The sequence below is a fragment of the Cryptomeria japonica genome, chromosome 11 (assembly GCF_030272615.1).
Source record: "Cryptomeria japonica chromosome 11, Sugi_1.0, whole genome shotgun sequence".
NCBI lineage: Eukaryota > Viridiplantae > Streptophyta > Pinopsida > Cupressales > Cupressaceae > Cryptomeria > Cryptomeria japonica.
In genome coordinates this window covers 255,924,318-255,996,406 of record NC_081415.1, presented here as the reverse complement: position 1 = coordinate 255,996,406, position 72,089 = coordinate 255,924,318, and the positions used below count along the sequence as shown (strand labels likewise).

Sequence of the window (72,089 nt, the reverse complement as noted above, 5' to 3'; positions counted from 1 at the left end):
ACAAGTTGGAAAGATGATTGAACTAACCCTACAAGAAGATGTGATCTTTGTACCCGCTTGCCGAAGGAAACAACCAATCCATTAAGGGTGTTTGACAGAGAAACGCAAAAAAGCATACTGCAAACATCCAAATATAGAAAATGTACATTGGAATGCGAGGTGATGGCGGTGTTGTTTGGTGTGATACAGATCACCATTTTGAAAAAGAAAATCAGATCAAATCTAATATGGATCGAGTTGGTGAAGGTTAAACCTAACACTACACCGTTTGAATGCTTTTTTGGTAGGAACCCTAAAAGATAAATATGTCAGCTCAAGACTGAAATCAGTTGATGCTAGATGCGAGGGGTGAGAGGAAGAAGAGCCTAAGAAAGAAAATCTTCCTAAGAGTTGTTTCTTAGAGAGTTAGAGTGTGTGTTAGTAGGTTGAACCTGTGAGAGGGTCTAACCGGTAGAGACAGAGTAACTAGCAAACTGTTGCAGTTCTAACAGTCAAGCGCATTGGTGAGGAGTGATTGCTTAGGAAGGCATCCAAGAGTGACACTATGAAGGGTGAGGTTGAGAGAGAGAAGAGAGGCTGGGAGTAATTGGTGAGTGATCAGAGAGTAATCTTATAATCGGGAGTGTGAGAACTAGTGGAGAAGAGGAGGTTGTTAACTAGTAGAAATTCCTCAATCAGGTATTTCAGAACTCATTTGCAACTAGATGCTATCATTGTATCAAAATTGTATTTCATTATATTACACCGATTCGGTGCTTGGTGCAGGGGTTAGTGCCCTAAATCAGTAGGGGTTGGTGCTCCTTGGGTCGGTTCCCTAAATCATTGTAATATATTGTTTCATTGTGAGGCTGGATTGGAGCAGTAGACTCGAGCAGTATTTCTCACCAAGGTTTTTCCCATATTGGGTTTTCATCGTATATCTGGTGTTGTGGGTTATGCATTTGTGTGTTTGTCTCTTTTGATATCCACTTTTATATTACCAGTTTGATCGTTTAGTGTTTAGGTTGATAATCATATTCCAAGCTTGGTTATAGAAAATATTTCAAGAACCACTGATTCACCCCCCTCTCAGTGGTACATTGTGTTCAACATCCAGTTCCACTATATGTTGGCAATTGACACTCGTTCGATGGATACAGATGCGTGAATAATGGTCTAGGATTGTCATTCATGGAAACTCTTCGCATAAATCCTATCTGGTAATTATGAATTTTGGTAACCGGAAGTGAATGTGATCTAGTGACAAATAACCGGTATTTCAAGATAACAAAAACAATTTTGGTCTAGAAGCTTTTCAATGATTGTGGTGGTCAGATTCGTGCATGGTATGATAGGGTCAACATATATAAATCATCTTAATATCATTTGGATGATCTGTATATGTTTTTGGTGATCTAGTTCAAGCCGACTTATGATTACACATTACATTACAGGTCGACTTGATAATTGTTTATTTTGTGAGTGCGGATATATAAGACTGAAGTGTTGGCATTATGTGAAACGGCATGAGCATTATGAGAACTGGCATAAAGACATAATGATATTGTATGTTGTCATTGATGTCAATATGGGACATAGTGTGAACTAGCACATGTGATAAGTGAAGAAAGAGGAACTGGCATATGTGTGAAGTGGCATATTTGTTCAAGGAGAACCAGCACATGGAAGCATTGTATGACTACCGGTTGGTAGGCAGCTTCCACTTCGGGGTTTCCGGTTGGAGTACCTCAAGTCTGTGTGACTCAATCGGTGATCTTTGTGTGATGGGCGTGAAGGATCTTGCATGAAGATGACTATTCCTATCTACCTCGGGAATGTGCAAAGTCTGTCAAACGGTGATAACGCGTGATGGGTTATCATCCGCCATGAAAACGGTGGATAATGGACAATGGAGAATGTCTTGAGATCGATCCAAACTGGTGCATTTAATGCAGTATGATTCAATGGTTGGGATCGAACCGTTTGAATTTCTCAACCTAACAAGTTTAGGGTTTAGGGTTTTTGCTACCGACCTGTATGTTTCCTATAAGGTCGATGTTGGGTTTCTATCTGAGGTTGTTGGCAAAAGTTGTGTGTGTGTATCCAAGGAAAGTGATACGTGATTCTTGCCAGACCAAAGGAGAGAAGAGATACCTGCAAAGTGATTGTGCAGAAGGAAAAGAGGAGCCTGAACGGATCTGAATTAGCATTGAGTGTTGTTAACAGATCATTGTAATACCTGTTGATCTCTAACCACTTCAACAGTTGTAAAATCCCCTAACAGGGTAGCCTTAACTGGCTTGATTCAAAATCCCTTAAATCGGGTGGTCTTAACCGGCTTGTTTCAAATCCCTTAACCGGGTAACTCAAGGCTAATGAGTTCTGAGAAGCTAGAGAAGCTTAGGAGATCCTTTCAGCTATTGATTTCTTAAAATCCTCTAACAAGGTGACCCTACCGGGTTTAACCCTTAACCAGGTGATCCTTAACAAGATTGGTTCCTACCAGAACCTATTGTAATGTCCTTAACCGGACAAGGCTCCTAACAAAGCAGACTTCTAAAGAGTTCAAAAAGTAACTTGTGGGTATTCATCCCCACCATGGTTTTTCCCAGTTGGGTTTCCACGTGAAAAATATGTGTGTCATGTGTAATGATTGTCTTGTGATGCTATGTTTTATCTGTTAAGCACATGAAGGTTCTATGTTTTATGCCTGTCTATAAAACATATTGAACTCATTGTTGTGAAGATCTGATGGTCAATTTTACTGGTCTATGCATGAGAATATAATGATACTGTAGTATTGAGTTAAGAGGAAAGCTTGTTGAGTGACCGGTTCATGACTGATTGAGCTATACTGGATGTTACCGGTTGCACTCTATTTTACCGGTATCCCTGTTTATCAGTCATTTGAGGTATTTGTTGTCAAACCGGTTTTTGATTGTATTTGTGCTAGTACTGATTCACCCCCCCCCCCTCTCAGTACCGATTTGGTACTAGTGGTTCATCATTGAGTTATCACGAAGTATATCTTTTTTATGGATAGTATGATGTGATCTGAGCAAGAAGTCGTCGAGGAGTCCTTTTTGGTGCAGTTTCATGTGCGCATTCTTGATCTGGGTGCTGACAACAGAGAAAAGTTGCAAAGCAGATACAGTCAAAGTTTTTGCACTTAACAAGAACTCATCCAGGCATTGTTTGATGCTATTTTGGAGTTCAATAATTATAGTTATCATTGTTATTGATATGTAAGTTAGTGAGACTTCCATATTGAAATTGAACCTTTCGTTCTAGGTAGTGTACTTGAATGCAAGTGCATTCCCCTCATATAATATTTATGTACTCCTAATCACAGTATATAAATTTTTTGGGTTACAATCCCACCGTGGTTTTTTCCTTTCCGAGTTTCCATGTGAAAATTCTTGTGTTATGGTTTTGTGGTCGATTATCTTGTGTTTTTGCATTTTCCTTTCTTGCATTTGCTTCTGGTGGTCTAAGAATAAGTTTGAAAGTTTAATTACTGGTATAACAATGATTCACCCTCCCCCCCTCTCAGAGTTCCTTGATTACAACACAATATATCAAAAATTCTAGAAAACTAACATGGGAAACTGTCAAGGCCCGAAGCTTTGTTACCTTCAAAAGAAAGCATGGCTTTTTTAATCTCCTCCTAAGAGGGAATGGTGGTTAGGAATCCATTATGTTCTTCTCCCAAAATAGTACGAATAGCCTCTAACAAATCATTTTGAGCTTCAACATTCAAGTTAGGATCAGCAAAAAGAAGAGAGGAGAAGAAGCGGATAGCTTCCCCCCGAATATCATCTTCCTTATCCAAAACCACACCATCAATAGAAATGTGAGAGATCCTATTAGCATTTGTAGACGTCTAAAATTAATTAAATTAAATATTTAATTAATTTAATCCCTTCTACATAATTAATTTGTTTAATTATGTTTATCAGTATTCCTCTTAAAATTAATTAAATCAAATATAATTAATTTTATCACTATAGTCCCATAATTAATTTATCAAAATTAATTATTCCTCATTCTTCTAAAGTCATTTCAATCATTAATTCTTCTAAATTCCTATTAGTTAATTAATTAACTTAAGTCATGTGATTCCTACAAATCGCTTCTCTTAATCCTCACTTAGTCTAATTAATTCTTCTATAAGCATGACTACCATTATTCCTCAATTTTAAGTTCCTCCACTCTTTCTCTCTCCTCATGTCACAACCTCCTAACTTTCCCACTTGCACTCTAATCACTCATTAAGTCCGCCTAATCAATCCCCTTAATCATTTGCACATCCCTAATCACCTTTGGTCGACTTTGATCCTTTCAAGGAAATTCAAATTCTTTGAATCTCCCCATGCATCCTCTTCCGAAGGAATTTTTAATTCATTTTCTCATTTAGTCTTCCCACACATCCTCTTATTTTGGAATTTTTAATTCCTCTCCCCTTTCTCCAAGGAATTTTTAATTCCTTTTTCTCTTCCCAATGTACTTGGGAGCTCTTCCCCATGTACCTTGAGGAGTGTGGAGACAAGAAATGCCTTTATGGGATATCTCTTGAATCCCACACCTTGTCATCTCAATCCTCTCCCACACTTTCTTTCAATCCTATCCCTTCACCCTAAATCAATCTTGGCCCTTCATTTTGGCCTCCTCAAATCTACAAATTGGGGTCTCTTCCCCTCATTTCTATATCCACTTTTCATCAAATATTACGTTGTCCATTTGAGAATCAAAATCCTTCATCATGTCATCATAATGCCCAAATGTTCTCTCATCTAAGCCAAATCTCTCTCATCCATCATCATCATCCAAATCCAATCCAAATCTAAATCCACTAATCTTGTTGTGTGTGGAGAGAAATCCACAATCAAGCTAAGGAGGGATGCATCTTTGGCTTCATCAAAGGCTCTATCGGAGGAACAAGAGAGAACCCTCTCTTGCAAGGTATAATGGTGTTAGTTTATGCATTTTATTTGCTTTTTCATGTTATTTGAGATTAAACTAACCATCTAACCTTGCATTGGTTTTCTCTTGCTTTAGCAGCTTTATGTTTTAGAGATGTGTGAAAAAACCTAGTATTTTTGTCAGCTCCAATAGCCAAAGCAATCTTTGATGAGCTGAGACATTAGCTCTTTTTATTCCCAGAACTCATAATTTTTTCTCATGTTTTAATTTATATGATGGGATAGTGATGATGTATTAAAAGTTGACTATATGCATTTCAGATGTTAACTAAACCTATTAAATCGTGTTTTGTCTTTGCCAGTTGTTCCTGCAGCCATGTGATTCATTCTTGTTGCCATACGGGTTGTCTTAGAAAATATCATATGTGAAATTAATAGATGTTTTGATTATTTAAAATAGATGTGTATATGTTTTTGTGTCCTTTTGAAGTGCGGGAATAAATAAGATGTTGCGGTGAAAGCTCTCCTGTCATGCCAATTGCAGTTTGAGATATTCAAGGAGGTGATTGAAAGATCAAATCAGCGGTGAAGGTGATGAGCGTAAGGAACGGCAGAGGAGAAGTAGGCATGCAATACTCATTGATGTCTGACTCAAGTGGGCGTCAGTATTGTAAATATCGTCGCGCTATGTTATGGTTGTGGTTTGGTTTACATCCACATTTTCAGTGGCTTAACTCCGACTGTTTCCCTTCATGAATATTATCCGCCTCTTCTCATCAGCGTGATCTTTTTTGTAGGAAGTGGTTGTTTTCTTTTAAATAAGGGTCTTTGTCTCTTTTCAGAGGTTAGAAGAAAAAGAGCAGAAGGTTTAGAAATAAATTTGCAGAATTGTTTTTGAGTTTCTTTTGATTCTGAGTAATGTATCAACTTTTGAGAAACAATGAATAAATTATGTTATTCTGAGCACTTACAGTTATTTTGGAAGCCTGGAAGCACTCACCCAAGGGGGCCCACTTGGTGAGTGTTCCTGTGCCTTTGTTAAAATTAGTTTTCTTCTTTAGTTGTAGTAGACGTTCTTGCATTGACTGTTCCTGCAGCCATTGGAAACAGATCCATTAATTGTTCCTGCAGCCAAAGCAAACAGAATAATTCATGTTTGGCAGCATTGGACTTAGCTAGTATTTCTTGAGTGAAATTTATGTTAATGCAGAATTTTTCCTGTAGCCATTCAGTTGTTTCAATTCTTGCTTACTTTCCCCGTATAAGATTTTAGTTGTTGCAGTAATGCAGGGTAGCTATCACAGGAACTTAGTGCATATATAGTGTAGACCCATTTCAAGTATTACGTCCATGGGTTGACATCAAATGAACTTTAGCTATGGAGATAGTAACTTCATAGAGTGAATGTCCAAACTTCGGGTTGAGACTTTAACTACGGTTATTCTTCCTATTGTTGAACTGAACAATCTTGATCTTTGCTTCCAAAATTCTTCCTCCTTAGCAATAATATCTTGATATTTATCTAAAATCTCATTTTCCATGGCCAGAGAAACAGAGTTATACCCCTCCATTTGAATCTTATCTTGGATCTCTTTGAGCTCAAGTTGGATAGCAGTCTTCGAAGCAAAATTATCTCCAAACACCTCTTTATTCCAACGCTTAACATTATCTTTAACAAATCTTAATTTTTTAGCTACCTTGAACATCACAAATCCATCCACAAAGATATTCCACCAGATCTTCATACATTCCTTAAGCTTAAGGTGAGACAACCACATTTTTTTAAACCTAAATGGGAAGTTTCGCTTTCCCGAAACTGCATCAGCAACAAAAGTGATGGGAAAATGACCTAACCCAATCTTGGGGAGAGTCATAAAGGAAAAAAAAAAATTAGCCATCCAATCATTTGAAATGAGGGCCCGATCAAGGCAAACTTGTATCATCTCATTTCCAGCCCTCCTATTAGTCCAAGTATAGCTCGCACCTTGAAGAGAAACATCATACAATGCTTGGTTGTTGATGAATTCCATAAGATCCAGTTTGCTCTCCATTTGCACTTGAGATCCTCCAAATTTTTCCATATCTTGAAGAGGTGTATTAAAATATCCCATAATAATTCATCTATCATCCAACAATTTCAAACAGCAAGATTCCAGCCTTTTCCAAAATTTACATCTAGCAGCGTTCACATTGGAGCATAGATATTAGATAAGACCCAAGAGAAGTCATCCCTAATATAATGATACCTTATAGAGACAATATTCACCTCTGCATCAAGAGGCACACCCTTAATATAGTTAGTATTCCAAAAAACTTGCAGTCCCACCTAAAGCACCCTCAGAGCTACTACCTACTACCCTAGAGTTTTTGAACACCTTAATCTTTTCCACATTTTCCTTAGTCATTTTTGTCTCCTGAATCAAAACATTGTCCGTTTTATGATCTCTTACAAGATTCGAGAGAATATCCTTCTTATGGGAGCCATTAAGCCCCCTTATATTCCAAGAGAGAGTTTTCATTTCTTACTTGGGGAACAAACCTCGAAGATATTTTTTTGCCTACCATCTGCTAAATTATGATAACACTCTTGTTCTCTATGCTATTTAAAAGATCTTCTACCTATTGGGGATTTTATAGTACCAAAATCTGCCTTTAGCCTGTTCCTTGTAGAAATGCCAACTTGAGGGGCACCTTTTCTTTCTTTTTTTCAACCAGCGTGTAGGAACCCTCTCCCTCCAACACAATCTCTTCATACTTTTGGTTCTCCTTTCCATCTTTAATAGACCCATCTTTCCCCTTCTCCTCGAGCCCATTTCCTCAACTTAGACACAATATCCACTGGGGGAGGAAGATTTGTGTCATGGATAACACTAACACAGATCCTAGCAAAAACAATTCTATTTATGATCGTTGTCATAGGATCTATCGACAGAAGCTCTCCAAAAGAGCTAGCTAATCCCCTAAAAAGATCTCAGTACCAGTATCCCAGCGAAAGAACTGGTAGCCTCACCCAAATAGGATTAAAAGAAAAGATATAATCAATCAAATCAAGATTAGGGGCCCATCTCTTCAAAGCCAAAGATGACTTCCCAATCACCCAAGGTCCTCCGCATAAAAAATCAGATAAATCTTCTTCACAAGAGAAAGCGAATGAAAAGAAACCCTTCAGCATAGTTGTGATCTCAATAACGCCATTTCTTTTTAGAAAACGCCCTAACCAAATCAATATTGGTTCTAGGTCCCATAAACTTACCAACCAATGAAAGGTTCATCAAGGAGATATTATGGTCAATCACAGGATCAAGGATAGAAATAGCATACCTTCCAAAAGCCGAATCAAATATATTATAACTTGAGGGAAAACCGATTTCCCACTTGGTTTAACCCCAAAAAGGGAGGACCAAGGCCTTGACAAGTCCCCCCGAGTATCTCCCGACCATGGACCATCACGTGGCCCAACAATCCCACCTGGATCATTGGGGATCCCACCTTCCCGTGGGTCCCCATCTTCAAAATTTGTGCCTCCATCCTGGCTTTATGTTGTCCTTTCTCCTTCCTGTCCAACATGAAGCTCACTCGCCTGCGGATTCCCGGCAATCTAAGTTGCAAACACATTCCCACTTTCTCCAATTTCAAAATCCACTAAGAGTAAGGTGTTGTAACAACCCGGGTATTTCTAGTAATTTGTGTTGGTGTAGATGTTGTTGTGGTAATTCATCATGCTTGTGGATGTTTCTGGATCATGTGCCTTTTGTTTTGGTGGTCTGCATTGATCGTTGAGTTTGTAATTGATTTTCTCCATTGTGTTAGTGTTCTTCATTTGTTTGGCCACCCGGATGTTGGTAATGTGTTGTGGATGTTCGATGCATAATTATTGGAGGTGTTTTGTATTTGAGGCGGAAGATTTGGGTTTGTGTTATGTCTTGACCGACATTTCTTGGTTTGCATGTGATATTGTATTGTGTGTGGTTATATTTTTGTAATTAGGTGGTGAGTGTTGAGCCGACCTTGATGATCTTTCCAAGTTTGATGTCATGTATAAATAAATGTAATATATTTGTATTTGAGTGTGGTGTCGTGGATGAGAGTGAGTATATGTGTGAATAATCTATTGATCTTTTAGAAGTAGAGAAGTGTGAAGGAGACAAAGGTGTTATGTACTTAACCAGAACTGTAACTAGGCATTAAGGAGATGTTATTTTCCAATTCATTACTTTCAGATGTGATCGAAATCTATTTGTAAGACAGTGAGTCTTCCTTGGGTTGTAGCCCTTTTTGTTCTTGAGCAATGAGCTCTACGCAGTGTGTCTAAATGCATGTGCATTCCCCATTGTAATATTTATATACTTCTAACAGAGTATACTCATATTGTGGGTGTGTTCCCATCGTGGTTTTTCCCTTGACTGGGTTTCCACCTCAAAAATCTTGGGGTTGTGTGTTTATGTTGTGTTGTTGATCTATGCTTTCATGTTTAATTATCAAATTTGAGAATAATTTTTAGTGTGATTTTTTATGACAATTGATTCAACCACCCCCCCCCCCCCCTCTCAGTTGTCTGCCATATTTCCATCAATTCATTTCAGAATAGGTTCCTCCGAAGCAGCTTAACCGCTTGAGGTGATTTGGGATGGGAGCTTACAAGGACAGTCTGAGATTTAATGGTACTAACTACTCTCTTTGGAAGAGTTGCATGGAGTGTCATCTAAGATGCATTGGCGAATCTTATTGGACTATTACCAAAAACAAGCATACCATTCCTACAAATGGACCTTCAACTCCGGATGAGATAAAGGAAGTTGAATGCAATATTAGGGCTAAGGAAGCATTGTTGAGTTCTCTAATTGATTCTGAGATGACAAATGTTATGGAATTGTAGACTGCTTGTGAGATCTGGAAGTTGGAAACCTTGTATGAAGGAGACAATTATGTGAAGATTTCCAAGTTGCAGAGCCTAAATGGAAAGTATGAGATGTTGAGGATGGGCGAAGATGAGAAAATCACTTCTTTCATGCAGAAGGTGAATGATTTTGGGCCAAATATCAGATGTGTTGGTGGAAAGTTGTTGCTATTGAGGAGATCAAAACTATGACTGATGTAACCAGGGACATGTTGATTGGTAATCTTTTAGCCTTTGAGTTGACTGAGTTTGGTGATTCTCTTCCTAAGGTAGAATCTGCATTCAAGGCTATTGTTTCCTGAAAGGATAAGCAAAGATATGATCTAGGAGAAAGTTATTCAAGATGGATGTCCATATATGAGGAGAGGAAGGAAAGTGAAGAAGAAGAGTGAGAGTTTGAGGAGCTTGAAGCACTTATTTCCAAGAGATTACCCAAAGGAGTCAGTAAGTATGAAGGAAAGTTGCCTCTTAAATGTTTTTCTTGCAATAAGATAGGATACTTTGCCTCAAGGTGTCCAGAAAGAGTTCCAAGAAAATACAAACCTAAATTTCAGAAGAGATGTTATTATATTGTTGATGAAGGTGTGTCAGATGATGAATTTGATAAAGGAAATACAAGTGATAATGAATGGGTGTTTATTGCTATCAAGGAAGATGATCCAATGCCTACTGATTCTACTAGTTGCATGAATGTGGAAAAAGCTTTCGTTGCACAAGTTGAAGAGAAAGATGAATGGATGATAGACAGTGAATGCTCTCCTCATATGATAGGTGATAAGAGTAAGTTTGTGAGCTTGGTGAAGTATGAAGGTGGAGTTGTGAAATTTGGTGATGATAAAGATGGTATAATTCGTGGTAGAGGATCCATTTCTCTTTAAGGTAAGCACAATACTAATGATGTCTTATATGTAAAAGGATTAGGCATAATCTATTGAGCATTGGACAAATGGTTGATAAGGGATATGATCTTCAATTCAAGAATGGCAAGTGTAGAATCTTAGGGAGTTTCGGTATTGAGATTGCATCAGGTACAAAGACTAAAGGTAATATCTTTCATTTAAATAGTGTTGGTAAAAGATGTTAAATTACTCAGATTGATGAAAGTTGGTTGTGGCATAGAAGAATGTGTCATGTGAATTTTGATAACATTGTCAAGATAAGTTCTACTCGGGCTGTGAGAGATCTTCCTAGATTGATGAAACCTACTAACCCTATGTGCAAGGAATGTCAGTTAGGGAAACAAACTAGTGTTTCTTTCAAGAGTAAGAAGCATTTTTCAAATGGATTATTGGATCTTGTGCATATTGATTTATGTGGTCCTTCTAGAGTTAGAAGTCTACAAGGTGATAGATATTGCATGTTGTTGATTGATGACTATTCTAGGATGATGTGGATTACTTTCTTAAGGGAGAAGTCTAAAGCTCTAGAGAAGTCCAAGATTTTCAAGGCTATGGTTGAGACTGAGACAGGTTTGAAGTTGAAGTGTCTGAGATCCGACAAAGGTGGTGAATTCACTTCTAGTGAGTTCAAAGCATTTTGTGAAGAACATGGGGTAAGAAGACAGTTGTCTGCTCTAAGAACCCTTCAGCAAAATGGAGTTGTGGAAAGGAAGAACAAAACCATTCAAGAAGCTGCTAAAACAATGATGTTGTAGGGAAATGTTTTGCATGTCTATTGGAGAGAAGTTGTAAGTACTATTGTTTGCACTCTTAACCAGATGCATATCAGAGGTGATACCGATAAGACTCCTTATGAATTATGGTTTGGTTATACTCGTATTGTTAAATATTTCAAAAAAATTGGAAGTAAATATTATATCAAGAGGGATGAAGATCTAGGAAAGTTTGATGCTAGATGTGATGAAGGTATATTTCTTGGTTATTCTACTAAAAGTAAGGCCTACCAATGTTATAATAAGAGATTGAGGAAGATAGTTGAAAGTGAAAATGTCAAGGTTGATGAAAGCAATGAGAGCCAGTATAGATCTTGAAGATATGATTCAGATGATTAGAATGACAGTTCAAACAAAGGAAAGCAACCTCATACCCATAATCAAGTTTAGATCGTTCTGATGAATCCAGTAACTCGAGGAGAAGGAATTAGTGCAAGTGCTAAAGAAAGAACACAAGAGTCCGAAATTCAAGAAAAACCTAAGACTCTCAAGTATGCAAAATTGAATCATTCTAAAAATCAGATTATAGGAGATAGAAATAAAGGTGTTCAGGCAAGAAGAAGAATTGTTGAAGATCAAATTGAGTATTGTTTGATTTCAAAGATTGAACCTAAGGATGTGAATGAAGCATGTAAAGATGAATATTGGGTAAAAGCGATGGAAGAAGAATTGATGCAGATTGAAAAGACCAATACATGGATTCTTGTTCCCAGACCTAAGGACAAAAATATGATTGGAACCAAATGGGTTTTCCAAAACAAATTGAATGAGCAAGGTGAAGTTGTTAGAAACAAAGAAAGATTTGTTTTCAAAGGATATTCTCAAATGGAAGGAATTGATTTTGAAGAGACTTTTTCTCCTATGGCAAGGATTTAAGTTGTGAGATTATTTCTTGCTTATGTTGCTTTCAAGAATTTCAAAGTCTATCAGATGGATGTCAAGTCAGCATTCCTAAATGGTGAATTGGAAGAAGAGGTGTACATAGAGCAGCTGGATGGATTTCAATTGTCTGATCAAGGAGATATGGTTTGTCGATTGCAGAAAGCTTTGTATGGATTGAACCAAGCTCCAAGAGCATGGTATGCTAGATTGGATAAGTATATGTTGAATCTACGATTTAGAAAAGGTACTGATGATAGTAATCTATACTTCAAAAATGATCATGATAACATTTTGATTGTTGAAGTTTTTGTTGATGACATTATCTTTGGAGAAAATGATAGTTTGTGTTAAAAGTTTGTTGATGAGATGCAAAATGAGTTCGAGATGTCTATGATTGGTGAAATGAAATTCTTTTTGGGTTTGCAAATCACACGGTTAGAAAAATGGAATCTTTATATCTCAGTCCAAATATGTTAAAGAGTTGTTGAAGTTTGGTTTGGAAGATACAAAGCCAGTTGGTACTCCTATGGTGACTGGATGTAAGTTTACTAAAGATGATGATTCCCCTAGGGCAAATCAAACTAGATACAAACCTATGATTGGTGGATTGCTATATTTGACTCAAACCAGACCTGATATCATGAATGTTGTTTGTCTTGTTGCTAGATTTGAAGTTGGTCCTAAGGAATCTCATGTTGTAGTTGTTAAAAGAATTTTTAGATATTTGAAAGGAACTGTTGATTTTGGCTTATGGTATCCTAAAGATGAATATTTTACTTTGAATGCCTTCACTGATGCTGCTTGGGTAAGAGATGTGGATGACCGAAAAAGTACTAGTGGTGGTGCATTTTTCTTGGGAAAAATATTGGTTTCTTGATTGAGCAAAAAGCAGAAGTCTATTTCTCTATCTACTGCAGAGGTAGAGTACATTGTTGCTACAAACAATTGTACTCAAGTGGTATAGATGAAGAAGATATTAAAGGATAGAGTAGTGTATAATGAGTCTGTTGCTATCTATTGTGACAATTCAAGTGCAATTAACATTTCTAATAATTTGGTGTTGCATAAGCATATATCAATCAAGTTTCACTTTTTAAGAGAAGGTAAATGAGAAGGAAGTCAAATTGGAGTATGTGCCTACAAAGGAACAGATTGCAAACATTTTCATGAAGCCTTTTCCTAAAGATACTTTTTAGTATCTTCAAGAGAAGTTAGGGGTAATTGCCACTCCTAATTAGAACTAAGATGCATTGATATATGCATCAGTCTAGTACATTTCACAGTCATATCTTGTGATCTGGATTGATGAGTGGTCGCTACTACTCAGGGGGAGTAGTCAGTTCTATGAGTCAATGTTGTGGTTTGATTGCAAATATGTCTTTGCCATTGATGTCAAATGGGGAGAGAGAGTCATGTGAAAAACTGTGAAGTGATTTAGGGAGAGAGGGTATACAAGGTCTAAGAGAGAGAGTTGTTGATTTACTTTATCATTGATTGTTTTCCACACCATATGTTGTCATCAATACCAAAGGGGGAGATTGTTGCAAGTATGTTGCAAATATGCGCTTAAGAGATTCAAGATATGTGTTGTCATTGATGTCAACATATTTATCTGTCTATGATTGTGATGCAGTGAAGTTCACTGAGTTAGTTTGTCCAGCGTAGTCAACATGTTGATGATCAGAGTTTGCGGATTAAAGGGTTTGCAGAAGGTTGTTTGCAGTTGATTCAGTTCAATTTTTTTATGTCCACATGAAGATTTGTTTGAGTTATGGGTATCTGTGTTGTGTCTAGTTTTTCAGTTGTTCAGTGATGACAAAGTGGCAGTATTTTGCTCTGCATTGTAATATCTTGATCTGCGGATTTGGAGTAATGTTTGGGACATTGGTGTGTGTCCTCAATTCAAATGGTTCAAGGTTTGGAGGTCTGCAAGTGAATTTTCAAGGTTGACAATCATTGCAATTAGTGTTTTTGAGGTTCGGTATGAAGATGCTAATGATTCTAGTAATTTGTGTTGGTGCAGATGTTGTTGTGGTAATTCATGATGTTTGTGGATGTTTTTGGATTGTGTGTTTTTTGTGTTGGTGGTCCGCATTGATCGTTGAGTTCGTAATTGATGATTTTCTCTTGTGTGTTAGTGTTCTTCATGTTTTTGGTCGACCAGATGCTGGTAATGTGTTGCAGATGTTCGATGCATAATTATTGGAGGTGTTTTGTATTTGAGGCATAAGATTTGGGTCTGTGATATGTCTTCGCCAACATTGCTTGGTCTGTATGTGATATTGTATTGTGTGGGGTTATATTTTTGTAATTAGGTGGTGAGTGTTGAGCTGACCTTGATGATCTTTCCAAGTTTGATGTCATGTATAAATAAATGTAATATCTTTGTATTTGAGTGTGGTGTTGTGGATGAGAGTGAGTATATGTGTGAATATTGTATTGACCTTTCGGAAGCAGAGAAGTGTGAAGGAGAGAAAGTTGTTATGTGCTTAACCGGAACTGTAACCACGCATTAAGCAGATGTTATTTTCCAGTTTATTACTTATGGATGTGATATGAATTTGTTTGTAAGGCAATGAGCCTTCCCTAGGTTGTAACCCTTTTTGTTCTTGAGCAATGAGCTCTAGGCAATGTGCTTGAATGCATGTGCATTCCCTATTGTAATATTTTTATACTTCTTGTATGTGAGGTTTTAGTGTAATTAGTCAATCAATTTGAAAACTAGAAACTAACATACCAATGAAACTTTTGGATATAAAGACTAACTAAGCTTTAAACTAATTAAACAAGCTAATCCTCCAAGGTGTGTCTCATTGTTCTCTATCTCATAGGATTCCTCAAGTCAATGGTTGTTGTCAGATCATAGAGCAACTGCTTTTGAAATGACAACTCCAAGAACGAGTGATAATGGATGAAAACGATTTGTATGCAAGATGCACCTAAGATATATATGATGTGATAAGCTTATTAGGATTAAGATTAGTTACACTATGATGAAGATAATGATATGATAAAGAAACTAACAAGTTGTGCTAACATGATTCATGTTTAAAAATGTTATATCAATATGCTCCTAAATGATTAAAATGCTAATTATCAAAAACGAGCAAATTCTTGAGGAATGTAGACTATAATCTAGATACATAACGCTTGGATATGAATAATGAGAGAAATGAGGTCTATTTATAAAAGAAATGGGCAATTGGATAGTTAAGATTGAGTAATCTTAACAAGGGCTACGATTGAATGATCTTCAATCCATGTTTACAATTTTTGCCAATGAAATGGTGACAATTGTCAATGTGAGATGGTTTGAGAGGAGAGAGAAGAGGCATTAAATGCATGAGAAGACATGGTGGTGACCCTAGGGGGTAAGGTTAGGGTTGAGTTATTGGATAATCCCTTTGTCCAAAGGACCAAAGGATAAATTCTTGTGCAAGGGTTAATGGATAACCATGGTCAAAACAATGAATGCTTGAAGAGACCTGTGGGTTAGAGAAGAATTAAGTTAGAGAGAAAGTCTCTAACCAAGGGTCAATTTTGAGTTAGCCATTAATGGTTATTGAAGACTTTGGAGGTTAGCTTGTTGAATTATTAGATTTGAGAATAAGTTTAAGTAGTGTGAGTTTTTGTGACAACTGATTCACCCACCCTCCCCCCCCCGCCCTCAGTTGTCTGCCATATTTCCATCATTCCCATGGTTGTTGCATAGAGGTCCTCTTTTGTTTTTGGATCTCTGATATCTCATCTCAAATACTTCTTTGCCACCTAGGTTGCATGAATTGGAACGCATTGTTTGATCTTTGCCCCAGTAAAAGTCGGAATATGGCTCTTATGGGTGGTTTGAGGAAATATATACCAATTACAAGAATCACTTTTCTTTAAGGGACAATTCCACCTTTTGCTTGTTTTTTGTCTAAAGACCAAATTCTTAGTGATAGTAAGTTATATTCTCCCATTTTGGGGGGGATAACTTGGTTCACACCAGGATTAACTATCTTTAACATGTTTCGTATGTATTTACCTACTTTTGAAGGGGACTTCCGGGATGGGCTCAAAAAAACCTCACCTACATCTTCACCTTACAAACCTATCTACAATTGAATAGAAGAAAAAATTATCTAGCACCTTCTTGTCATCTTCTATTGCAATTTCACCTACAATCCAATTAGCATTAAACAGTCATGGGATTTGGTATTTCCCATCTCACTTATCATTATCCCGCCAAAACTATCTTCTCCTTGCAACACACCACAATCTATCTTGCTACATTCTCCATTTCCATGTTCATCATATTCATCAATAAAGACTCAAATAAAATGTTAGGTAGCTCTACTTTCTCCTTGCCTTTTACAATAAGTTTATTTTCTATTCTTACAAGCCTTCATTGTTTTAAGGTGGATCTATATGTTTCACCACCTTGAAATGCAAATGTTCCCACTATCTCCTCTTTTTAATTTCTAATGTCAAAGAATTTCCCAATTTTTGTAATCTAATGCATGCAAATTCTACACAATTGGGGTCTTCAATCTTATTTGCAAAAAAAGGTTCCAACCCAAAGAAAAGGTTCCAACTCCACCACCCATCTCACTAGTTCTTCTAGGCCCTCCACTTAAAAACAAAAAAGTAATGCTCTAAAACTCACCTTTTTCTTGAACCATAGACCTCTACATGTCTTTTTCCAAGGCATCTAGTTTAGACACAATTTCTTCAAAATCCTTGCTACTACATTTTGTGACATCAAATTACTTTTCTTCTCTTTCTCAACCGTTCTCTAAACCATAATCTTCTACTAATTGTCCTCTACCAATCAACACACAATACCAAGAGAAAAACACTTCTTCCTTATAATATTCAATCACATACATAGCGGCTCCTCCACATTGCAGGATTTCAATTACATCAAATCTCATTTGGATTTCTCTAAGTATCTCAAGAGTCCTCTCCACAAGTCATTTGCCTCTACTCTGTGAATGCATATTTCACTAGCCTCCTTGAAACCATTTTAGTCCTCTTTAAGAAATATTCACGTATTCTTATACACTCTAATCCACAACTAGTTTTCCTCTCAAACCGCTTGCACGTCTCCTACCCAACAATATTCTCTCCCAAACCTTTATCATTGGGTAAGTGACTCATGGAAGCCTCTGGTAGCGCATACCTTATGCCAAGGGGTTATTTATTGCTTCTGTTAGCTCCTCTCATGACTAGGACTTGATTTTGAGCATGTTGTGGACCTGGGGAGACCACTCTCTCTCCATTAAACCCTGAACAAGTTCATTTAACCCTCTTACTAAATATCTTAACGTGCATCCAATTTGGGTTCGTCTCCCTAATCTACCCTTTCATTTTTAGGAGCATTCTTGCTATGAGGCCATTGGCAACTCTATTGGGTGTTTCTTGAAGGTTGATAAAGCTACCTCTTCTATGGGCCACTCCACTTTAACTCGCATCTAGGTTGATATTGACATTTTCGCGCCTCTCCCTGGGGATGTGGTTTTAATGGTTGGGGGCAAGCCTTGGACCCAACCACTGGACTTTGAGGGCCTCCCCTTTCGATGTAGGAGATGCTTCGCTACAGGTCATCTTGCTTCGGATTGTCTGTTGCCTCGACACAAAAGTATTGCTACCTAGTGGAAAGATGTTATTGATGAACACCTAACTATCAATGCTTTGGACCTGGGCTCCTCTCAAGAGGTTGATGTTCCCTCCCGAGATGATTTTGTTGTTGAAGCTTCAAACCCTCTTGCCTCTTCAATCTTTGCATCCTCTGCCCCTGCGACTCCTCGGGATCCACAGCATTGTTCTCCTTCGGTCGTCTCTGCTCACAAAGTCTCTCTTCTACAACATCTTGATGTTGTTTCATCCCCTGCTACTATTGTTGATCAGCTCCCTGTGAGTCCCTCCCTGCCAGACTCTCCTTTTGTTGAGCTTGACGATAGCATTACCAAAACTATGGTTCGTTGCAGACAAAAAGGGTAGTCTCCTTCCACCCCCCAAAATCCTCTTGGTCATTTTTTGAGTTGGGTTTTGGATTGTTTATGGTTTGACAAGGTCTTGTTTTCTTGTCAGACTTTGTTGTTTTGGGGGTTTGTGCCCTTGTATGTTTTCTTTAGTGTATGTTTTCTTTAGTGCCTATGGGTTGTTGTATCAAGGGTCAAAACCCTTGTTTTTGCTGTTTTTTTACTAAAGGGTCAAAACCCTTGTTTTTGCTGTTTTTTTACTAAAAAACAATATTATTGTAAAATTTTAACTCTCATAACTCCCTCTACCCACTTTCCACTTAGTGGAAGGCATTCCTACACTTACTATATAACACTCCTTTATTGGAGGATACTCAAAACACACTCATACAAGATCCCCTCTCACATGTCTTCACATTGTTCTCTACAATTTTAGGACTCTTTGACGCTTACAATAACTCCACCCAAATGCCACAACACGATCACCTAAACCTAGCAACTATGGACTAGCCCACAAGATTAAGCATCAAGTGGAAGCAAAACAATGGTATGTTAATTAAGTAAAATGTCTTCACTAGCTACAAGAAGCTAGATCTATACAAACAACTCTGCTTGTAGGCACCTCAATGGCCATACTCTAGAGTATCGTGTCATGAGTATTGAATGCATGTCACAACAAAAATTAATGATTTTGTTCTTTGTTGAAATCACCACAATAACACCAAGAATGGCCTACTATCATGTCATGAGTTTTGAATGCATGTCACAACAAAAATTAATGGCTTTGTTCTTTATTGAAATCACCACAATGACACCAAGAATGACCTACCTTTATCTTTGTCTTCTCCTTTGCCAGAATCTACGAATCTATCATGTTTAGGCCACACTTTTACCCAAAATGGCCTACCACATCTTTTGATTTATTCTTTAGTTCTTCTCGACATTTTGCTTCATTTTTCTGAGCTCTAAATGCCCTCATGATTCTTGGAAAAGCAATCCCCAATCATTACACCCAACCCATTCATCTTAAGCATATGTCCTTTCGTTGGCTTGTTCTAAACAAGAAAGCTCGAATTTGAACCTGATTTGGTTCCATGCAATTCTTGACACATCATCCCAAACATAACCCCTGAATTCCATCTATTTCATTCCAATCAAAATAACTCAAGGACTTCACATGCAAGTGTTTGACTAAAAGCCAAATAAATAAATGCAACCATAAGCATGTGCAACTGAAAACTATTGCATATCAACTAGGAAACAATTGCACAGCAGCTAAGAACAATTGCACGACAACTAGGAACCAGTTGCACAACTAAGAGTTGTGCAGTAGCAGAGAAATTTTGTGCAGCCACTAAAAATGCTTATGCAACAACTAAGAATTCTTGCACAACAGAGGTGCCATCCACATTAACTGGAACATTTTTTAAGTCTTGACTGATCCAAATATGGCATTTATTGCCCCAGAAACCTGTACAGAACCAATATCCTCTCATCTGTCTTTTTTCTGTATTTGGCAATGCAAAATTGCTAATGGACCTAAATGCTCTAAATCAAAATTGCCTAAGTAAAAAGTTTGAGAAAATAAGTTTGTATGTCAATCCATCAGAGCCAAACCTACCAGCCCATAACTAGTGGTTGGAATTTGGAAGGATGATAGTTTTGATTCTAGGTTAAAGTGTGTACAAACTAATATGTTTACTCCTCAGACTGCGTGGGTTTGAAGGCGGCACCTCAAATAGAGGGTCCCTTTTAACGTAGCAGTAGCACATGTTTTCTCCCATACTAAAGGTAAAAGGTTTGAACTTGGTCCATTAATTTCTAACAAATTAAGTTTTCTACTGATTGTAACATGTGTCCCATTTAATTAAGCATTCTCACTACAGTATTAAATTGGCATTTGACCACAAATTATTTAAACCTCTAGTATATCCAAGAGACATTATTTTAATGATGGGAGCTTCAAACTTCATGGTGGCTTTTACTAACATATATTGTGCTTCAATTTGGACTGAAAACAGATTGTGCTTAAGACTAATATCACAGAAAAATGGTCCTTTAACATGGTTTCAACACTCAAAATACAAAGCTCGAATATCTGATTGCAACATCAAGTAAATCCTTTAGCAATAAGGAAAGAACACATGTAATGCTTTATCGTAACAACCGTATTAGATTCTGTGAGTATCCATTAGTACACGAATGAAGGGGATGCCAATCAGCATTCCAATTTTCAGGGGTAAACTTATAGTGAGAGCCCCTGATTAAACCATTATAGCAATGTTTGATGCTGCTTATTGTGTTACTGTTTATCTTGTAACCACAGGATAAATATCTAAGAGACATTTTTTCTCAAAATGTGAACATTAAATGTTTGACTACGTGAATGACAATTAAAGCAGATTTTGATAGCCAAAGTACATATTCATGAAGGAGACCTCCAGGTACACCTTATGAACCTCAATAAATTGCAAATTATCTATAAGGCAAATGCTAATTGTTGATCAAAATTGAGGGTGGGATAAACCACAGCTAAACATGTTGGATGTTAACGATTTAGAGTTTCGATTGGATGCAGCTCTTCCCTATTTCTGTGTAGTTTTACTCCCACTACTGTAGTCTCCTATCATAATTCATTAGCTCTTCGATATTTCTGAGTATCTTTATTCCAATTGCTATACTCTTCTATCATAATTCATCAAAAATGTCATCATCTTTCTTTTGACCATTTGATTCTTGTGAGTGTTCAGATTCATTTGGTTCGGGGATATCTTTTCCCCCATCTTCACTTTCTGTCCTATTGCTGGAACTGGATTTGGTGTCATCTTGGCTGTCACTCGCTGTAGACTCATTTGTTTTAGGTTTTTCAACCTTTGGCTTTGGCTTGGGTATTTTGTTAATTTTAATCACCTACACCATACAACAGAGTGAAGAACAGATTTAACACTTGCATTACTTGATTCTACAAGATAAAAACATCTATGAAATAAGTTGCACAGCAATTACCTTGTTTTGAAGCTTTTCCACCTTCCTATACACCTCCTCAGAAGTGAAGATTGGATCCACATATCCCGGAGTCCTGCCACGACCACCACTTTCTAGTTAAGTTACCGCATAGATATATAATTCTATATATTAAGGTTAAACTGTACAAGCTTTCCGAGCTGAACCCAGACGAGATTATACAAAATTTTGAAATTGTGATCCACAAAAAGCTTAAAAGAAGGAAAAAACTCTACACATATACTTTTGTGGGCATAAAAGCATCCAAATGAGTTTGAAAGCATTAAGCCTAAACTTCATAATTTCGGCAGTTAGTTCATATCAGGCATTACTCTTAGTTCCAGACCATTACTAGAAAGCACAGCCTGGAAGTGGCAATTGGAGATGAGGAGTGCAATAGGTAAAAACTGTTACTTTGGTGGCATTCCCTTTCTTGCATGCAAATAACATTATGTTTTAGACTTTGAGTATCATCTTTTGTTCCAATTTCTAACTTTTTTATAAATTATGCTTCTGTTAAAATTCTAGGATTTATATTTAACAGTAAAAAACTTTAACTTCGTAATCCTTTTATTTTTTATTTTTTCTTTAAATATCCTTATTTGCAAGTATCAGCAGATACCATTGTTAGGGCAACTCTATGGTTGAAAGCTCATTGTATTAATGATTCCAGCCGAATAATTTTGATTAAGAAAGTATTGGGTGGACAACTATTCAAGAGCACTGAGTTATTTGAAGGAAGAAGGGTTGCACTATCACGTCCAGTGGATGAACTAATAGAAGAAAACAAAACACCACTGGATTTCCTAGTTTTTTTTAGGTATAACTATTTTTTGTTAGCATTTGAAAAACATTGTGGCAGACATAGGTAAAGTAGAACATGATATAAATAATCACCAACAATGCTGCAAATCATGTCATTGAAGGTAAAATACTAATGGAGCACCCAGCTATTTGTTTTTACCCTGTGCTCAGCCAATTGCATTGATTTAAAATCTGAGGGTACATGAAAAATGAAGTGGTTCGGTCCAATTGTGAAGCATACAAGTGTAATATTTGTGAATGCATCTCTTAAAATGCTTGATTGCCCTCATTAAAAAAGAGTTCATATAGAACAAGGAATTGGTCCTTACAAGTATAATAATGTTTAGCAACCTTGTTCATAACCTTACAGTCAAACAAAAGCTTATTTGAAGTGAAAGTTAACAAGAAATTGAATAAAACTTCCTACTCAAAGACAGGTACTAAGGTTGACAATGTAAAATGGATGTTCAAAGAGGCTCAATTTTGCATTCCAGTGAAGGAGATTGCAGATGTATGTATATGAAGATAATTTTTATTTTGTATTAGAATTCAACCATTCAAGTATAACATTCAGAGTATATTTTACTTATTTTGTTGTCTACATGCGGATGGTAGATCTAATCAATTAGTTTATATGTATTTGAAGTTATTTTGATATATAATGCAATTAAAATAGTTTTTCTTCCTTAGAACTTACTAGTTTTCAATGTTCTTTTTTAATTTGCAGAGTTTTTTCAACTCTAGGCCGAATATTTACTCTGAATCTGAATCTGAGTCAAAAAGTGGTTTGCTGAATTTATGTCAAGTACAAGTCTCAACACTAAGGTATATACAACACATACAGTAGATGTTATTGATTAATTTTGTGCATTTGAAGTTGATTTAAAATGGAATGCATATGACTAGTTTTTCCCCCTAAATTTTACTACTTTTCACTATTCTATAAAATGATGAAATTACGTTGGGCCTGAATCTCATCATCGTGACTCTTTACATGTTCCTTAGTGTTTTTATATGGAATTCAAACTCAAGTTGTAACTTGATTTTATCACCATTTGCTATAATACATCCATGATGTATGATGTAATGTGCATGTCTATTCTTATTATGAAAACATGTATATACCTCATATTTAGCTGTATTATAAACATTACTTGTACACACAAAAAATTGCAATGGAAATGAATGCTTTCAACATCATTTCCAACCCCACGAATATGTGACTTGACCCAAGAAGATGGGCTTGAAATGACAAATTTTGTAAAATTTAAAAATATACAAGATGGTGACCGTACAAAATATGTTCAAGCATGCGCCAAAACTTGGTAACCACGAGAAATGACGTTCCAATCCAAGATCCCTTCATCTTGTTATTTTCACATCAAAACAATTAATTTCTTTGCTTAATCCTCAAAGAGAAAAGACCCCCCTTAGCGGACATGATATTTAGAAGCTTATCATATTAGATGCACTACTATTGCAATTGAAGCACCAACTTGAGTGCACTGAGATTTGGTACCCTATTAAATTAGTAATATTACATCCTTATTTATGCCAAAAGTTTCATCCTAAGAGGTCTTGCTGGAATTGCAACTCATGTATGCTTTGATCCTAATATTATAGCAGTCAACAGAATGATCTCATCAAGATATATCCATAACAATATGTGAAAATGACAGATTTAACTTTTTTCAAGTGAACGAAAAAAGATAACCAATTGAACAAAGAGTTAAAAAGCAAGTGAACTCTAATAACAATAACATATAGAATTCTTACTTGGCCTGTTTAGCTTCACTTTCATCCAACCATTTCTTTATTTTGTCAGCTTCATCCAAAACCTAATGGAAGCTCTGAATTGATGAGTATTGCACACTTACAATACAATATAAGGAAAATTCATCTTGGATCATATTTTACAGAAAACATAAACATATTTTTTTATAAACCAATGTGTTCTAGTCCACATGACTTATTAAGCATACCTCATCCCTCAAAGATTGATCAATCCAAGGTTTCTTTTTCTCCCAGTCATCCACTGTCTACAAATTTTATGAAACAATGCATATGTAAGTGAACATCACAGTCTAATTATCTGTAGCACACATGTCAAAATATCTTTTTTTTGACAATACAAATCTGTAACTCTTAAATTTGGATGCATTTGTAATATCAACTTCTATTTTTTGGTGAAGAACAAAAAGTGTTCAATTTGCACTTAAAACGGATATGCTGTTTATTAAGTATCAATAAGAGCAGCAATGTCACATGCTAGACTAGAAAAAGAAACAATAACAAACTCTATTTCCTTTACTCTTATTTGCGGTTGGTTAGTATGGGCCCAAAAGTATGGCACATAAAAGGAGCTTGTTTTACAGTTACTTTTTTCCAGTTGAAATGTGGTTTGCACGTATTTTTTTGGCTTTAATATATGCATTTCACTTTAGATTTATGTAGTAAAGGGAAAATTCAAAAATTTCAATACACTGGCATCCCCTCCCATTAGTTTTTTGCCTAGTGACAATTTGTCAAGTTCTGACCACAGCATACCATCAAATGTCATGGCTTGTTCTAGTGACTTCAAAAGGCAAACATCCAACTGTAATGATCAGTACGAGACATTATTTGAAAACAATCAAAGCTAATACATAAGAGATCATCTTGATATGACTTTTTCATATAAAATATGCACTTTATTTACAGTGCAAACAGCCAACTGTGATGATCAGTAAATCACAGTTTAAAAATATGTTTGGATTGACATGGTGGTTTCTAAAATATGCAATTTGTTTTCAACTTTACCTGGAAAAGAGAAATAGTCAGGCAGATATGTCCCAAGCATAACCCATGATATTAAGAAACTCCAGTATGCGCCCAAGAGGTACCAAGACTAGTTCTCATATAAGAATCACATTGGTATAGGTATAAGGGCTTTTAGAGACAATACTTAATAACCTGGCACTTGCTAATGAGTAATATGACAATTTTATATTGTTTTCATTGCACCATCATGTGGAGATCCATAAATGAAAGTTATAAAATAATTTTGCAGTCTGGATCATAGGAATCCAGATTTAGAAACTGCTTTGCCTGATATTGAAATCTGTTTAATGCAATATATTTGGTCACTTAAATAAGATGCAAAAAAAATTTGTTTGTAAACCATCAAAGAAATACTACCAAGGAAAAATAACCATCCAAGAACCAAAAACAGGGCATAAATGGAGTAACAATGCTTTAAAATAAGATTGATGCATCTGAAATATGCATCAGAGAATTCAGGGCAAGACATAATGGGAGTGATGAATTTATGCTTATAGCTATCCAGAAATATGATGCATGCTCTTACCGTATACAATCCTTTCAGATATTGCTGAAAAAAATCACTAGCTTTAGGTCGAGCATTCTGTTCAGCCAACCTGTAACAAACTGCCTTATCAGCCAGACTTGACTTTGAAATTTTGAATTCCAATAAAGATATTTATCAATCAATTCAATTGCCAGTTTTAAATTACTGAATACAACTTAACCTGAAGAATATAGGATCTCCAATTAATTTGAGTGAGTCAAGGTGTTCTTGGAATTCGTTTGCAGAAGCATCTTCACCATCAGTGTATAACCAATCTTGAGCCTGTAAAAGGAAATAGGTTTGTAAGAGTGGTTATACTGAAAGCATTAGATAAGAAAGATAAAACCTATCCAAGATTGAGCTCCTCCATTAAGAATACCAGTAAGAGAACTTGCCTCATCAAGTTTGCCCTTGAATGATTCACGTTGCTCTTCAGTTGAAACTTTCTCAATATTCTCAGACAAATCCAACTGTTGCATGAAATATTTGAGGATATCAATTCCAATGCAAGATGGAAATCAATGATCAAAGAGCATTCAGAGAAGCAGATCAAAAATTCCTACGTCCCATTAAGATACCATGCAAGATGGAAATCAATGATCTTACCAACGTTATTTTAGATAGTTGTGGAGATAGTACGAACTATGAAGGTCTAACTATATTGTACCAAAAGCAATATGATATAATGATAAAAACAAAAAAATAATCATTTGAACCATCAAAAAATGTCAAATGAGAAACAACATGATTGTCATGGATATTAACCGTCCCAACTGATCTACAAGCATAATACAAGGCTGAAATTCACCAAGGAAAGAAAGATAAATGGGATAAAAATACTAAAGCATGAAAAAAATTTGGGATGCAAACTAATCAATTCTTCCAGAAAGAATTGGCTTGCAAGAAAAGTGCTAATTAGCATTAAAAATGTTAAGCTATTAACTATAAAAGCAATCAATCTGGCATCCAATCTAAACTACAAGGCTTGTATTCTTGCCAGCAAAAGAATGTTCCCGAAAAAGTTCAAAAGCTATCAAAACATGCTTTTCCAAAATAATCCATCTAAATTGAGCATGTGCAAAGAGAATGTTCCTTGTCACAGGCTATATTCCACATCCCCCAAAACGGACCTTTTCTTTGGTTGAATACACATATTCCTCCAGTGTATTTTTAAGCTCAGATGTTCTTTTACGCTCTGCATCTTTGCGATTCAGATCAGCAAGCCTAATACCAGCTTCAGCAAATGATTCTTTAGAAAGGGACCTTCCAGGCCTGTCTGTAACATCTATTAACTGCATTTGGAAACTTAATCTAGTGAAAAACTTTTCAAAAATCAATATTCAATACAAGCAACTATACACCAAAATGTGTGACATCTGCTAGTAATTATTTAAAGCTAATAGAGCTTGACAACAAAACTGGATCTCCAGACCACTGACCTTGAGTGGAACCCTGAAGGTTCTTTTCCTCAATTTCTTTTCGGTGGTGGGCTTTGCATCTTCAGTTACCTTTTCTGGATTTGTACTTACAGTATTATTCTCAATTCCTTCACCATTCAAGTTGGCTTCTCCATTTTCAGTAGAGCTATCTGGACTTGGAATCGATTCAGTTGATGCATTTGATAATATTGAGGTCAAATTTTCTACTGTTAGATTCTTCACAGGAACTTCAATCCATTCTGAAATCTCAATGACAACCTCAGCGCGATCAAATGACACCACACCACTTCTGCTCAAGGAGAAGTGTAAGTTTGTCTTTATGGGGGAAGAGAGGTTACGAGATGAATATCTGATAAGAATTTCCCATCAATTAGTACAATAAAAATCTTCAGTCATCACAAAAGCTTATATAGTCTAAGATATGTTGATTAAGTAGTCTGAGATGTATGGATTAAGAAACATTCCTGAGTAAAAAATAAAGACAAAAATAAATTTCAATACAGCCTAAGAAATGAAGACTTCATGCACATCCCTTCTTACTTTGCAAAGGTGTCAGTTAAGCCTGAAACTTGGTATGTTGCTATTTTTTCATCAGAAACACCTGGAGGTAGTATATCAGATGGATCATATAGAAGTGAAACTTCAAAGTCCTTGTTATAAGTCACCGACTTGTATACCTGGAACATAATATATTTTCTACAGATATGAGGGCAATTGGAAGCTAAGTAATAAAATGTTCAGCAACTGCAGTTGAAGTCAGAAAAACAAAAGAAAAGGCCAAGAATTAACACCCACTATAGCTGGCATACTTACCTTACTAGGAGTTTTCTTTAGCCGTGGGATAAGCACTTGTTGATTATTCTCCTCGTTATCAATGTTCAATTCCAGTACAAAGCCATACATTGCACCATCAACCATACCAAGCTTGCGCATCAGTTTGATTCCATCACTCACATTTGCAGCATGAAGTGCTGCTCCAAGTACAACAGCTTCATCAGCATCAAGATGCTTATCTAAGTTTTTTCTCCCAAGGAAATCTTGTAGCATGACCTGTAAAAGAAGCAATGTGGATTTAACTATTTTGCAGATTTCATACTCTGTCTTTATCACATGATTTGTAAAATTTCTTGCAAAGAAATAAAGTAGCATTTTTTCTTTTACTTCGTCAAACCCTGAATCATATTAAAAATTTACACCATATTGTGCATGCAGACTTTGAAAAGTAGTCTGTCTATAAGCTATCAGGTAGTGATCTGTCTAGCAAGATATCAGATACTTTCGAACTTCTCTCAGGTAATTTTTTTAACCTTATTTTTTCCAGCTTTTTCTAATTTCTTTTTACATTTCTAAATTTGTTTTGCATTTAGAAACATCATTTTACACTCGCATTTGAATTAATCTACGCCATCTAGGGTTCTGCATTTATGACATTTGTTTCTTTTTCTTTTCAAATCCAGGCTCTCCATTTTTTATCAATTCTAGGGTTTATAAAAATTATATTTTTATATTTACTTTTAAATGCTAAAATGTGCAATTCATATTGAGTACCATCAGCAAGTGGATGCTAAAGCATAGGAAACAACAATGCCTCTCAGAAGCATAGCATAGCTAGGCTGATTCAAGTATCAGTCATTTCCAACTATTCTGGATTGAAAATGATTGGAGGCATCAATCACCTCAAATGCCATCTTGCAAAAATTGCTAGCTGCAATGTAAATTGTGTCTTAACAAATTAATCCCAAAAAATCCAATCAATAATAATTTTCATTTGTGTCATTCTCTGCAATCGTGGTTTAGTTTTTTCTGTTCTATGTTTGCTCTATCATTTTCAATATGACCATCCACCAATTCAAACTAGCTTGCCCAATGACGATGCCTGCTTGTTTGTGCTACTTACTACCCGCTGTGGTGGAGTTTCTTTTACATTAATAGACGGCCAACAACTAACAGAAAATTTTCATGATGTAATTTTTGTTTTTCATAGCTTGCATTGACATTGCTCATTAGTCATGGTGTTTGCTAATCTAGCTCAAATAACTAGCCAATGAAGCATATCAGTAAATTAGGGGCAAACACTATAAGTGACTGACCAGTAATCAAATCTACACGAGTTATAACAGTTATTTAAGCCAGTTTAAACACTTGGTGAATAAGAAAGCAACTTTCGTTACAAATGTCCACAAAATTCGATCCACAGTGAATTTGTGCCACATTTAAAAGCTGTATAGCCGATGGAAGCTGATTATTGAGCAACTTCTAAAGGATTAGTTTAAACATTTATTTAGACTTGTACTTATCTTTTCTTTTGCCATCAAATTTTCCAGCAGCCGAATAACTGTCATTAAAAAATTGCCTGGTGAGCAAAATCGACTATCTAATTCAAACCCTAGTTCATGTTTAAATAAATTACCTACACTACCTGCCGGGCAGGATCAACCATCTAATTTAAATCCTCACTCCTGTTTAAACAACTTGCCTATATGTGTACATTTATAAGGAAACTGCACCCTAAACCAGAAATTTGTGTGACTAAGTGTTAGCCTATTGAAACCCTAGTGCCAAATAATATCGAAAGTAGGAGGAATTTGTATAAAACTGACGAGGTTCAAAGCCTAAGCAAGAACAAAAAAAGCATATCAACACCTATCAACCATTTTGCACAAGAAAAAGACGAGCAAAGCGTTGCATTTTTTTAAGCCAATGTTATTTTAATAAAGCATTCACTAAAGAATGCTAAAAATTGCCAGACATGTTAAATGCAGGTTCATTCCCAGGAGTTTGCAAACATGCAAGGTGCAGACTCATCCAAGGGGGAATCTAAGATTCTAAACCCTTATTCAATTTTATATAATCCACTTCAAAAAAAAATCAATGCTTATCGCAGACAATTCTGGCAGCTGATATAGTTGCCGGCATCAAACAATTTTATAGTATCCATCAATTTCCCATAACTGAATTGTCCATGGGCAAAAGCCCACAATAGAAGCCTATTGGTTAATCAAGCCACATATCTTTACAAGACATTCTGCTTTTGAAGTTTGTTATTGTTGAATATCCAGGAAACTGAGAGGGGGGATGAATCAGTTGACAACTTAAATTTTTCTTTTAATTCTTTCACACATTAGTTCTCGATATATAACACCGATTAAAGTGACACCGGTTAAGGTGAATTTTACAAAAAGGTGGCTCACTGCCAAAATCCTCACTGTAGGTGGGCTCACTGTTGAAGGAAGAAGAAAGAAAAGAGAATCCACCACTGAAACATGAACTGCAATTCCATAACTGCTTCCAATGCCTCTCAACAACACACTTTGCATATCAACTTTTCTTTTCAGTCTCATACATCTTCCATATCTCAACACAAACAGATCATCTTCTTATATATACTGTCTCCTGGAAACATAATCTTCTAAGTCAGCCAAACAAAGATTCGAAATAGATCATCACTAAACATTTCGGTGGTGGAAAGGAATGAGAAGTAGACCATACCACATTGCACTTCATTGGTCAAATCAACATGTTACATCCATCACAAATATCGGACCCAAATCATGACTCATACGCTACACAAATGTCGTTGCACATTCTCCAATTCCGGATTGAACCGGACCCAAAATAGCACTACCCAACTTCGATTAATAAGAATGAAATCAAGATACTCATTAATACAATCAACCAATACCATATCTGATAAATAGAGAAATCCGGATTACCACCAACACAAACAAATAGCACTGAATATCAACTGTAGCACATCTTCCGAAGCACCAACACTCCGAGAACACCTCTTCCAGATCACCAACCTTAAGGAACCAATCCCAAAAAAGTATGTTGACATCAATGACAACCATCAACATCACATTTGCAATTGCTCTAACCTCTCCATATACATCCCAAGAAAGAAAGGGGTAAAGCAAAACTTCTTCCTTTGCATAGAATTTGGTCAAACTTCACACTAAATATGTAGGACATTCTTCCAAAACTCATCACTCAATGACTTGTCATCAAGTACCTCAGTCTCGTCAAGTTGGTGTCTCTGGTTGGTTTCAAAGCAAAGCTTTCACAAAAAACCTCTCAAGTTGAAACCCATTAAATATGGGCTTCACACTATTCTCCAAGCAATCAGCCTCAATGGTAACTTGGCATTCATGATGTTATCAGCTCTGGCTGGCTCATGTTATCCCAGTCATCTTAATTTTCCCCCACCAACATCCTTTTTTGCATCTACTCAATAATATTTTTGTAAGATTTAAAAATATTAACAGTTAGTTCCAAGGTAAAACCTTAATGGCTTTTATCAAAATACATAATTATTAATCATTAAATACTTCATTATATGAGAACATATAATTACTTGTCATTGATACTTTAGTTTTATATAGAAATACACAACTACCCATCACATCATGTGGCTCCCACCCCATATTTCAATTACCATTGGTTGACAATACATTTCTCATTGTTTGGACACCCCATCGGTGGGCAGCAAACCACAACTGATCTGATCAGCCATAAAGATTTTCCATGGACATAAGAGTGGATCTCCCAAGACCACTTTCAAGTAAATGTTGGGAATCACTTTGTCATGCAAGGAAGAAACCATGAATAACTTTAATGGGTTGTTTATATATTTTTGATACAGCTATTCAGTTTTTGTAATACTGTCCTTATCCAGCCAGCACACAACTTCATTCTTATACATCTATTTCATCATTGCTAATGAAGAGTGTAATGCAACCACATTTGAATGACAATATCCTATGTTTGTCTTTGCTGTTTGTGTGTTTTCCTTTTAAGTTTATGTTGTGTGTCAGAGGAATTTATCATTTATATCTTATCCGAACATATAAAAATAGAACCTCTTAAGCCACCCAAGCAATTAATGGTTTCCATTACAAGAGGCCAATTGGACGGTCCCTTTCTATCATAATTTTGCATTAACTTTGACTGGTAATGGAGTTTATTTTAAAATTCGGTTACTACAATATTTCCTTCTTAATTGGAATTTCATTAAAAAATTATTAAAATATATATATATATATATGTAATATAATTATAAAATATAAATAAATGAGCAAAGGGCATGAAATAGAGATTTCTGAATTTCAGTTGGTCATTGTATGAATGAACCTAAAGAGTTCAGTCTTAAGGACATTCAGATATATTTATCAGAATTGCTTCTGCAATAATATGTTATCCAGTAAATAATATATATTATTCCATTATATTTTCTAACGATTAATTTCAAGACATTATATCCTGATATATCAAGTCATTGCTGCAGTTAATATTAATACAGTAGCATCAATTGGTGCATTATGCTTTATGTTGCCAGCCGTACAGGAACGCCCAAGTTTAGAGGGGACAACTTCTGACAATTTAGTCTTAAGGACATTCGGATATATTTATCAGAATTGCTTCTGCAATAATATGTTATCCAGTAAATTCCATTATATTTTATAACGATTAATTTCAAGACATTATATCCTGATATATCAAGTCATTGCTGCAGTTAATATTAATACAGTAGCATAAATTGGTGCATTATGCTTTATGTTGCCAGCCCTACAGGAACGCCCAAGTTTAGAGGGGACAACTTCTGACAATTTCTGACACAAATCTATTTGTCTGGCTTTTCCTCTAACTACCGTACAAGTTCTAAAGAGAAAATATCACTATGTCGTGCCTTGCCAAGTTAATCACAGCCTTATTGTGATCGCTAAGATAATTTAGGCATTTCAATCAAGTTGAATTAAAAAACATTGGCAACAATAATTAAAGACATGAAATTAAAATTAAAAAGGGACTCGAACCCAGCGATCAAGGGTAGAGGGTTACACCCTTCAAAAGGAAACATTTGGGGAAGGCTGTGACTCCCTCAATGATAAGGTATAAAAGGGAAATTAACTCATTTGAAATGGAGCATCAATTGAGCAACAAAATGGGAAATAAGCATCTGATCTATAATGAGAAAATAAGAAAAAAGTAAGAGATCAGATCTGACAATTTATAAGATATCAATACTCAGCAGTCTGTCTGGTTATTGCAGTTTGGTATGAATTTTCCGCGCAAACATAATAAGTGCTGTAATAATATTTTATTATTTATATATCTATTTCTGCATATTCATGATTAACCATATACTGCTGATGTGATTGCTCATACATGTCATAATAATATAAATCTGATTAGGGATACTCTGCAGTTAATTTATTTCATTTAAAGTGTATATCTTCATATGTTCTGATTCTTTCAGCCATGATAGAGGAAGCGAGGATTACAAGTTGGGGGAACGGTGTTGGGGTCATCTTCTAGGCATGCCACCTCATGGTGTTGGCAATTTGGAGTAATTGATTATGTGTTGCATTGATGTTCTGTCATTGATGTCAACACTAGCTGCTTTGGCTGTTTACCGGTATCCGATTGGTCCCGGTAGGATGATTGGTTTCTAGTTGGTAAGATCATGTTAATCCGGTATACTCCGGTATGCTTTGGCTTATGGAATTGGCTTAGATCTGTTATTCATGCTATTCAAATATATGTTCATCCAGTTGGTTCGGGATTTGATGATCCAAAAGCTATCACTTGTTCTAGTACGCCTTTTGGTTACTGGTAAGGGTTTCACCGGCGTAGCTTTGTTGAAGATCCTTTGATATTATGCCTAAGTGGTGTTGGTGCAGCTTCTAGTAGGTTATCAGGATACTAATGGTTATCATGTTTGTGTTCTAGTTGTTCATGGTGTTTCGTTTGGCTTATGGCGACCTATTATAGGTCCGGTGGTTATTCTGCTAGGTTATGGACCGATTTATGTAACGTGTGGGTTGATGCTCCCAATGCATTACCGGTTGGATTCATTGATTGGATTATGTTGTTTCGGTCTTAGGCCGACTTGGTTGATCATTAGATTGCGGGTTTAAGTTATGAATTTATTGCATTATCTTTTAGGTGGCCAACCTAATTGTTTAGGTCCCGGGTTGGTATAAATATGATGTAAGATCTCTTTGTAGATCAATGAGATCATGTATGGTATGGGTTATGGGATTATCTCTATGCGAACAATGTTGTAATCATTCACGCAGAGGATTTGGCCAATCATAGGTGATCGAGTTGGGTTTGTAGAAGAGGTTTAAGGCCTCCGGTAATGAGCTTAACCGGAACTGTACTCAGGCATGGGAGATGCTATACTTGCAGTTCAATCTTCATTCCGGATTGTTGTCCGATGTTTTCTGTAGTCAATGAGACTCCTTTTGTGATGAGCAATGTGCTCTAGGTTGTTGGCCTTCCTACATGTGCAAGCCCCTTATTGTAATATTTATTCATCTATTCAATGGATAGATATTATGGGTCTCCAATCCTACCGTGGTTTTCCACGTATAAATTTGTGGTGTTATGATGTTCATCTTTATGGTTGCATTGTTGCTTATTGTTATATGCTTTAATGTTTACCAGTTGCTGAGTTGTTGTATTAATAAGGTTAAATTTCTCCATTCTGGTGGAACACCGATTCACCCCCCCTCTCAATGTTCTTGGATCCCAACAATTGGTATTAGAACCTGGTGCCTCGAGTAAGTCTAACAGCTTGGGGAAGATCCTGTTTCCGGAATCTATGGAGATAAGTTTAAGGAAGGAACTTCGAGTAGCACTTGAAGACTATGATGCTGAAAGATTGAGGAACATGAAAATGCAAGTTGAGTTGAGATCTATGAAGGAATTCATTTTTACTCTGCAGGATAGGTTGTCATCTGCCCAAGCTAAAAGGAAAGAACTTTTACAAAATCAGGATGATGAAGAGAAGGATGCCCTTAAGGAACAATGTCAAACGCTGAGTCAGGAGAATATTGTCATGAAGAATGAAATGCAAGCCCTAACTATGAGGATGTCAAAGGAGATTGAACACCGGAAGAAGAATGAAGAAAATCTTATTATATCTCTGAAAAACAGATCTGAGGAATGCATCCGGTTGGTTCATGGAAATGATGTGTTGCGAACTGAATTGGTGCAATCACAGAACAATGAGCAAGAATTGGAAAGAACGGTAACAGTCCTAAGAGATGATTTGACTATTGCAAATGAATACAAAGATAAGTTCAAGGTTAGTTCTGCTAAGCTTGATGAATTATTGAAGGATCAAAGGGACACTGGAGACACTAGAGGTCTTGGATTTGAGCATGGAGAAAGCTCTGATACTGCAAATCTGGATAACACATCCAGTCAGAAGGTCAACCGGAATCATAGGTAACCGGTAAGGCAACCCAATGCACATAAATTTAATGGTAGATACTTTGTTTGCAATATATTTGGTCATATGGCAAGACATTGTAGAAATAGAGCAAATCAGAATAATAATGCAATTCCCAGTAAATGTTCAAATTGCAATAGGTATGGTCATAGGACAAAAGATTGTAGAATAAATGTGAAATGTCATGCATGTGGAAAGTTTGGACATATGGCTAATCAATGCAGGTCAAGGAATGGTCAAGGTTACAGTAAAGCAATTCAGAAGAACAATGTCACTTGTTATGCATGCAACAAAGTAGGACATATTGTTAAATTTTGCAGAAGCAAGAACCTACCAACAGAAAGTGATAAATCTAATGAGAAGAGAAAGCAGAAGGTTGATGACACTCGGAAGGAGCATGAGAAGAAGTGGGTTATGAAGTCTGAGGCTCAACCGACAAAATCAATTGCCCCAGATGTTCATTTGGCTGAAGGATATACCCCATTTACACAACCGGCAGGGCAGAATGTTCCTGCACCGGCTAGAAACTCATCCGGTAACTAAGTCATTCGCCTTAGGGGGGGCAAATTGATGACAAATCTTGCATTGCGCCTGGTAGTAGTCTGAAAGCCTATTTCAGATTTTGGAAGTCAATATGAAGGTTAACCGAAAAAGATTTGTTGGATCTTGGATCTTAGATCTAGTTTAGTTTACCGATAAGTCACTTTATGAGTTATGGTTTGGTCATACATCTACAGTTAAGTATTTCAGAATCTCTGGTAGTGAATTGGAAGTTTGATCCTAGACGTGAAGAAGGAATATTTCTTGATTGTTCTAATGAAAGCGAAGCATATAGATGTTATAACAAGAGATTGCAGAGAATAGTGGAGAGTGTTGATGATATAGCGTCGATAAAAATCCTACAGGCTAACTTAGCAAGATCAAATGTGTTAATGGCCTATTGGCCTTACACATTTGATGAATCTATCAACTTATATTAATCCTTTAATATCTTTATTAAGTCACATATGCATTATCAGGTTTAATGATTAAACATATTGCTATTGGTGAAGCTGAGGATGTTGTTGCTGCTACTAAGTGTACACAAGTTCTATGGATGAAGCATATGTTAAAGGATATAAAGTTGGATTGTAATGTACCAATAGTTATTCATTGTAATAACTTTGTTGCTATTGACATATCAAACAATCCGGTATTTCTATCAAGTATAGTTTTATGGAGTAGGTGGAAGAAAATGAAGTCAGATTGGTTTGAGGAATCATTTGATCATTTGAGAGACAGGTTGACGTTTTCTACCCCTCCGGTAGAGAACTGATTGATGCTATTTGACATCAGTCCAGTATGCATTATCAGAGCTATCATTCATTCTGGATTGATGTGGTGAAGCTACTACTCAGGGGAAGTAGTCAGTCGTGTGGTTCAGAGGAGTTACGATTTTTCTTTGATGTTTATGTCATATTTATGGCATTGATGTCAAAGGGGGAGAGATATTCATGTGAAAAACTTAAAGAGTTAAATACATTAGGGGGAGAGATACTTATGTGTAAAACAACGCTTAACAGAGATATCAATCTAAGGGATTATTGGCACAAGGAGGAGGAACAGAATTTCAAATTGGTTGTATCCCATTGGTGGGGAGTTTGGTTCAGGTCTATGGATGGTTAATTGGTACAGAGATATTTGGTTCAGAACCTCATTGTCATATCATGTTGTCGGAGATTGTTGGTTGTCTTCCATTGGGGGAGACTTGTTTGGCATTTCTTGGCACTTGGATGTTTTTCACATCTAGTGTTGCCATCAATGCCAAAGGGGGAGATTGTTGGCAATTTGGAGGACTTGATTATGTGTTGCATTGATGTTTTGTCATTGATGTCAACACTAGCTGCTTTGGTTGTTTACCGGTATCCGGTTGGTCCTGGTAGGATGATTGGTTTTTTGGTTGGTAAGATCATGTTGATCCGGTATGCTTTGGCTTGTGGAATTGGCTTAAATCTATTATTCATGCTATTCAGATATATGTTCATTCAGTCGGTTCGGAATTTGATGATCCGGAAGCTATCACTTGTTCTAGTAAGCCTTTTGGTTACCGGTAAGGGTTTCACCGGCAGAGCTTTGTTGAAGATCCTTTGATATTATGCATAAGTGGTGTTGGTGTGGCTTCTAGTAGGTTATCAGGGTGTTGATGGTTATCATGTTTGTGTTCCAGTTGTTTGTGGTGCTTCATTTGGCTTATGGCGACCTATTATAGGTCCGGTAGTTATTCTGCTAGGTTATGGACCGGTTTATGTAACATGTGGGTTGATTCTCCCAATGCATTACCGGTGGGATTCATTGATTGGATTATGTTGTTTCGGTCTTAGGCCGACTTGGTTGATCATTAGATTGCGGGTTTAAGTTATGAATTTATTGTATTATCTTTTAGGTGGTCGACCTAATTGTTTAAGTCCCAAGTTGGTATAAATATGATGTAGGATCTCTTTGTAGATCAATGAGATCATATATGGTATGGGTTATGGGATTATCTCTATGCGAACAATGTTGTAATCATTCATGCAGAGGATTTGGTCGATCATAGGTGATCGAGTTGGGTTTGTGGAAGAGGTTTAAGGCCTCCGGTAATGAGCTTAACCAGAACTGTACTCAGGCATGGGAGATGCTATACTTGCAGTTCAATCTTCATTCTGGATTGTTGTCCGATGTTTTCTGTAGTCGGTGAGACTCCTTTTGTGATGAGCAGTGTGCTCTACGTTGTTGGCCTTCCTGCATGTGCAATCCCCTTATTGTAATATTTATTCATCTAATCAGTGGATAGATATTGTGGGTCTCCAATCCCACCATGGTTTTTTCTCTTTGAGGTTTTCCACGTATAAATTTGTGGTGTTATGGTGTTCATCTTTGTGGTTGCATTGTTGCTTATTGTTATATGCTTTTATGTTTATCGGTTGTTGAGTTGTATTAATAAGGTTAAATTTCTCCATTCCGGTAGAACACTGATTCACCCCCCCCCCCCTTCAGTGTTCTTGGATCCCAACACATGGTATATGACCGGGGAGTCCCATTGGGCCAAAGGGATACAAAGGGTACTTACTGCCTTTGGGCTTAGAACGGATTAACTTCCAAGGCATCCCATTGTGAATGCTCCTAATGCTCTCTGTCATGGTAAATGAATGCATTAAGAATGTTCAATCATGGAAGTAGGATAGATGTGGCAAGATTGAGGGAACGGTTATAGGACACCTCAGTACGTATAGCACATCATGTGGATGGCACGAGCCACATGAAGCCAAGGGAGGGATAAGGTCCACCCTTAGGCCTAGGGTGGAAAATCTCTACAGCACCCTATTGAGTCACCCTATCTTAGCTCTTCTACGGTTGAGCCTTCTCAAACTGATTTGAGAAATCTTGTGATGTTATGTGTTTGATGATTTCTAATTAAAAGATCTATTTTATGAATTATGATTGTAAATGATTCCAGGGTCTCAATCAAAGTCAAAGGTATCCTTACCCCTACTTTGCTTTTAATTAAAAATTGTGATCTAGGGCAAAAATTTGGGTATTTATAATGTGGGGACATTACAATTACAATCATAGGGACATGACACTATCCTAGAAAATGTAACTTGCAACAGAAATCACATAACCTGCCAAAAGTGTCAAAAAGAAAAGAAAGGAAAAGATTTTCTTTGAAGTCAACCTAAAATATTACCATTAAAATATCATTTAGCTCCATAGTCTAATGTGTTAGGGAACGATATAATCACACTTATATGGTCACAAAAGAAATGGTGGCAATTTCGAGGCCCATAATTTAATCATAAGACAGTGGTAGCAAATTCAAGTCTTATTAAAATAAGGGCTTTTTTAATGTATGAACAAATGCATTTATTTTGTCTTCCTACAAGATACAAAGAATGAAATACTGATAAATCTTTTTGTATGTTAATATTTTTAATGTTCATAGGATATAGCATTAAACCTGAAGCTTTGGTGTGCGAGTTGCTCCACCTATCAGCTCTACAGCATAAAGATCCTCCACCTTCAAGCCAGAATTCTTAATAACTTCTTTGAGAGGCACAAGTGCTTCCTCCCAAAGATCTCCACATAGCTCTTCAAATTTCTGTCGGCTTATGGTGCTCCTGAGAGACATTGTTGCAAGTGCATTACAAAATGCCTGAGATTTTTCATGAATAACAATAAACAAAAAATTGCATTCACCTGCTTTGATTTCTTCAGTCTCCTTGAAATTAAAACATTAAAGCCAACAAAAAAGAAAAGACATATTACCACCATGCTTCATTGCAGCAACCATCATTTAATAGTTGAGTAAGGCATTTGATCAGAAAATTTGAAGGCAAGAAATGTTAATCACAGATGGCATAACATAAATCAAAACAGCACTACCATGGAAAGTGAAAAATAAAGGAATTGGCTAACAGATGAAAGCTGCAAAGCTAAGTGAAACCAACAACCACAAGATTAGAAACAACAATGACAGATGATAAGGTAAAGAAGGCAGAGGCCATCTCACTCTAAGTGAACTCTTGAATCATGGTTGGAGTTGATTTTACTACAGCAGATGTAAGCTCTGAATTTCATTTATTCCTACAGCTACACTGGATCATTATTAACTTAACTGAATCCAGGAGCATTAAAGGATCTGCCACTCTTACTTGAATCCAAGTATATTGATGTTCTTGGTAACAGTAATCAAAGTAAGTTACAGGATACTACCCGCCCTTGGCACCTAAATAGCTATCATGTCTCTTGTGTAGAAACATTGTGGTTCTCCTTGAAAGAGTGTCCAAATGCAGGGACAATAGCATATGTTAGGGACCAGTTGTAAACAGTTCTGGTGTAAATTTTTGCCAGATGGCTATTTTTCATTAAAACTTGAATAATAAAATGTGCCAATTGAAAAAAGGTCCAAGAAAATATTTGCCAAGTTCTTATATAAAATGTACATAGTTATTATACCCTCCAGAATATTGATGTAGTCATGAACAAAACACTTTCTTTTACTTAGGTAGTTAATCTAAAATCCTAGTTAATAAAATCTAAAATCCTAAGTAATAAATATCAGTTATACCTATTTCTTCTTTTAAATCAATAAGAAATTAGAAAAGGGCTACTGTGCAAGCAAGCAAAAAAAAATGCTAAACACGTGATCTAGCCAATCTGACTCGAGTGATGTAATATGGGCAATAGAATCATTTTTAGAGGTAAGTCAGCAATATTAGAAATTGGAAATTCCTCCTCGGTGAGTTGTGGGATAGGGGGATGAAACAACAAGGGAGTAAGTAGAGAGTAAGATAGACTCCTTCCAAGAAGCTTATTATTGTAAAGTTCGTCATTGTCCTTATGTTAGTTTTAGCTTTTGAATTTAGATTCATTGTTTATGGTTTGTGTTTATTGTGAACTTCTTGCAGAAGATATAATCCTGCTTGCTTTTAAGCACGTAACATGTGATTTTCCAGTATCTCACATGGTACATTTTCTTCCTAAGGAAAGTCTATAATACAGATTTTTGAAGTAGAAATATGATAACCATTCTAAATTTATAAAATATTATCAATAGACTCAATACTCAATATGCACTCATAATTCAGAATTTCAATTCATTCACATTGTCAATGTGCATATCATAATAGATATTAAAGAAATAACATACAAAATGCCCAAAGCCTGCACTGCTGCCATATTGTTTCACTGTCAATTGCGATATGGAAATCAGAATAGTACTAAGTAAATACTAAAAAGCAAAGTATAATATTTATTATTTAATTTATTTTCTATTTATAAATTTTAAAATTTATAATATGAATTAATTTTAAAATTTATAATATGAATTAATTTAAATTATAAATATTTGATATGAATTAATAAATTTATATGTTGCCTTTTAATTTTTGATAGAGGGTCCATGTTAGAAAAATATAGATAGTCGTATTTTGATTTCATAACTATTCAAAATCAATAATAAAAAAATTGATAGTCGTTTTTTAAATTTTTTCAATATAGAGGGCCCATGTTAGAAAAATATAGATAGTCGTATTTTCAATAATTTTTTATATCTATTTTGAAAAATTTGAATTGATAGAGGGCCCATGTTAGAAAAATTTAAAAAAAATTGAAAATAAGACCTTTTTTTTATTTTTTTAATATTTTTCCATAGCCCTAGATGTGGGGGACGTCTAGCTGTCCCCGGGATGGCTGGGACGTCCCCCACAGCTAGGGAAGCCGTCCCCTCGTTTCAGGGACGTCCCCTCAAAATTCTGACAATTTGGGAACGGGGGGGTTGTCCCCTGACCATCCCCAAGTCCCCGAAACGTCCCTGGGACTGGGATGGGGGTTTTCAGGTAGGGAACGCGTACCCGGGTTTTTTAGTGTTCAATCTATTCATTCATTTCATTTTCAAGATTTTGATCACCCAATTATCTTAGCCTTCATAGATTTTTTCTATATCCAAAAAATTTTAGAACCTAAAAGTGTGGAAGACTCTAACTAAAGAGTATGAATCCAAAATAGGTGAGTGCTAGACAGGTTATAAAACACGAAGTTGACCCTAATGGGGACTGAAACTGGACACCAAGGCTGGAGATTTAAGATGGCCATCATCCGAAGCAGAAAATGGGAAAACAGATGCATCATTGATCGCTAGTAAAGGACCAATACAGGGTAATAATGTTCACAGCAGAATAAACTGGCCAAAGGTAAACCAGCTAAATAATCCTAGGAGGATTCAGGGTACTCCTGCAAGAGCCTCTCCAAACATTAATGGATGATAATTCTCCCAAGGTAGAGAAAACTGGCAATTTACCCTAATCCATGTATACTGTATTGTAAGCATGGAGATCTGTGTCCCTCTACATTTAGGAAATATTAAAACACGCCTACTGAAGATGATAAATGTGTCAGAATAAGTTATATAACAGGGCTCTCTCACTGAAGCACACAGCACAAAATAAAAACAAGATGGAAACAATGTTACTTCGTACTCAATTTTATAATTCAATTAAGAACAACGGAGCAACAGAAATGTGTAAAGTGCAGTGAGTGAGAACCTTCCTACATCCTAACAATAAAGCATAATCCCACTCTATTGCGAGGTATTTTAAGTTTTCACAAACAAAGAGATGAAGACATGCAAGTGCAAGAAGACATGCTTCAGTTGTTCACATCTGAAAGGTTCTCTGTCAGACACAGTTGTGGACAAGCTGTTACAAGTGCTACACATTGTTGCAGATATGCAACAGGCTGCTACAGGTACACTCCATAAGAATATTCCCTATGTCCTATAGGAGTATAGGTATGGACTCTAGCAGAGGAAAGGCAGCTATCTCCCTATTCTAACCACTAGATTTTATAATTTGGAACTTAGTTAACTATAATTTTTAAATTAATTGCTAATTAGATATATTGTTATATATTGATATATATAATTAATATTAAATATTATAACTATATCATCTTTTTTAAGAATAAGTTAGTCCGGGTTTCTATTGCAGCCCAACCCTTGAAATTGTGAGGATTTGATCACAAGACCCACATCACACAAAATTTCTTTGCAGTGATACCCTTTTTAATAACGCACTATCAACAAGAGATACAACTACACTTACAATGCCCTCTACAACTTGAATGCTCTTCCTCACTCATCTCCTCCTATCGGGCATTAATTCCTCCTCATCAATCCACTATCTCTTTCTACCCTCCAACGTGCTCTTCTAGTTGGAACACTTTCCAACTCTCTCCTCCTGCAAGGCATCCACTCTTCCTCCATCATGAATGCAATTACCTTCATCATCTTATAGCTTGAACGCCTAAGTTCCTGCTCCTCGAACTTAAATGCTATCACCTCTAGCATGCTCCTTCAGCTTAAATGCATGTCACTTGCTGAACTACCACTTCAACTCTCCTACTAACACTAAGATGAAACTTGGGGAGATTTGAACCTTGGTCTCCAACATGAGCTTAAACTACCCCTACCACTTGACCACACTCCTTTGACTTATAACTAGATTACTCTTATATAGTGTCTTATATCATACATAGTAATCAGCAGGTTACAATTACATATTTACAAACTGCAATTAATATAATTATTTAAATTTTATTAATTATTATGGATCACGGATTTTGATCCAAAACATCGAGGGAACAAAATCACATGGTCAAAACCAGAAACTATGCAAAATAATCATTATATAATTAATTTTTTAAAGTTATTCTTTTATAGATTTAAGTGTGTTCTATAGTGGTCCTCTCTTGAAAGTAAAAGAGATATACATAACCAAGTTAAATGTTAATTCCTAACAAAATCTTGGATTAACTCCAAGCAATCCTCCTTAACAAAAGACAACTTAAAACAAGACCCTGTTGATGTGATAAACACCATATGGACCGGACAGCGGTGATCCCAATGATCAGATCAAGGATGATCCCACATGAAGAGCCATCGGGTGAAACCACCCCATCTATAGATAGTTTGGGGTACTAGGGCCACCTCCGGCATATCCACTTACTTTCCACCCACACAGGGTGGGGGGCGTGTGTGGGGCAGCTTAGGCACCTCAAACACAGAATAAAATACCAAAGTATTTTACCCTTTCTTGAACAAAATCACCTCAGATGCTAAATATCTGATCACCTAAGACAATTCCAAGGTTTCTAATATCAGTTCTTGACATGTGGGTAACTCAATGGCGAATGAAATTTTGTTGTTTGCACAAAGGGACTCACACAATTGTTCTTGAAGACTCAAACTTATCGTGAATGGAAGTAGGTTTGCCGATGATTTCAAATGACTTGTGATTTTGCAAATGAGCTCTTGGTCTATTTCTAACAAAGATTTTCAAATACATTGCAAAAGAGGAGGGGTTTAGAAGTTCTATTCTAATCCCATCTAACCTAGAATACAAGAGATAGTGAATGATTCAATGAAATTCCACTAGGCTAGGTATTATCATCAAAGAACAACTCTACACAAGCTTAGTGCAATCATCTAAGGTAATTGATAGATGTTCAAATTCATGCTAACAACACCAACACCATCAATTCGATGCATATCAATGAGCAACCACAAATTGAAGATACGTTCAAATTTAATTCCAGTTGACCACAAAAGGAGCCCTTGATCTATTTCTAACAAAGATTTTCAAATAAATTGCAAATGAGCTCTTGATCTATTTCTAACAAAGATTTTCAAATAAATTGCAAAAGAGGAGGGGTTTAGAAGTTCTATTCTAATCCTATCTAACCTAGAATGCAAGAGATAGTGAATGATTCAATGAAATTCCACTAGGCTAGGTATTATCATCAAAGAACAACTCTACACAAGCTTAGTGCAATCATCTAGGGTAATTGATAGATGTTCAAATTCATACTAACAACACCAAACTTCAATGATTAAATTCAATCTAGCAGCATATAGGCGACAATTCTCAAAAATCTCTCTTACAAATGAGAGGAATGGGGTTTATATAGTCTCAAACTGAAATGAATGGCCAAGATTCATTTAGAATCAAGGACCGAGATCATGCCAACATTGCCATAATTAGGGTTTACATCAAAAGTGAAATCATAGGGAGGTCCAAGGGGATGACGCGTAGTCATCAAGCAAGGAATCTTCTAAAAGATTTCGGCCTGCATCCCTCTCTCTAACTACATACTCAACGAATCTAGCTAAGACTGAGTTGAGTTCCTCCATTGTAACATTTGGTAGACCTTCTTGCTGCAAATCAATCACATCCAAGGCATTTGAGTAAGCATCGAAAATGATTTCCCAATCCAGTATAAGCTTCTATAAGTTGTTGATATGAATCATGAGAGAAACCAACTCATCTAATTGATTCTTCCTTATGTATTCCAACTACTTGAAGTAAATAAACTTCATCTTCTACTTTAACTCTTCCAAATTCAAACTATTGATCCTTCCATCTCCATGCACTCTTGCTTTGCATGATCATACACTGACTTCCTCATGGCCAAAGAACAATACCAACCATGGAAATCGTAAACATTACCTTCCTGAATAACTCCCTCCTAGATCAATGTAGAAGTAGGAATCATTCACATTAGTGTTGAGTTGTTCTCTGAAGACAATACCTAGCCTAGTTGAATTTCATTAAATCATTCACTATCTCTTGCATTCTAGGTTTAAGATAGGATTAGAACTTCTAAACCCTTCCTCTTTTGCATTTTATTTGAAATTTTTTGTTAGATTAGATCGAGTGCTCCAATTGCAAAATCTTAAGTCATTTGAAATCAACGGCAAACCTACTCCATTGATGATAAACTAGAGTTTTCAAGAACAATTACATAAGTCCCTTTGTGAAAATAGCAATTCAAATCAAACCATTGAGTTACCCACATGTCAAGTACTGACCGTAGAAACCTTGGAATCCTCTTAGTTGATCAAATATTTAGCATTTGAGGTGATTTTGTTTAAAAGAGGGTAAAATACTTTGGTATTTTATTTTGTGTTAGAATTGCCTAAAAAACACATCAACAAGTAGAAATATCAAATCCTTGTACTCCTTTTTGAAGTCCAAATATATAAGTCTCTTAGGTAACTTAAAGTGGTGACGCCTTGTCTCAAGGACCCACTCGTTATTGATAACTATCAAACATGACTCCGATCCCTTTTCAAATTTAGCTTGGGCATCCTCCTTGGTTCTTTCTTGCATGTCCTGATATCTAGGGATTCCAAATGCCTCCCCAATTGACTCTTCAGCTAGGTATGCAAGCACCAACCCTTTAAGTGTTTTGATTGTTCTTGTTTGTGGATCATAGTGCCTTGCACACTCAACCATTTGTTCATTACACCATATAGGTGGTGAAAAACCAGTTGTGTGGTAAATTCCACTCTTCATGATGTATGATGCTTCGTTCCATACAATCTCCACTTCATCCTCTTCCTATCTAGGTACTCTATGTTTGTATCTCCAATTTTCTTCCATCTGAAAGATATTTTTGACTCCAAGTAGCATCATTCTTGTACATTAGTCAATTGAATCTTCCTCACAGCTATCCCTGCTTTAGACATAGCACCTTTACGAAGCTGGAAGTCAATAGCATGTAAAATAACTCTAATAGTTGATTTCAGAATTACCCTAAGCTCTGACTTTCTAATACTTTTCAAACTTATGAGCTCATTAAAATCAGAAATTAAACAATATGTGATACGGATTCTAAAAAATGTGGGAATTTCGATCAAAATAAGACATCTCGCCTTCCAAAAACCTGAATTTCAGACTTGGAATGAGTCTGATTATGATTACTTAAGCCTGAATACACCTCTCTATACTCAGAAAATGAAGTGTCTTGATGTCAAAATGTTATCTCAGGTCTGATTTTCGGAGTATAAGGTCTGAAACACCTCTGCAAACTGAACTTCAATGGCTGGAAACTCTCATAATCATGGCGCCACACCTATACATGAAGCAATTTCACCCAATCAGCTGAAAGTCACCACGTTTTGGGCATAGACAATGGCTGGAAACAACGCTTTGTCTCTAGGAGGTGGCTGGAAATAACATGTTTCACATCTGGTAATGGCGTCTTGGACCAGCAATGGCGTCTCTTTCAATGTTACAAACCTCTCTAACAAAGGCGATCTTGGTGCCTTGGGCACAAAATCACACCTCTCCAATGATAGCACCTTTAATCTTCCCTATTCCAGCCGCCCAAACATCACATCAGCCACTTAATAATAATAAAATAGTTGCTGGGCTATGTCCTGTTGTGACGTTTTCACACATCACCCCATTGCAAATGGGGACCCCCTATTTTTTAGGCCCTCTTGGTCTTTTGGCTTTTGTTCTTTGGGTCTTTTTGCAGCAATCTCGTCAGTCTCCTCCACCTCTGCAAGTGAGTGGGTTCAATTTGATCAAGTCTGCTTTTCATTTGAGCAATTTTGGCTAAGTCTAGGGCTTGCTTTGACTGTTTTAGGGGTTTCCATCAGAGTTTTCGAAAAACTGAACATAAAACTGGAATCAGGACCTTTCAAGGAACCTCCCAATGAAATTTGAGTGAATTCTGAGCAGCTTTCTATTTTTAGAAAGTTCCTATTTTTTTTAGGGATAGAAAGTTGCTATTTTTTAGGGATTTCACTACCTCCCGAAATGTCTTCATTTAACCAAAATCAAACTTACTATTTTTAGTAATTTCTATTTTTAGTAAGTTTCTATTTTTAGAAAGTGTCCATGTGTCCTGTTTTGCTCTAATGATGACAGTTCGAAAAAGTTTCTATTTTTGGAAAGTCTACTTGTGGCAAGTCCTTGCAGGCAGACGATGAAGATTGAACATTCACGATCATTCCTAAATCCGGAAAGTTGAAAAAGCGGGCTACTAGTCAAGAAAATGACTAAGTGTGGGCTCACCTTCCAGAAGTGGAAAACCTGAAAAATGTCCCAAGTATGGCATAATTCACTTCATCCAGAAATGATCAAGTTTGAAAAGTCAAGGACGTCTTGAAAAACTCCAAATTCCTTGCCTGGATGAAACCCACACCCAAATCTGGAGAAGGGCGCCGAATAGGGTTGCTTGTGGAAAAGTTAAAATTTGTGAATTCCTTCTCAAGTCCAAATAGCGCCCAAGAAGAAGTCATGGCACCAAAATAAGGGCCTCAAGGAAAATGAACAAGGCATGAAATTCCACAGTCAAGGCAAAATAGTGCCCATACCTGGAATAGGGCACTAAAATCTCATGCTCATGAAAAATGCTCAACAAAGGGAATTCCATCTCTAGGTCCAAATTCCGCCCTAGAAGCGAGTAGGGTTCTAAAACTCCATTGTCATGGAAAGTCAATGAAAATCAAAATTCCATGACTCAGTGAAAAATCCACCCAAGGTAGTTAGGTGGCTAAAGTCACATCTCCAAGGAAAATCTTCAAAAGTCAAAATTCCTTCACACATGTAAAATTGCGCCTAAAAGAGGAGTTTGGGCACCAAAACTAGGGGTCCATGGATAACCATAGAAATCAAGAATTCCTTAAAAAATAGGAGATGGTGGAAAATCATTAAAAATATCCTCCAGAGCAAGGAAATTTCAAAAAAAAAAACTTCAAGAAAATTCTTCATGGATAAAATTTCTCTCCTTAAGTTTTCTCTCTCTGGGGGTTTCTCACCAAGTGGTAATCGGGTCAGCGCATGTTGAGTCAATGGAACATTCATTGCTGGAATATTTGACCATGGTGGTGGCTATTTCATTGCATGGCAGCCGTTGTACTTAATGCAGTGGTGGAGCATCTATCGCATGTAACTATCATATTCAGGAGATGATGGAGCATTTATTACACATTGGGCGAATTTGAAAGAAGTGGTGCATTTAATGCACAATGGATGCTATTTTAGGTGCATAAAATTAATTGTATATGGGCATGATGGGTCATTAACTGTTGATTCCCACCTTGTTGCATCATGAGTGGAGAATCTTTTGGGGTAAACCCTAATTAGGGTTTTGCATGTAGACAAGGCATAAAGCCTTGACCCCCTCATTTGTAAAGTGGGGGGAGATAGGTATGAAATTGTTGCGATAAGTTTTTTAGATATTAACAATGAAACATTGTTCTCTGATGGTTAATTTAATATTTCAAAACTTGCATGGTTGAACCTTCCTCGGAGTAGAATTTTATTTTCTCAGTTGTTAGATAAAGTACTTTGATTTCAATGAAGAATGTAACAGTGTTTGATGAATTTCCATGGTTCATACTTTTTGCATCTTGTTGATTATAGGATGCAGTGTAAAGTTAGCCCGAAACCCCAAATTTATGCTAAGTTTGATTGTGAATAGTCGTTTGGATTGCACCGTGTTGGGTATTCAAATGCACTTTCTCAATGTGAAAATCCTTCAACATCCTCAAAAGATTGCACCAATTCTTGCGGAGTTGTAGTTAATCTTGGCGAAGCAGAGCTTGGTTTATTTGGAATTTGTCCACCAGAGCACTATCCATTGGTATCACTACCCTTAGGAGTAGATTTAGATCCTCTAACCCCTTCCCCTTTAATTTCGGTTCATTTCAGTTTAAGCAAAAGCATCGTAGAATTGCCATATCCGCTGAGGGAGTTCCACACCACAATAAAGAAGTGAAAGAACTATACAAACATAAGGCCCCTTGAATTACCAGTATATCACATCAGCCAATTGAGTCACGTCCGTTGCACATAGGAACCTTGGAGTTGATTGTCTAATCTTCTTTGCAATCTTAGCACACAATCGCAATTTGATCAAGAGAGAGTAAGGTGACCATTGGTAACTTTATTTTGTGTTCGACGATGTCATAAAAAACACGTCAACATGCCCTATATTCACTCTTTTACCTTGAAAAGTCACCACAAAGCCAATGTGGGATAAAAATTTGCACTTACCAGCCACATAGGAAAATCGATATGCATTGGGATGTGAACACTTAGCTTTATTTTCACTTTGTTTATCCACCAAATGCAAATGGTGGAAAATTGATTTCCATTGGGACACATTTATCCCCAAATTTCACACTTAAATCTGATTTCCAGCCCCTTGGGAAAAATCATGGGTCATTGGGACACATTATTTTCAATTAAATTTATCCCACCTTGATAATTATAGCTTGAGAGGAAAATCGACCCTAATCTGGACATCAAAATTTCATCACATCCATGCAAAATACCTCCAAGTGGAGATTCGCCCTTCATCGGGACTCAATTTTCCAAAAAGACTTCATCAAAATCCATCATAATACCTTCCAAGGGAAAATCAAACCCCATAAAGTCACCTTAACTTCATTATTTGTTCACATTTTATCCCAAGTGGAGAATCAACCTCCATCAAGACTCTCAAATTCGTCATTATTTCACTTTATTTTGATCATTTTCCCTGTAGTGGAAAATCGAACCTCATTAGGACACTCAATTTGCACTTAAATTGGTCATTTTACCTCTGAGTGGAAAAACGTGGGTCATCGGGACACACATTCTTCATGCATTTTCTCTTGTAGGCCTGGTGGAAAAACAATCTCCAACGGGACTCAATTTATCCTTTGTTTTGTCCTGAGTGGAAATTCTTGATTCATCAGGACTTTCCCCAAAACCACTTGTAAATTAAGTCTAGTAGTGGAAAAACACACCACATCAGGACTATGTCCAGTTTCATCATTAAATCAACATTTTTTGCTCAAAATGGAGTGGAAATTCATGCTCCATCTAGACTTTCATCATTTTCATCTCTATAACTGAGTGGAAAAACGCCTTCCATCGAAACTTTTCACTTTTATGTCTTAATTTCATGGGGGAAATGTTGGTGTTGGAAATAAGCCACACCCATACCCACGATGGACTGGTCCAAGAGGGGCCAGTAGCCAGTAGCTCAGTGGTAGAGCACTCCAGCAATGTATGGAAGGTCCTAGGTTCGAGTCCTAGCTAGTCCATGTCTCAACATGGTATCAGAGCCAGGTCCAAGCTAGGAGCCCCAAGCACACGAGAGGTGTGGCTTAAGGGGGGGTGTTGATGTTGGAAATAAGCCACACCCAGACCAACGATGGACTGGTCCAAGAGGGGCCAGTAGCTCAGTGGTAGAGCACTCCAGCAGCGTATGGAAGGTCCTAGGTTTGAGTCCTAGCTCGTCCATGTCTCAACAGGAAAAAAGTCTTCCATCGGGACTATGATGATTTTCACACTTTAAAAGCCCAGACTCGTCAAATTTAACCATTTTGTGCAATGGAAATTCTATTTCAATCAAGACTTTTAACATTTCGTCAATATTTGAGGAGTAGAAAATAGGAGTCCATCAAGACTTTATGCATTTTTTACTAAATTTACCTCCTAGGAGTGGAAAAACGACTCCTATAGGGGCGTTTGACACTTGCGCACAAAAATCACACCATTTTGCAACATTTTAAACACATTATGCTCACATTTTAAAGCATGTTGCAACCTCAACACTCAGAAAAGCTTAGGATCACTTTAATATTTTGACATTTTTTCTACATATTGATCCTATTGACTTGAAAACTCAAAATTAGCATTTGCTAGCACATTGAAGACCTTTGAACATGACCACATCAAAAATGAGGCTTGAGCGCTAAAAGCTCAAAAATTGCCACATGACTGCCAAAAACCCTAAACTAACAAAAGCGGAAAGCAGGAAAGAGGGGGTCCCCATTTGCAATGGGGCAATGTGTGAAAAGGTCACAACAGACCCCAAAACACATACTTAGATCAAGGATAACTCACTAAGACCTTAGGGGTGACGTCCTCCTTAGAGAAAAGGAGGATAGCTTAATTATAGTTTATAGTGAGTTCCCAAGAGCTGCAAAATAAGAGTCAAGTTGCTGGATTTGGTAACCTCAGGTTCACCAGATCTTTTGAATAAAAAATTAATCTAACTTTTACATTTTATCAGGTGTACACATTATTTGTTATAATAATTTTGAAGAAGTTTTAATTCTTAATTATTTTAAACTTCTAAATTCTAATGTTTAATTTCATTGTTTGTTAATTTTGAAGAATTTTTAATTCTTAATCTAACTTTTACATTTTATCAGGTGTGCACATTATTTGTTATAATAATTTTGAAGAAGTTTTAATTCTTAATTATTTTAAACTTCTAAATTCTAATGTTTAATTTCATTGTTTGTTAATTAAATTAACTATATAACAGTTTCCTTCCCCTCTTCATTAAGTTTGGTTCCATGTCTTCTTTGCTTTCCATTGACATTTTACAATTGGCTACTCTTGCAATCCTACTGTCATTTACTCACATATTGATAATGGATCATTCTAAAACATTGATGAAAACAAAATATGTAGTTCTTTCAAGATGCATTGTTTGAATCATCTTCTATCACTTGTACTGACAATGGGAGCAGACAAGATGCTTGACAGGCCCGCACAAAAAAATGATTTGAAAGAATGATTTAATTGATCATGTAAAGTTCTTCATCTTTCAAAGGTTGTCCCTCTAGAAATTACAACAGTCTATATATACATGGGAGTTCAGTTTGCCATCTATTAATCTCAAAACTAATTCTCAATCACGGAATTTTAAGTGATAAGTTTAACTTTTTGTTTTGGAATGAGAGAGTTTAGATATAATTCTATTATATCGCTACAAAGATGTCTCCTTGATGCGTTAATTCAATACAATGTTTTGTGGGTGCAATATTAAGTCCATAATTAGGATATATTGATTAGGAACATATTAAGAGACTGTAACTATCAATCTCTAGAACGTTGAACCATATGAAATAGGCAATCCCTCAAAGGCTCAATATACTAACCCAGCTGAACTTGCTCACCAGCACCTTCATATTGAGAGTACTAACAGGCTTTTTCTGCCTCCCTAAGCCCCGTTCACTCCCAAAACAAATATCAATATTTCAACCCTTTTTTCTTTAAGGCATGAAAGCTAATCAATTCTACTTGTGTGACAACAATGTTGGTATTTAGAGACTAGTGTGCTTCTTTGGACGATTGGCATTTTGGAAAATAAAAAATAATAGGATTTTTTTATTTCATATTAAATTAAGTTGAATGGACTAACATTAAAATGTATTATAACTCTATGTTACTGAATCAGCTAGATATAGCGCTATTTCCAGGTACGAGTTTTACTGCAATTGAGTACCAATCCAAATCACCTACAGAATCAAGCAAATTTGAATTTTTTTAGGTGGAAAATTTTGGAAATGGTAAACAGCATGCTAGGGTGATTTCAATGTCGAGGTGGCAATTTTAACTCGAAACTAGATAGAATCCAAGTCAATTCCAATATCAGCATATTTTTTAATGCATTTTTTTAATTTTGTGATAATTATGGACTGTCAACCAGAATCTGTGATCCTTTCTGCTTTACCTGAAACTGTTCAGCATCTTTTTTTTATTGCAAATATGCACTTGCTATCTGGTGTTTGTTTTTGGTTTTCCTGTGGTTTGGACTGAGAAACTTGGTTTTTCATGGCATGAGATTCTTGCTGGCTATGTTGATGTTTTTAATCTTGAATGGAATAAATTTTGGCTTGTGTTTACTAATGAGATTCTATGGTTTATTTAGAAGAAGAGGAATGATGAGGTCTTCCAAGGCAAAAGGAGGCATCTTACTGAGTTCCATAGTGAATTCACCTATCTCACTGTTATGTTTCAGGTCTCTGTGGCATTAGTAATTCCCAAATATCGTTTCATGATACTGCTGCAAGGAGGCCTCATAATAGTTTACAAAACAGATATAATAATAAACTCGGCACACTTTTTTCCACAAGGAAGGAACAATTTGAACAAGGAAGAATTGGAGCTGCTGAAGAATTTTCATGGAAGAGAAAAAGATTGCTAAACCAGATTTTGAAGAAGGTAACAAGAAGGAAAAGACCAGCTACGAGCCTGTATACAAAAATGTAGATCCAAATCTGACTGTGCCTCCTCTTGGCACATATGAATATCATAAAGCAGAATGTAGTAACAATATTATTGGCTCATGAGATTAATAGTTGGATCAATAGTTTTGGGGAAGTATGGCTATCAGTTGTAAAAACGAATACCTTAGCTTGCTATGTTTTTAACAGGTGATCTTTTCTGATATAACTAGGAACTGCTGCTCATCTAATGTAATCTCTGTCTTGGTAGACAAGACCCTAAATGCCCATAAACAGCCACATTATTTCGCAGATTGTATACTCAAAAAACACTTAAAAGAAAAGTGCTTGCAAATAGTCTGGGGCTGTAATTAGGCAAACACATTTAAATACAAATTTTATTTAGTTACAAAGCAGCATGTAAAGGACAGAAGAAAGAGAAAAGTGCTTATATTTATGTATTATATAATTTAGTTATGTGTATATAGATCTACATTAACTTAACTTACATTCATTAGGAGCTTCTTCATTCTGAATCTACATCAAGGGCTTTGACTTAGATTTATGTACTCACACTTGACCGCATCACATATAAATAGGGGGGGTCGAATGATTGGAAAACACTCACTAGGGATCACTCAACTCAATAGATGTAGGTAGGCACGCCGATAGATCAAGGTTAAACGAGGAGTAATGCCAATTGCAACATCTCTACTCATGCCACCAAATTATGTATAGTAATACTTATATACTGTTTTATCATAATGTAAATTTGATATCAAAACTTTAAAATATAATATTATATATACAATTTCAGAATTGATATTTTAAATTGTTTCACGTTCCAAATATTGTTACACTTTTTGAACAATGTAAATTATTTATTGTGTCATTTCCCAATATCTATCATGACATTCAAGGTTGACTTGATATCAAATTAGATGTATGGTAGTTTTGTTTAACATATATTGATATGTGATATTCTATGCTCAATTCATGTTTTTAGGCTATAAATATTTATATATTTATAATTTTTATATATTTTTTGTGCAGACATACCCAACCCCCAAAGCAATTTTTTTCTAACCAGCATACCATACCCACGTACCCAATTTTGATTCAGTAACTTAGCCATAATTCAAATTAAGTTAAAATGTTCAGTTACAAACATATAAACTATTAAAAATCATGAATTTATAGCATGATTAAAATGAGTTCAATACAAAATTATAAAACAAAAGATTTTTTTTTAATTCTGTATAAAATTAAATTGAATGAATTAATGTTGAGTTATAAAAATATAAACTATTAAAAAATCATGACCAAGTTCAAACTTTAATCATACGAGTTTATATCATGATTAAAATTAGTCTAATATAAAATTATAAAATAAAAGGATTTTTTTTATTCTGTATAAGATTAAATTGAATAACTTAATATGAATATTTATCTTAATTTTCAATATTAAGTAATCTAATATTAGATATTTATTATAAACTATTAGAAATTTATTATCCTAACCTTAATATAATATTAATAATAATAATAATAATATAACATATGAAATTATCCTTAACTAAATATTTAGTTTATTATCTAACCTAGGATCTAACATTATAGCTACCTATTAAAGTCAACTAACATATAAAAGTGATTTTCTAAGTATTTAACTTTACTCAGATTCTAACCTAACCACTAAAAGGTGTTAGGTTATTTATAATTATAATAATAATTTAATCATAAAGATTTTATCAATGATAGTGCATCGAGGCAAAAGCAACAATGACAAGTACAAGGGAGAACCGCTAAAATGAGAAATGTAAGAATGCAGAAGCAAACATGACAATGACCCAATCATCACATTAACAAAGAATGAAAAATGTGGGAAAAATAAATTAGCATATACTCCATTGCTTGCAGTTCAAAATTTACATTTGTTGTGGGTTTCAACATATCATTGTTTTAGAACATTTTTTAGGACTTTTAGGTCTGATTTTGAGTTTTTTAAATCTACTATTTTAGGGTTTTTTCTATGAATACAGCTACAGACAACATGAGTACCACGTCTGATATAATCCATATTAGGACTGTATCAAGATATGAATAGATACCATTTCTGGACATATGGGGCATTACACTTCTCCAAGCTGGACATGCGTTCTGGGTATCATCAAATAAGAATGAGAAAAGATGTTCCAAAAACAGCCTTTAGCTGTCATTTTGGGCAATTCCTAGTCCTACTCTTTGGACTAACTAATGCCCCTGCCACATTTCAATCTTGCATGAATCACATATTCAGCAAGCAATTAAGGAAGTTCCTTTTTGGTGTTCTTTGACGATATATTAATCTATAGTAAAACTTGGGAGGATAACTTGAGGCATATTGATGAAGTCTTGGGGATACTTGAACAACAACCGTTATTTGCTAAAGCGTCCAAATGTGAATTTGGGATAGATAAAATTTTGAATTTAGGGTACGAAATCAATGCCCAAGGAGTGAATGTGGATGAAAAAAAGATCAAGGCAATTAGAGAGTGGCCAAGACCAAGAACTTTAACCTATTTAAGGGGATATCTAGAACTCTGAAGCTATTATAGAAGATTTGTGAAAGGATTTTCAAGGCTTATGGCCCCATTAACAGATTTAACTAAGGGGCTTTTACATGGAGTGTGAAGGCCCCACAAGCTTTTGACAAACTTTAAGAAATTATGAGTTCTTATCCAATGTTAGCTATTCCAGACTTCTCTCTTCCTTTTGAGTTCGAATGTGATGCATTAGAGGAAGGCATTGAAGCGATACAAATGCAAAATAAACACCCAATAGCTTTTGAAAGGCGAAAACTTAAAGAGACGGAGAAGAATTACTCTATTTATGACAAAGAATTATTAGCAATTATGCATGCCTTAGCCAAGTTTAGACAATACTTGCTTTGTGGAAGATTTATTGTCAAGACCGACCAAACAGCCTAAGATTTTGTTTAAACCAAAAAGATCTAAATGATAGACAGTAGAAGTGCATTAGCAAATTGAAAGCTTATAACTTTGACATTGAATACATGAAGTGGAAGAATAACGTTGTGGTCAATTCTTTATCTAAACGACATCATATACGTTCTATGATGGAAATCTCGACAGATTGGAAGAATTCAGTACTTGCTAAATATGCCAAGGATGCATTGGCAAATGACATATTGGAAGGAAAATTACAAGACAACAAACGCAAGGTGGTGGAGGAACTCATTCATTTACATAGAATATATCTTATGCAAGATTGAAAATGACAGAAAAGATTATGAGGACATACCACAATACTCCATTAGTTGGACATCAAGGTTAATATAGAATATACTATTAGAGTATTAAAATATTGTTAATTTTAGTATTAATGCTCAATAGTGTATATTCTTTTTTAGTAAGATCTTCTACGATCTTATCAGCAGTTTCTTATTAGAAACTTGCTATTCTTGTAAATACTCCTATACTATTTATGAGCATCTTGCTCATTCTGTTATTCAATCAATTCTTTGAAATCCATATGCTTCTGCATTTGTTTTATGGTATTAGAGCGGTAGTGATCTTGGGCGGATTTTTTTTCTATAATTCACATTTTCGTGTGAGGACCTGTAATACACGTTTGTGTGTGAGGACCTATAATTCACGTTTTTGTGTGGGGGCTATCGCAAGGTTTTCTTTTCTGTGTGTTTGTGCCCGCAAGATCTCTGTTCTGTAACTCCCGTGTGACCTCTGCTTCGGTGTTCCGTCTGTCCGCGACCTCCGTGCGTCTGCGACCTCTGTGTGTCCGCGACGTCACGCGACCTGCACCCTCGGCGACGCAACCTGCAAACGCGACACAACCTGCACCCTCAACGACGCGACCTGCAACTGCGACGCGACCTGCACCCTCGGCGACGAGACCTGCACACTCGCCGCGACGCGACTTGCAACCGCGACTCCCGTTTTTCTTCCTTGTGCCAAAGTTTCTTCTGTCTGCAAATTTTCTGGGCATCTCATGGCTTCCACGACCCTCTAATTTTTTCGATTAAGGTGTTTACCTTCAAGTTTTCATCGAAAATAAATTTTTCTTGCAGATTCTTGGTGGGTTTTTCGAAACCTAATCTAGGTAGTTGCCCGATTTTTCTAGGTGCATCGTTTTCCGTGCCTCGATTTTCGAGCCAACGGATTTGAATTTGGTTTTCAGATTCCTTTTGGGTTTTCTCTCATCTTTCAGTACATTGGGAAACGTGCAAATGGCTTCTCTCACCAATCTGATGTTAGAAGGCAGTCAACGCTTTAATGGCCACAATTACAACATCTGGAAACAGCGTATGTTGACCATTTTTGAATATAGGCGTCTTGACTAGCTTGTTTTGGGAAAAGAGCTCAGTCCTGGTACACCTGGTGCAGATCAAGATAAGTTTTGTGAACGCAATCGGGAGGCAGTTATGCTTCTCAAACTCTCAATGACTAATGATCAATTACCGTAGATTCCTTCCGGCAAGACAACTTCCGACATATGGAAGCATCTGAAGGAATTGCATGAGACATCCGACAAGAGCCGAGCATTCTTTCTAAAGAATTAGCTGTTCTCCATTATGATGGATGAACGTATGTCCTTACAGGAACACCTCACGAGGATTAAGGACATTCGAGATCAGCTTGAAGCTATTGGTCGGACTATGGAGGAAGAAGACATGGTAGTAATCACTCTGAAAAGTCTTCCGAAATCGTATAACACTTCATTGAGACCCTCAATATTACTTCCACAAATGTTGATCTGAATTTTTCAGAATTGTGCACCAAACTTCTACAACAGGATCGCTGGAAACAACAGTTTGGTAGTGGTACTACGTCAACCTCCTCGGAAAATGCCTTCACAGCCCAATCCTTTCACAAGGATAAAGGCAAATTTCAGTCCTCTCAGTCTTCTCAGTAGAAAGGCTCTTCTCAGACACAGGATGGTGCTAAGAAGAAGAATGTGCAATGCAATTACTGTCACAAGTACGGCCATATGAAGAAAGATTGCCGTCAGAGGCTCGCTTCTAAACAAAAGAAGCAGGGAGGGTCACACCAGAAGGCGCATGTTGCTGAACATTCCGAGCAGAAGGAGTCTGCCTTTTATGCCTTTATGGCTAAGAGGTCTTCAGATCATGCCAGGTCTTCTGCTTGGTACATCGACTTTGGTGCATCACGTCACTTTTCTCATCGGCGTGATTGGTTTACAGACTTCTCATCTTTCAGTGATTCTGTTGTATTTGGCGGAGGTGAGGAGTATACAGTTGTTGGCAGAGGCACTGTTCAGATACAGTCTGGTGGCAGGACTCTCATTTTCCTGAATGTGTACTATGTTCCTGGTATGGAACTTAATCTGCTCTCTGTCAGTCAGATTATGAGAAATTCTCCTCAGCTAGATGTGGTGTTCAGTGCTCACAAGTGTTCCATCATTGATCGGGAGACTCGTCTTACTGTCGCTGTTGGTCTAGAGGATCATGGCCTATATAGGCTTCTTGACACTGGTGATTCTCCTGAAGTGGCTCTGGCAGCTCGTGTTTCTCCTCTCAACACTTTGTGGCATCAGAGATATGGACATCTCAACATTCAGTATCTCTCTCAGCTATCTCGGGAGGGACTTGTTTCAGGGTTACCTAATATTCAGACTCAGCATCTTGGAGTATGTGGTGCCTGTCAAGCTGGCAAACAGCATCGGACTTCATTCACACATGGAAAGTCTTGGCGCGCATCTAAGGTACTTCAATTACTTCATGCTAATATTTGTGGTCCTATGAATACATCTTCTGTTACTAGTTGCAAATACTTTTTGCTTATTGTAGATGATTTTAGTAGAAAGATGTGGGTGTACTTTCTTAAACACAAATCAGATGTATTTAGTATCTTTCAGAAGTTTAAGTCCTTTGTTGAAAAAGAGTCTGGACATAGCATCATTACTCTTTGGACATATAACGGGGGGAATTTTGTTCTTCTGCATTCTCCAACTTCTGTGATACCCATGGCATCAAACGCCAATTGACTACACCCTACACTCCTCAGCAAAACAGTGTTGTCGAGTGTCACAATCGTACGGTTGTTGAGATGGCTCGCTCTATGTTACAACACAGGAGTGTTCCGAATAAGTATTGGGCTGAAGCAGTGTTTATAGTTGTCTACCTCCTTAACCGTTCCCCTACTCAAGTTGTTAAGGGGAAGACTCCAGAAGAGGTTTGGTCTGGTCGGAAGCCTAAGATCAGCCACCTGAAGGTTTTTAGCTCTGTTGCCTATGTTTGGATTCCAAATGCTAAGCGCTCCAAGTTGGATTCCAAAAGTCAGAAACTCATGATGACAGGATACTGTGATCACCATAAGGCCTACAGACTGATCGATATAGACACTGAACGTCTTATCTACAGTCGTGATGTTGTATTTGATGAAGACAGAGGATTATTTCAGTCTTCTTCTTCTGAGCCGTGTTCTGAGGATCAGCCTCACAGTGTTCTTATTCAATTAGGTTCGCCTGATGGGAGGGATGATGCAGAATCTATTTTCGATGATGCACTACCTGAGTTTCCTCCGGAGAATAATCCTCCTCCTGCTGCTCCTGTTCCTGATCCTGAGCCTCTTCCAGCTCCTCCAGATGTTAGCACTTCTACTCTCTGGCCTAAATGGTGGGCCAAGACCATTGGTGATCTCAGGGATACTGAGCTCATTGAGGGTAGAACCTCTCGTAATAAGAGCAAACAGCAGCATACAGTCAATTTTGCTCTCATGGCTAACATACACAGTGTTTTTGAGCCTCAGACATATTCAGAGGCTAAAGGTATACCTGAGTGGGAACAGGCTATGGAAGCTGAGTTCTAGAGTCTTCAGAAGAATCACACTTGGGCCCTTTCTGATCTTCCTTCAGGGAAGAAGCCCATTAGCTGCAAATGGGTGTACAAAGTAAAATACAAAGCTGATGGAACCCTAGACAAGTATAAGGCTCGTCTTGTTGCTCGTGGGTTCTCACAGAAAGAAGGCATTGACTACGAGGAGACTTTTGCTCCTACGGCCAAAATGAGTACCATACGGCTCGTTCTTGCCTTGGCAGCCCAGTTCAGTTGGAAAGTCCATCAGATGGACGTCAAGAGTGCTTTTTTGAATGGTGACTTACAGGAAGAAGTCTACATGACGCAACCCCCAGGATTCAAGGTTGTTGGTCAAGAACAGAAGGTCTGTAGACTAGTCAAAGCACTCTATGGTCTAAAACAAGCTCCTCGGGCTTGGTACATGAAAATTGATAAGTACCTGATAGATCATGGTTTTCAACGGAGTCCATCTGATGCAAACCTGTATATCAAGCATACTAGTAATGATGTTCTGTTTGTGGTTGTCTATGTGGATGACTTAATCATTACTGGCAGTTCAGCACATTTGATCACTGGGATCAAACAGGATTTATGCCGCACCTTTGATATGACAGATTTGGGACTTCTACATTACTGCTTAGGAGTTGAAGTTTGGCAGACTGAGAACAGTATCTTTCTCTCTCAGTCCAAGTATGCCAAAAGTCTTGTGGACAGGTTCAGAATGCAGGATTGCAAACCTGCCTCTACTCCTATGGAACCCGGGCTCAAACTTTCAGCTCAGTCATCTTCACCAGTTGTGGATGAATCTTTGTTTAGGCAACTAGTGGGCAGTCTCATCTATCTTACTGCCACTAGACCTGACATCAGTTTTGCAGTGAGCTACATTTCACGCTTCATGACAGCTCCCAAGGCTAATCATTGGATAGCAGCGAAGCGTGTGTTGCATTATGTGAGTGGCACTCCTGATTATGGACTTTTGTACACTCGGAGTTCTGATCCTATACTCAGTGGCTACACAGATTCTGACTGGGCAGGTTCGGTTGATGACCGTAAGTCTACAGCAGGGTATGTGTTTAGTTTGGGATCTGGTGCTGTCACATGGACTAGTAAAAAGCAGCAGGCAGTGGCTCTCTCCTCGACAGAAGCAGAGTATCGGGGAGCAGTTAAGGCATCTTGTGAGGCGGTTTGGCTTCGACGAATGCTTGCGGATATGCATGTCTCCCAGGCAGATCCTACTCCCTTGTTCTGTGATAATCAGGGAGTGCTCAAACTCGCCAAGAATCCAGTCTTCCATGAAAGAACCAAGCATGTGGAAACTCATTGTCACTATATTCGACAGCTGGTTGAAGACGGATCCATCCAATTGCTGTATGTTCCTACCTCGGAGCAGCCAGCAAACATCTTCACCAAGCCCCTTGGTCTTGATAAATTTGTAAAATTCAGGGGGTCTATAGGTGTAGTTAATAGATTGAGCATTAAGGGAGGGTATTAGAGTATTAAAATATTGTTAATTTTAGTATTAATGCTCAATAGTGTATATTCTTTTTTAGTAAGATCTTCTACGATCTTATCAACAGTTTCTTATTAGAAACTTGCTATTCTTGTAAATACTCCTGTACTATTTATGAGCATCTTGCTCATTCTGTTATTCAATCAATTCTTTGAAATCCATATGCTTCTGCATTTGTTTTATATACAAGCGAGGGGGAGATTTCCTTGGAAGAGCCTCAAGCGGGATATATTTGAAGTATATTGGGGAATGTATGGTATGTAAAAGAAACAAGGTGGAAAAAACATTTCCTGCAAGGTTGCTACAACCTTTGCCTATACCCAATCAAAAATGGGAGAGCATTTCAATGGACTTCATTACAGGACTTCCAAAGATACAAGTGAACGATTGTATATGAGTGGTGGTGGATCGACTAACCAAGTATGCTCATTTCCATGCCATATCTTTTGAATATAGAACACCACAAGTAGCCAGTCTCTTCTTTAAGGAAATCTTCAAATTACATGGGCTACCCAAGAAGATTGTTAGTGACAAAGATAGTAGATTCCTAAGTCTATTCTAGCAAGAACTCTTCAAGTTGGTTGAGATCAAACTTACACCATCACAAGCTATCACCCACAAGCAAATGGAGAAATAAAAATTGTAAACAAGTAGCTTGAGGGGTATTTATGAGACTATGTCGCAAGAGAGCAAATAGCATGGATCAAATGGTCACATCTCAGGAAGTATTGTTACAATACCATTCATCACATGATGATAGGAATAAGTCCTTTCTAGGCATTATATGGGCATAAGGCAATATCATTTGGAGATTTGATTCTTACCAAAATTCAAGTCCCGGGAGCAAGAGACTTGGTGCAACAAAGTGTAGATATTTTAAACACGCTTAAAGACAACTTGCATGACACACAAAATCAACAAAAGATGTATGCTAATCATCGAAGAATTGAAAGAACATTTGAAGTGGGAAACTTAGTCTTCTAAGATTGCAACCCTATAAACAATCTTCTATAAAGAGGAGTGGAGCTGAGAAACTCAAGCCACGATTCTATTGGCCATATAAAATTAAAAGAAGGGTCGACAATGTCACTTATGAGTTGAAGTTACCGGAGAATAGTTAAATTCGTAATATCTTCCATGTATTCTCACCTCAAGAAGGTGCTAAGAAAAAATGTTACACCATGTCCAAAGTTACCTCCACTTGATGACGAAGAAAAATTCATTTTGGAACCTAAGGCCATCATTGATATGAGAGAAGAAATAAAGGAATAAGGTTATTCCAAAATACTTAGTCAAATGGAAGAATTTTCCTATGGAAGATGCCCTTGGGAAGGAGCAAAAGTTTTTGATCATCCTAATTTAAAATTGCTTGTGGACTGTCATGCCCCCACCATGAAGACATTGCTTATAGAAAACAAATCGCAGCCACAATTAATAATATTCCCTAGGCGATTGCATAAAGAGGCAAACTGGGATAATATACAAAAAGAAACGTTTCAAAGTCAATTTATCAAAGGAGGCTGACTAGATTAATTGTATTAAGTCAGTGATTACCAAACATCAACACAAGGCTGCACTACATGAAGAGAGGTCTCCCTAACAAAATGAAGGGCTATGACCCAATAAGGAAGATATTAAAGGGGAGAAATCTCATTTGAGAAGATCATAAAATGAGCAGTTGAAGAATTTAGAAATCAATTGATCCAGCAAAAAATAAAGAATAAAATATAAAAGAATTACAACAGAAATCAAATATATACAGCAGAAAATTATTTATTGAGACACTTTTCAAGGAACTTGCCAATCCATCAAAACATATTTAACAATCATTTAACAAATCCCTAAAGCAACCAAATTTGAATTTAAGGAATTGTCTTGCAAATAGGAAGGATGGCCCCCCTTCCAAGTGCATGAGATATGAGAGGATGCCCCCCCTCTCACGCTCTTATCAAGTACCTCACCCAAAGATGGAATGGACAACCAGCCTTCCATGCTCGTGGGCTAGGAGGTGGAATGGATGACCAACCTTCTGTGCTCTTTGGCTTGATCAAGGAGAATGCCCCCCCTCCAGGGTAAATTGAGAGTTTGAGAATGGTCCCCCTTACATGCTCTTCGCAATATTGAGGATGACCCACCTTAATATTGCTATTTGCAAGTATTTCCAAGAATCTCACTATGTGATTGGTTTTGAGGGTTGTATTACAATGTATTGAACTGAATATTGTTTACACTATGATGTATTGAACACAAATAAAATTATGATGTCATGTCCCCATCAATAAATAGAACCGCAGCCATAAACTCAGGTGAGCAGGGCCGAACAAAAGATAATAAATAAAATATAGTCCAAAAAGGCCCAACCTTACCCTAGGCAAGCAAATCAATATTCAGAAGGGCCGACCTTACCCTAGGCAAGAAAATTAATGGGAATTCAAAGACTGACCCAGATTTAAAGATTATAGCAAAGAGACAAACTGAGTTTAGTTAAAGGGTATGACTAAAAGTAAATAAATGGAGAATGAGGAGCAGCGACCCAATTGTGAAGGGATGTATCCCTTGCAAAAGAAAGGATGTGACTCCTCCACATTAAAAGGTGTGACTCCCTCCAAATGGGAGATATAAAACAAAGAACAATGTATCCAAGAAAGACATCGAAAAAGATTAGAAGTTTATCTATATATATTTATAACAAAAAACTACACTCATCAAAGAGAGCAGATCGGATATACAAATCTACAATCAGCAATCAGCAGGCTGGTAATACAGCAAATGATTGGTATGATATATGAATGAATGACATGTATATGTGTATGTGTATGTATGTCTGCACTCATTGAAGAGAGCAGATCAGATATACAAATCTACAATCAGCAATCAGCAGGCTGGTAATACAGCAAGCGATCTGTATGAAATATGAATGAATGACATGAACGTGCATGTGCATGTGTCATGTGTGTGTGTGTGTGTCTATATATATATATATATTGCTAATCTCTTTATATTTCTACAAATAATAAATTTATATATATTCCTTGCCCTACAAGCAATCATATGTGAAATTGGAGGAAATATGTTAGGGACGGGCAGCAAATTGGTTCCCACAATCTAAACACACCACCCCTTGTTGGATAGGTGAGGGTTTCTACCACTTGTGGGCCAAGGGATTGAATTGTCTTGGTTAGACGTTCTGCACTATTGGGCTTAGTTATGATGAACAATCTCCGAACATCCTATTATACCTTTCTTTCCAATCCCTACTATGGTTGATTGTGGAAGTGAAACTATAGCCTAGAAGCAATCGTGTATGGGTTAGAAAGGAGACAGTTAGGGAGAGGCAGCAAACCGATTTCCACATCATAAGCACACCACCCCATGTTGGATAGGTGAGAGTTCCTACCACATGTGGGCCAAGGGATCAAATTGTCTTGGTTAGACGTTCCGCACTCTTGGGCTTAGTTGTGATTAGCAATCTTCAAGCGCCCTATCATGCTTTCCTTTCCAATCCCTACTATGGTTGATTGTAGGAGAGGAAAATTATAAAATGAATCCAAATAGGAGATATTTGTTATAATTAATTACTTTAAGAATTCAATAATTACTAAATGATTTAATTATAGAACATTATTTGTAAACAAATTAAGTTGTTGGAATTGTTATTTTTGAGCAAAAATCAGGTATACCCCAATAGGGGACATTACACATGATGTATTGATTCAAATGCTAATGATGCTATGAATTATTTATTTAAATGTTATGCTATGAATTATTTATTTAAATGTTATGATGTCTATATGCATAGTTTTATATATTATCATGATTTCTTGTTACCTAATATTACTAATATCAGTTTTTAGTGAATAATATTGTTTGCGGACCTAAAATAAGGAATATCTCAAGAAAGGGCCATTACATAGGTAGGTGTGTTGCTTCCCTAAATACCGGCCCAACTAACTAAAAGGTTTAATACTAGTACATTGAATTGTCAGAGAACTCAAAATTCTTCCCATCACATAAGCAACAAAGCAAGGATTCCAATTCAATTGCATGCATGTTACAATGGAAAATGCTTGGTACACATCTCTATATGTTTATTAACTATGAGCACTTAGCTAAATTTGTCTGAATAAGACGCCAAATATTGTGCTAAATTCAACACAAAGCTTTACAGTGGTTTCCCACTTTAAAAGAAAGACAAATAACAGACTACAAGGAGAAAAGAGAAAGCAACAATATGATAAGAACCAACCTGAAATCTGTATCCTCATAAAGTGACTCCACTGAGAGAGGAGCCTCAGTATTGGCACTAAGAATTTCCTTCGTACGCTTTACCTGTTTCTTCAACTTTGCCATTGCCTTAGGAAATTTTCTTATGTCTACTCCATTCCCAAGTTTATTATTAAATTCATCTGCAAAATGCTCAACTAACCGCAATTCCATAGTTTGCCCACCCAATTTTGCATTCCATCTAACATCCTTAACCTGTAACAGAAAAATAAAATAGCATCTATAATCTCATAGAATAAAAAATAAAAAAACTAACATCTATAAAACAAAGAAAATACGGAAACTTCTGAACAATCTAAATCCTAACGGCATCATGACCTATTGATCGAGTACTCCACAGAAAAAAACAAAAACTACTTAAATTGGTATGAATACTACTTTCTTGAACTATCAAGTGATGTTGGTTTGGTGTCAAATTGGTGATAAAGCTAATGTCTCTAAATTTTCTCCTAATAATGGAGTTCGTATCAAGAATCATGTAAAGAGAAAAGTGTTATGGTTCCTTCCACCACACAGGTTCATCAAAACAAATTTCAACCAAGCAGCAATAGAGAACCCTCCCAACTACTGGCTAAAATGTGCTTAGAGATTAAATCCATCGGGTGCTCCTAGCGTATGCACTAGACATTGGAGAAGATACCAATAACCAGACTCAAGAGATGTCTCTACTTAAAGAATTCAAATTGCAGCAATGAAGGGCAAGAAAAGGCTGACCGTGGAAGATGATTCTTAAATTACAATATGGGTGATAAATGGAGAATCATCCACAAGCTGGCATCTTGAGTAAGTCGTAGAAGACACCTTGTGGTTAGCCAAACAGTTGGAACTGACAAAAATTTGACACACCAAGAGGAAGGGAAATAAAATAGCAGACTTAGCTGCTAATCTGTTACATAGTTTAAGAACAAAGTCAGGGGCCCTAAATAGCTTCCGGGCTGTCTTGACACAGGTAATATCCAATGTTTAGTAGCTTTGGTCGCTAACTACATTCACTCAAAGGCAACTCATCTTGGACTAGATTTGAACTATGGTTCAGGAAACCAAGGAGATAGCAGCTCATTTGGGTATCAAACTGTCCTTGCAGAAAGTAAGCTAATTCCTCCATGTTGTGTAAGTTCAGACTCAAACAATTATGGGCTGATGTAGGGATTGTGAGAAACTGGTTGAATTGTTTTGTGGCAGGGATAAATGAAAACTGAGCTAGAATATGAATATACTCTTTTTTGTGGTACTAGGCAATGCCTGTGAAATTTGAATACCTCCATATCCTAGAAAGCTGTCCAAACCATCAATAAAAATCAATAGAAAATTGTATGCATATAAAACAACTGACTCTACTTTCCAGTTGAGCATATAGAACTGGCATAGCACCTTGTGAGTGTGTCTATGTAAAGGATGGACTCCTCTTTTTACTTTCTCATCATGTCCTTGAAGCATTGTTGTATTTTTTACAAATGCCATTTGAGGGAGGAATTTATTGGTTCTATTTCTTAGGAACTAACAAAGTTTCATAAATTAAAAAAAGAATGAAAAAAAGGATGAAAATGGGATTAAATAGGAGGATTGCATCATTTCTGCATCTTCCTGTAAAATCGAGAGAGATAGAGAGTAGGAACATATTTTTTGTTCCCTTACCTGCGGGCAAGGTAAATATGGATGAGTGGGGCCTGAGGATATGTAAAAGGTATTAGTGCATGATAGATACATGCAGGACTTGATATTGTGGTTATGAGATTTCTTATTGTATTTCTACTTTTTTGGAAAGGGATGAATGAATATTAATGAGAGTGTAAGGTTAATGTCAGATAAGGCTTGCTATTCTGGCTCCTCACGTTTAACTCTTTGACACTGCCTTTCATATAAATGGTATGAAAGAAGTTTACATGTACCAAGAAATCTTCAAATGGTTATTGTATTACTACTTTTTTGGAAAGGGATGAATGAATATTAATGAGAGTGTAAGGTTAGTGGTCAAATATGGCCTGCTATTCTGGCTCCTCACGTTTAACTCTTTGACTCTACTTTTCATATAAATGGTATGAAAGAAATTTACATGTACCAAGAAATCCTCAAATGGACATCAATGTGAAGGTCTACAATATATGAATGCATGGAAACTATAATATCTCCCCCCCTAGCTGCTAGTCCTAATTTCTAATTGACCAAGAGAGATTAGTGAATAAAGGATAATGAGATGTTAGGAGTAGATGATTATGTATCTACAGTTGAGAGCTGCTCTGACACTTTCTCTACATTGAGAGTGTACGTGCTTGAGGTGGATATGTGCAAAGACCAGTACAAGGCTGCTTTCTCTCCATTTTCTCCTTTGTAAAATAAATGTATCCAACATCTGTTAATATAGCAACAATTGCGAAATCGAGTAAGAATAGGACGTAATATATTTAGATATGGGCCTATTTGTGAAAATAAACCTTTAGAATGAGGTGTCACATGGAAGTGTGCTAATCTGTTTCCCCTGTACCAGGTATCATTTGACTTCTGCCTATACTTGGTTAAAAAGAGTGCAGTTTAGATTTACAGTGTAGTGTACAGCAGACGGGATGACATGAAGCTCACCTCTCCCTCACCTGTGTTAAGACTAAAATCAGTCAGCAAGATAGGTGGCTAAAACATATTGTACCAGCTGTAAGATATGGATGCTATGAACTGTTGCAAGGAAAGAACAAAATGCGGGACAGGAAAGGATTGATTCCTGTGGTCAATGCAAGGAATACTGGAAATGCAACATCTCAAGAGTATTACAGGGCAGCAAATTGGTCAACCAAAGTTTGAGACAGCTAAGAGCTACACTTCTAAAAATCAATGCATATACATGTGACATAGGTGTCTTTGATATTTCCTAGAGTAACTAGAATGAATTCCAACCCGAGAAAGGTGGCTAGGTAGGCCTTCCATTGAGAACTATTGTGGATTTCTTCAAAAAATGTCAAAGCAGATGGCATATCTGATGGAGAATCATTATAAGCCTGAGGATTGAAGCTAATCAGAATCATTTGTATATTTAGTGAGACTTTTCTTGATTAGTAATATGTATAATATCAGTTAGGGCTCACCTTTTCACCAACTTTTGCAGGAACACAGTCACTAACCCTAATTATCTTCAGAAACAAAATTAAAAAATCGTTAATCCCTGATCCAATTTGACATTTGAAAACAAATTTATCAAACAAAAATATTTGAGACCTCAGTTCACATAATATCATAAACAGACAAATGCAGTTGTGGCAGAAACCTTTTATGGCTATGAGACCCACAAACACTTTGATGTATCCTTATCTGAGTTAGGCAGTAAGAGTAAAATAAAGAAAGATGTTCCTCTGTTACAGTTAAACAGATAGATAGCTAGAAGGAGATTCATCCTTTTCTGGGTTGTCGTGTGAAATAAGTTAGAATAATGATGAATCTGTTATATTATAACAGAGGAACAGACAAAAGGAGAAAAATCACAGACACGGGCACAAAATGAATATAACAATTTCAACATGTATGAGTTAAAGACAATAACATTTAAATACTGTCGTGTATCAAACTGACATCTACATCCATTTCATTGCTTGGTGTTTATTCTTGTTCTTCCTACCTTGAAAACTAATGTCCTTGGTCTCCCTTAACTGTTTTAAACATCCGGATTTAGGAAATTTAAAGTGAAGGGAACAAAACATTGAAAAAAAGACTCTAATATCAGATCAAACAGCCATGTGAAGTGTGTTTGCTCACTAATATGTGGGGAATTAGTTAAAGTTTTTTATGTGATATTTCTTGAAGCTAACCCGCCGGGCTATAAATCCTGTTATGAGTTTTTAAAAATGCCATTTTGGAGCCAAGCTTTTTGTGGAAGCCCACGGATTGATGTGTCTTAACATCTTCCTTCCTCCAGTGCTCGCATCATTCAGAAGTGCTTGGGTGCCGTGTGCCTCACCTTGTCTTGTGATTACTACAAATGAAGATGAGAGGAAAGTCATAGAAGAAATAACTAAAATGAGAATTAGCCCCTTAGACCATTAAAGGATTACTCGAGCATTACCTACTACAGTAACAAAAAAATTCATAAAAAAATGTCTTCATAATGCTGCACTGCAGAAAGTCCGATTTGTAAATACTGTTGCAATGCAGAACTACAATTTATTCAAAATACTGGCATTCAGAATGTAAACATACCTGAAATTGATTGGCCGAGACAGTCTTGCCATACTCCTTGGTTGTGTATGCAGAGAAATGAACAAGAGCAGCATAAACACTGTTGGCACCCATGTCATAAAACACCACGTGCCGCGACTCATTCGAAAAATCCTTATCAATCCCATACTGAAGAGCTGCCCCAGAATGCTCATTAATCAGGGACAACACATTGATTCCAGCAAGCTGAGCTGCCTGAATTATTCCATTCCTCTCAGCTTGTCCAAAGAAAGGTGGCACACAAATTACAGCGTCCTTAATTTGGGATTTGGCATGGAATTCGGCTAAATTTCTTCCATAACCCAAAATCATTGAAACTAACTCCTCTGCCGAATAAGTGGAAGAATTGCCATCGTCTGCTCTAATGCCAGCAGCGCCTCTAGAATCCTCGACTATGTCATATGGAAGGTAAAGCGAGTCTGCAAGCTTCTTAACCTGATCATAGGATTTGCCCACCATATCTCTGGTGTGCATAAAAACTTTATTTGGATAACGGGCAGAGATAACTGCGCCTTCCTCAGCCACCAGGCGGTTTCCTCCGTTGAATGCAACAAGAGCAGAGCTTTTCCGCTTCGATATTTCGTTTATTGCTATGGAAATTGGGCTCTGTCCAGGCTTCAAATTTACCACTGCAACCTTCATCCATTCTGACCCTAAATCTATGCTACATACCGCGCAGAATGCAGGTGCAATTGCCAACAAAAAAGCGAATAGCACCAAAATAGCACTTCTGCGACAAAACCATTCAAACCCCATCCCTACTAATGCAAATGCTGGGGTTTCTAGGGTTTAACTAACTCGATATGAGAAGTTAAGTTTTTAAAATGAGAAGGCTCGATCCATGAACAACTTCCTGAATTGGGGAAATAAGTTTAAAGAAGTAATGATCAATATGAACACCGATGCATCTATCTTGAACAGATCTAGAAACGTCAAAGAAGTGTTTAATTAAAGAATTGAAGCCCCGCCGCCCGATCACCCCCAAAAAACGGTTTTTCGGATCCCTTACACACAAGATTAGAGAAAAAATTAATGCTTTTGAAACCGAATGATATGATTCTTAACTGTAGGACAGAAACCCACGGTTGATGAACCACAGCAGAGGTTTTCATATGAGAAAACTAAAATCCTATGCCATAAAGCCTGATCTACCTGACTCGGAATTTATTATCTTGATCCGGATCTGTTTCCAACTGGTTTATTTCCTTGGCTGCACTCTGATTAAATAAATAACGGACTGGATCGGGTAGAAATCAGAGAGATTCGAACATGAGACCTCCCAGAGCAATCTAAAATCGAAACGTGATTTATGAGTAAATGACGGGGCTCTTGGAGGGAAAAGCGCAGCAGAGCAGAGACTAGTAAGAAGCCAAAGACACGCGGCTTGGCCAATAGCAGGGTGCCACGTCATGCTATTGTCGACGTGGCAATCGATGGAGGGTTTGTAAGTGTTGGATACATTAGGTTCGTTGGCCCGTGGAAATTTTAATTTGGAAAAGCGATTGTCAACGAGTAATATAGAAATTTTATTTTGTCTTATGGAAGTTATTAAAATTTTGATAAATATTGGGTTAAGCAATATTTATTTGTTGGAGCTCTTGTTTTTGAAAATACAATTAAAGAAAGGAAAGTTAAAACATGGGATGAATTTAAAAGAAAGGCAAGTGGAAGTAAAATGTTATAAATTTATTTTAGATAGGTTACACAAGCATATGTGGGGTAAAGTGTTAGGGAAAAAAGAAGTACTATCTTGAAGAGTTCAATTCTACATGTGACCACCATAAAAAGAATGCAT

General features: G+C 36.7%; 1 protein-coding gene across 1 annotated transcript; it reads right to left on the bottom strand.

Moving 5' to 3' along the window:
• Positions 1-20,465: 20,465 nt before the first annotated feature.
• On the bottom strand, positions 20,466-71,648 carry LOC131069681 (heat shock 70 kDa protein 17). Its single transcript, XM_058005195.2, has 14 exons — positions 70,277-71,648; positions 66,060-66,292; positions 39,123-39,282; positions 27,721-27,957; positions 27,448-27,584; positions 26,908-27,256; positions 26,599-26,760; positions 25,864-25,938; positions 25,650-25,750; positions 25,469-25,538; positions 24,105-24,161; positions 23,899-23,960; positions 21,322-21,394; positions 20,466-21,225 (listed from the first exon to the last, which is right to left on the bottom strand). The coding sequence occupies exons 1-14, from the start codon at positions 71,048-71,050 to the stop codon at positions 21,004-21,006; spliced, it is 2,712 nt and encodes a 903-aa protein (XP_057861178.2). The 5' UTR covers positions 71,051-71,648; the 3' UTR covers positions 20,466-21,003.
• Positions 71,649-72,089: the final 441 nt, after the last annotated feature.

Excerpts from the sequence above, each read along its gene's own strand:
- LOC131069681 (XM_058005195.2), bottom strand. The coding sequence starts at position 71,050 with ATGGGGTTTGAATGGTTTTGTCGCAGAAGTGCTATTTTGGTGCTATTC. Across the intron at positions 66,293-70,276 it reads TCTCGGCCAATCAATTTCAG|GTTAAGGATGTTAGATGGAA; the intron begins GTATGTTTACAT and ends TTTCTGTTACAG. Across the intron at positions 26,761-26,907 it reads CCTTCAGGGTTCCACTCAAG|TTAATAGATGTTACAGACAG; the intron begins GTCAGTGGTCTG and ends TTCCAAATGCAG.